This window comes from Balaenoptera ricei, chromosome 13 (assembly GCF_028023285.1).
Source record: "Balaenoptera ricei isolate mBalRic1 chromosome 13, mBalRic1.hap2, whole genome shotgun sequence".
Taxonomy (NCBI): domain Eukaryota; kingdom Metazoa; phylum Chordata; class Mammalia; order Artiodactyla; family Balaenopteridae; genus Balaenoptera; species Balaenoptera ricei.
This window is the reverse complement of record NC_082651.1, coordinates 10674778-10730535: the sequence shown is the minus strand read 5'-3', so window position 1 is coordinate 10730535 and position 55758 is coordinate 10674778. Positions and strand designations below refer to the sequence as shown.

At 45.9% G+C, this 55758-nt stretch overlaps 2 protein-coding genes across 6 annotated transcripts; both read left to right on the top strand.

Annotated features, from left to right (window-relative positions):
- Positions 1 to 8785: 8785 nt before the first annotated feature.
- On the top strand, positions 8786 to 11699 carry ITPRIPL1 (ITPRIP like 1). Of its 4 annotated transcripts, none has more exons than XM_059942645.1 (3): positions 8786 to 8969; positions 9052 to 9154; positions 10001 to 11699. In XM_059942645.1, the coding sequence occupies exon 3, from the start codon at positions 10015 to 10017 to the stop codon at positions 11659 to 11661; it is 1647 nt and encodes a 548-aa protein (XP_059798628.1). In that variant the 5' UTR covers positions 8786 to 8969; positions 9052 to 9154; positions 10001 to 10014; the 3' UTR covers positions 11662 to 11699. The 4 variants fall into 4 exon arrangements, with proteins under 4 accessions (XP_059798628.1, XP_059798630.1, XP_059798631.1 ...); XM_059942646.1 differs by having other exon boundaries at positions 8809 to 8875; XM_059942647.1 differs by lacking the exon at positions 9052 to 9154.
- Positions 11700 to 17407: 5708 nt separating this feature from the next.
- Positions 17408 to 55448, top strand: NCAPH (non-SMC condensin I complex subunit H). 2 transcript variants are annotated; one of them, XM_059942644.1, is made up of 18 exons: positions 17408 to 17487; positions 26311 to 26554; positions 26716 to 26806; positions 27506 to 27598; positions 27926 to 28064; positions 28542 to 28666; positions 38216 to 38405; positions 39505 to 39596; positions 40348 to 40571; positions 44121 to 44269; positions 44904 to 45010; positions 45396 to 45518; positions 47979 to 48089; positions 49298 to 49471; positions 50438 to 50551; positions 51780 to 51868; positions 52457 to 52532; positions 55012 to 55448. In XM_059942644.1, the coding sequence occupies exons 1-18, from the start codon at positions 17469 to 17471 to the stop codon at positions 55069 to 55071; spliced, it is 2220 nt and encodes a 739-aa protein (XP_059798627.1). In that variant the 5' UTR covers positions 17408 to 17468; the 3' UTR covers positions 55072 to 55448. The 2 variants fall into 2 exon arrangements, with proteins under 2 accessions (XP_059798627.1, XP_059798626.1); XM_059942643.1 differs by having other exon boundaries at positions 52397 to 52532.
- Positions 55449 to 55758: the final 310 nt, after the last annotated feature.

Below are 55758 nucleotides of genomic sequence, written 5' to 3'. Positions count from 1 at the left end.
CGTGGCACAGGGGATCTTTGTTGCCGCATGGGGGGATCTTTTAGCTGCAGCATGCAGACTCTTAGCTGTGGCATGCATGTGGGATCTAGTTCCCTCACCAGGGATCGAATCCGGGCCCCCTGCATTGGGAGTGCAGAGTCTTACCCACTGGACCACCAGGGAAGTCCCAGTATTTCAGTTTTAAAAAAGGAAGAGAAAAAGAAAATTTATGTAAGATGCCTATTGTTTTACCATATGCCAGGCATTGTTCTAAAGTGCTTTAGAAATATTACGTCACTTACTCATATCAATACTTTGAGCAAGGTAGTAGTATTTTCTCCATTTTACAGATAAAGAAAACTGAGATGTAAAGTGGCCAAATAGCTTAGCCAAGGCCTCACAACTGAAGAATGGAGGTAGGGCCCCAGAGCCACACTGTTAACGACACTTCGGCCTCTGTGTGAACATCCTTCAGACCTATGTCAACTTCAAAACGCTTACAGCAGTTATCTTGGGTGGTAGGGTTGTGGGTGATTTTTATTTTCTTCCTTTTGCTTACCTGTATTTTCTAAGATTTCTTCAATGAACATATATTACACCTCTTGCTTGTATACCTAAAACTCCAAAAGTTACTTTAAAATATTCCTGATATGGCCCAACACTACTCTTTTCTAAGTCATGACACCCCTCTCACCCGATTTCTCTTCACACTCACAGCCAAACCCTTGAATATTGCCAAGCTGAAGCATGGTCACATTCTGCATCACAGTGTGTCTTCCCAAGGTTCACTTTTGTGTGATATTCATGTGATCGATCATTTCAACCAAAGAACATGCAAACATCCAGTGTCACATGAGAACCATGTCTGTTAGTTGACAGATGTCACCATGGGTGGGTGAGAGGCAGGAAGTGACTAATTCAGCGTGGTTTCTGAATGTTTGCTCTTCTTAAAATGAAGCATAGAGCAAGAGGGAGGAGGTATGGGGATATATGTATATGTATAGCTGATTCACTTTGTTATAAAGCAGAAACTAACACACCATTGTAAAGCAATTATACTCCAATAAAGATGTTAAAAATAAATAAATAAAGTCACAACTTCGACTTGAAATAAATAAATAAAATAAAAATAAAAAATAAAATGAAGATAGAATTTCTCTAAAGTGTAACATGTTTGCTTAAGATGTGCTCTGCATTTTGAAATTAATACTTTAAAGTGTTACTATAGATAAAATTCATTTTTCTTTTTAAAAATTTTATTTTGAAGTAATTTCAAACTTAAATGTACCCTTTATTCACATTAACCAATTATTAATATTTTGCCACATTTGTTTTTACTATTTTCTATATGTTTTCTTTTGAAATAACTTAAAAGTTGCATACATCATGCCCCTTTAATCCTTAATACACCAGCGTGGACTTTTTAAGAATAAGGACATTTTCTTACCTATCCATTTTCTCACCTAACAGTAATGCAATACTATCGCCATATTCTAACTTAGACAGTTATCTCAATAATGTCTTTTGTAGCACTTTTTCAGCTTCCAATATCCAATGCAGAATTATACATTTCACTAATTGTCTTATCTCTTTAGTTTTCTTAAATCTGGAGCTATTCCTCTCTCACCATTCTTTTTTTTTTTTTTTTGGCTGCACCGTGCAGCTTTCAGAATCTCAGTTCCGCAATCTGGGATGGAACCCGTGCCCCCTGCAGTGGAAGCTCAGAGTCCTAACCACTGGACAGCCAGGGAATTCCCTTTTTTGTCTTTCTTGACACTGTCATTTTGAAGGGTAAACACCAGTTATTTTGTAAAATATCTTTATATTTGATTTTATGTTTCCCCACAGTACGGGTTATACAAGTTATGCACTTTTGGCAGGAATATTATGTGGGTGATGTTGTGTCCTTTCTATGTCCCAGGAAGCACACCATGGTGATGTTAATTTTGACCTCTTGCCAGATCTCTCTGCTGTGAAGCTACTATTTTTCCTTTTGTAATTAATAATCAATTTGTGGGGAGATAGAATGCCTTTTTGACCAGTATTTACTTGATAAAAATGTTTATGCATTTTTTGTATGTTTGTTTTATTCAAAGGCTTAAATATTTAAGAAATGTATAAATGGCTGAAAATCTACGAAAGAACTCTAAAAAACTTTGGAAAAATGCTAATGAAACACGAGAAGAAAAAGTAAGTAGATCAGAATATGGAAAGAAAACTCTGTAATGATGAAGATCAGAACATTAGGAGAGAGAAGTATGGTAATTAGCAAACTGAGAGCAAGATGGGAGAACAAACCGGAAATATGTGTGTATAGGTGAGATCCCTGCTGAGGACTTAGTTCCTGTTCTCATACCTTTCATTGTATCTGATCCAAACATACTTTCCATGGTTATAAAAAATGCTCAAATAAATATTTTTTGAATGAATGAACAATTCATCATGATAGACTTTGGACAGAATCTGCTTACATCTTTGAAATCTCCATTTAATCATTAGCATCTATTTGTTGTCCTCCCAACAGTACAAGTGCTACATCTGAGAGGAGAGAGCCTGTTGTTTTTATGAAGAAATATATGAGAAGTAAATAATGTGCAATGATATGCCATTCAGATTGATCAATCAGGAGTGGTGCATTTTATGCACAGGTAGCAGCTCTTCTATTAATAATTCTCCTCCTCCACAGGGCATTCCTGGCTGATTGAAAACAAGGCAGCAATTTTCGACTTCCCCTTTACGTTCAGAAGCATCAACAACATACAAGTCTGTCCACACAGGCCTTGACTGCACGCAAGAAAAATGTTTGTCACCAGAGCAAGATAATTTTTGCAACTTGTGATAACAAGAAGCTGGTTTGATGAAAACCTTGCAGTTGTGAAAAAAAATGATTTTTTGAAATTTGTGGTTGAGAAAAATGGTTTCTCACATAGTTGTTTACTGTATCCTGTTATCTTGCCTTGGTTTCCCTGATCTACCACCCATAGCCCCCAAACCAAATATTTTATTTAAGATCTAAATGTTTGTTTATTTGCTTATCTAATTCTTGGCCATAGACCCAATTTCTGCATCATCCTGGTCAGGATTCTGTGTGGATCCTGGGCTTGCTTCCTGTAAGTTATCTCCAACTTCCAAACAGCCTATAAAAGCAAAAAGGGGGCTTCCCTGGTGGCACAGTGGTTGAGAATCTGCCTGCCAATGCAGGGGACACGGGTTCGAGCCCTGGTCTGGGAAGATCCCACATGCCGTGGAGCAACTAGGCCCGTGAGCCACAACTACTGAGCCTGCATGTCTGGAGCCTGTGCTCCCAACAAGAGAGGCCGCGATAGTGAGAGGCCCACGCACCGCGATGAAGAGTGGCCCCCGCTCGCCGCAACTGGAGAAAGTCCTCGCACAGAAACGAAGACCCAACACAGCCAAAAATAAATAAATTAAAAAAAAAAAAAAAGAAATTTGTAAAAAAAAAAAAAAAAAAGCAAAAAGGTACGATCCCTACCCTACCCAAACACTCTCCTATTTTTCATGGCTGGAACACTCTGTATCATTTATTCAAACCTGTGTCATTCATTTATTCCATTCGTTCATTCAAAAACACTTAGCTGTTGCACAACCAGAACTGAACTAGGTCTAACTTTAGTCTTTGCCCTTGAGGTTCTCAGAATTTCATTAGAGATACCAACAGATAACCAACTCAGCAAGGTGCAGATTTCTGTGGTACGTGCCATATTTTGTAATGTGAACACAGATGAGATATCAACACCCAGGAGGGGCGGGTGACTAATCCATGAGCAAGGCCCTCTAAATATATGGGGTTATTTAATCTGCACACTAACCTTAAAAGGAAAGGACTTTTATCATCGTGTTTATCAGATGAGGAAGCTGAGGCTCTGGGAGGTTCAGCTTTCCAGGCCCCAGATAGCAGGCAGCGAGACATGGCTCAGAGACCCGGTCCCTGTGCTCTTTATCCTGCCAACCTGGAAGGATGGATCATGCAAAGGAGGAGTTTTCTTCGCCCCCTCGGGGACTGGCAAGGGGACTCGCTGAGCTCTCAGCAATGTCCAGCCCCCGGGGCGAGAGCTGGCGTCTGGATAGGGGGACCAGATCCACGCGAGGGCTCTCAGTCCTTCCGCCTCGTCTTTCCTTGGTTCTGCCCGCAGGCCTTCTGTTGACCTGGGTTTGCAACCTGAGACTCCTCATTTCCAGATCCGGACTACAAGGGTCTTCCTTTGGGGGCGCAGGTCCCTCGGAGGAAGGACCCGCCCCTGCCGTAGCGGCCGCCCAGAAGAAAGCACGCCTTTTTTATCCTGAAATGAAATTTGTCGTTAGTTAAAACGCTCGTCAGGGCTTTCCTGGTGGCGCAGTGGTTAAGAATCCGCCTGCCAATGCAAGGAACACGGGTTCAAGCCCTGGTCTGGGAAGATCCCACATGCCGCCGAGCAACTAAGCCCCTGCGCCACAACTACTGAGCCTGCGCTCTAGAGCCTGCGAGCCACAACTACTGAGCCCACATGCCACAACCACTGAAGCCCGCGCGCCTAGAGCCCGTGCTCCGCAACGAGAGAAGCCACCGCAATGAGAAGCCCACGCACCGCAACAAAGAGTAGTCCCCGCTCGCCGCAACTAGAGAAAGTCCACGCGCAGCAACGAACACCCAATGCAGTCAAAAAAAATAAAATTTAATTTAAAAAAAAACCAAAAACAAAACAACCGCTCCTCACGGACAGTATTTAAACGAAGTGCTAACTGCAACACAATGAGAACTAGAAGGAAAGTAATTTACAACACCATAGTGAGAACTTCGACATGTCCCAGCCGAGGAAGATCTCCCGGAAGGCGCAGGGGCGAGCCGAGCTGCTGGGGTCGGGGTGGGAGCTGGCATTCCCGGGAAAGTCCGCGAAGGTTCCCCCGGCAGAAGCACTCGGCTCGTTAGTGCAGCACAGGGAAGGGATGGCTCAGACCCTCATTCACAGGCTCTCCACTTTCGGGAGGGTCGCGAGCTCCTCGCGACCATGCGCCCCATCACTGTGAGCCCCCAATCTCGCCCGCCGTGACCGATGTGTCCCGGAGGAGCGGACCCGGCTGAGAGCACGGAGATGGGGGGGCTTGGGCGTAGGAGGGTGCAGGCGCGGCTCCGGGTACAGTTGCCTCTGAGGGGCGAAGGGAGGGCGCTCGTGGAGCCCCCAGAACTGACCGGGAGGAGGAAGCCCCTTCCCCGGGTCTCCGGAACCCGGAGAACGCCGCTCAGGCACAAATCAGGTCCTGGGTTACACATGCCAGCTTGGGCGCACCTGTTTCTTTAGAAAACGCATTTTGAGCTCCATTCGAGTAAGACACACCAGAGCCCATTCATTCATAATTTGGGCATTGTCTGAATGTTATCTTTATATTGTGAAAATAGTACCTGCTCATTGTTAAACAGTTCAAAAGCGTAGAAAGAGGTACAAGTCACCCGTAATCAATCCCTACACCCTTAGAAGATCACTGTAAATATTTTGGAATTTACCCTTTGAAACTTTTTTTCCTAAGCATATTTCCTAGGTAGTATATAAACACAACACATAACGCAGTGGTATTAAACCATAGCATGCTTTTGTAACCTGCTCCCCCCCCCCCTTAATATATTATGGTCTATTTTCCATGTTGATGTAGATTTACACATTCTATTTTTTATATATACAGTATATTTGTATGTTTTTATAGGTGTATTGTGTGATGACCAAAACATGAGTGTAAGATTTATGTAGTGATTTGATTATTTTTGGTAAACATACTGGAAATACGTGGGTGCACCACAAGACTCTTTTACAAAAACTTTATGGTTTGTGTATCATTTAAAAATATCTTCACAGACCTATGGCTCAGCTTATCCCAATGATCATAATTATCTTTTCACGAATAATCTGCCATCCACTCTAGCAGTGGGAGTCTTCTCTGTGTGGCCTCTTTCCACCTTCTATAACATCACCTGAGACAGGCTAATAATGGCTCCCTCACTTTTTAAAAAAAAATTAATTTATTTTATTTATTTATTTCTGGATCTGTTGGGTCTTCGTTGCTGTGCGTGGGCTTTCCCTAGTTGCGGCAAGCGGGGGCTACTCTTCCTTGCGGTGTGCAGGCTTCTCATTTCGGTGGCTTCTCTTGTTGCGGAGCACGGGCTCTAGGCTCGTGGGCTTTGGTAGTCGCAGCACACGGGCTCAGTAGTTGTGGCACGTGGGCTTAGTTGCTCCGCAGCATGTGGGATCTTCCCAGACCAGGGATCAAACCCGTGTTCCCTGCATTGGCAGGCAGATTCTTAACCACTGCACCACCAGGGAAGTCCCTCAACTCTGAAATATTTGTGCCTCTAGTTGTCCCATGCAGACTATTCATAAAATCTACTTCTTCAGTAACTACAAACTCTGCTTTGGCTTCTTGAAGAAACAGCAACAACTGAACAGTATCAGTAACATCTGTAGATTCATCAAGCCTAGGAAAAACACTCAAAACTGTTTGCCATGTTTTCTAATTGATGACTGATGTTTCTTCCAATGTTCTCAAGTCTTTGAGCAACTGTTCTCCCCAAAAGACTAATAGTCTTCAACAAATTTTAGGTTTTGCAGGCCAAGAGGCAGAATCAAGTAATTACGTAGGTACTTACTTTCCATGTATTTATTTTTTAGTGATGAAAATAAATCTATTCAATTTATTTTTGGGGAAAACGACCATATTTGTTAAATGAGTGATCGCTGCTATAGTTTACTCATGTGTCATTTGTGTACAATCACCAATTACTGTGAATGACAAGGTGTCCGAATGACTTGGTTTCCTATTAATCCCACTCACTAAGCCAACTTCATGTTGAAGAAGAAAAATCACCAGAAAACAGACCAAGAAATGTCCACTGCTAGAGGCCTTTTTGTTGATTTAAGTGTAATCTTTCAACGGATTAGTAGTTCTCTAGCTTGGAGTTTCTAATTTGATATAGCAACCAACTTAATTTCTGTGCAGACCATGAATTAGCAAATGTCTTCTAACCTGACAATCACTTTAAAAGCAAACCCTTAGTTGATCATGAAAACACACCTTTAAACACATGGCTCTAAACACCATTGTTTTGCCCACTCTGAAATGTATTTTTTTCATCCTGACACTGTCATGTCATAACTTTTAAAATGATAATTTCATTATTATTGCTCAATTGCACTGATGCTTAGTAGGAGTAGCCTGTGGTCTATTCTTCATCATGCAAGTTTATAAAAAAGTAACTTTGGAACTTCAATCATGGTCAGCCAGAAGACGGTCTTTCTTTCCCCCTCCACAATTACATACATCAGTATTTTTGGAAGTACTGTCCAAATTGTTTGACGTCCCCTCTGCATTGACCCTGGATAAGGAAGCGTGAAGCTTGATTGTCTTTCAGCAGAAGGACTTTAATTGGTAATTATGGAGAGATCATTACTTCCTTTTCTCCTTGGATAGCTGACACAGGACAGGAAGGAAGGTTGGGGTTCTGTCTGAGACTCTAAAGATCCTTTTCAAAAAGCCCATTCCGTTGGCATTTCTTAGCGAATCATAAGCTCGTCCGGTCTCCACACTTTATAAAGTTCTCTTTTACACACCCATCTTATCACCTGAGTCACCCTGTAGATTTAGGATTCTTATTCCCAAGAGGCTAGTAAGGTCTCAGGCCAGGTCTTTGGGTGTTGTCTGGTCCTTTCATGAGAGTCACTTTGATAGGAGAAAGGGGTTGGGGAAAGACACCTGAGTCTGGTGAGGCACATTAAGGATGCTGACCACACACTTCACCTGCTGTACTGAGACAGAGGGGACCTGGGATCCTTTGCTGCAGTGCTTGCACCTGGACAAACATTTCCTCCGCAACAGAATACAAAGAAACTATAAGGGACTAAAAATAACTACATGCATGTGGCACTTGAGGCAAATTATAAACAAGATACACAAAGACCAAAAACCCAACTGCCACTTCTGAGGTGTCCCAGCAAAAGCAGGGTCCTGGGCAAGATTCCTGCAAAGGGCACCACCAAGAGGGTGGTCAGACCACCCACGCCACCCCTCCCCCTAGACCCCTGGACCTACCCCTACCCTCACCCCATTTAAAAAACCAGCTCCCCCCACCCGCTCAGGGAATGAGCAGGGAAACTTGCTTGTTTTCTCTCTCTCCTGCTGCAGCAGGAGTCCCAATAAAGCCTTGCCTGAATTTCTCATCTGGCCTTTTACAAATTTCTATTGATTAAAGAGTCCAAGGACCCCGGTTGGGAACTACCATTTTGCGCAGGGCCAGCCTGAAGTGGGAATGACGGTCCCCCCATGCTTTCTTGGTTATGCCACCACCATCCTCACTGTAAGTGTATTCTAAAATCCCATTAAGTGTATTCTCCATTGAACCCAGCTGAGTGAAGCGGACAGCCGGCCCTGCAGTGCCCCCTTGCGCGACTCTAGGGAGGCTGATCGGCTGCGGCGTGAGCGCCCCTCAGCAGCGAGTCTGTGGCCACAGCCCCTCCGCAGGGCCTCGGGAGGCGAGGCGGCGGACACACGGCGCGCGCTGACGAGGAGGGTCACCCGGCCCCAGGGTTGGACTCCTGCTGCGCGCTCGCTGCGCGGCGGGGATTTGGGTGGGCGGGGCTGGGCTGGGCGGGGAGGGGCGGAGCCTGGACCGCGGGAGCGCGTTGTCCGGCTGGCGCCCTCGGAGCGGCGCGCGGCACCGTGGGGTCTCGGGGCCCGCGGCTCACAGACAATCGGACCCTTGGATAAACATGGTGTGCTCCCCGGGAGAGGGGAGCGGGGCCATGTCCGCGGGCGGACCCCGCGAGGAACCCGGAGCCCCCACCGTGCGGGGGAGAAGGCGGGGACGGTCAGGCCGCGCGGGCTCTTTAAGACCGTGTTCGTGCTAACGCCGACCGTGAGTAACCTGGTCCCGGGTCCCGGGAGAAACCTTGAGTTGGCTTGGTCTAAATAGGAGGATGAGAGTTCAGCTCTCTAGGCGTGGAATTTGGGTAAGTTATGAATGGGGGTGGGGGGGTGGGGCGGCACATGGCTTTGAGCCAAAGCCCCCAGGTACGTTGTAAATTTTAACAGGGCTCCTGGAGAGGGCGGTGAGACTAGGCAAGGACGAGTTCCAAAGGGAGGAGAGTCCCCCACCTGGCTTCAGCGCCCACGCGGCTGGTCCTTCATGATCTCGGTAAGCCCAGTAGCTTGTGAACAGGTTGGGTGAGTGCAGGAAGCTTCAGGCCTTTGTGGTGGATGGGTAGGCAGAGGAACCCACTACTGCGGGCTCTCAGGAGTCCTTGGGCATCCGGTTCTTCACGAAGCTTCCTGGGCCAAGAGGTGGAGCTGTGCCTGCCTTTGGGCCTGGCCCACCAATGGGGTATCCGGCAGCCCCGGTAGGACCTCAGAGAGCACAGCAGCAGCAGTGAAGTGGCTGGTGGCACTGTGCCTCCTTGGCCGCCTCCCCCCCGGGGGGTTGGCCCACTGGGCACGGGGGAGGAGGAGCTGCTGAGTGGTCCGATGACACAGGCTGAGCAGAATGAGGACTGTGAAGTGACAGAGGAAGTGGGATGCTACAGCATCCCACCTGGCCTGGGGCTGACGGCCTGGCAAGAAGGGTGTTGCCCAGGCAGACCAGTGCCTTCTGCCCATGGAAGGGAGCCTCTGGGATCAGCAGGGCACACCTGGTGCCCATGGTGGACTGATGAGTTGGGTGAGGCCACCCTAGAACAGGGTCCCCCTCCCCATTCTAGGAATGAAGAGAGTCCCATGTCCACATTCTGGAGGCCTAAATACCACCCACACCATGTGGAAGGAAAGCAGTAGAGAGGCTGGGTGGCACATCCTGCTGCCCCCCTTTTTCCCCAAATCCTCCCAGGCAGGCCGCCCTTGCTCTGTCCAACCCCAGCTCTGTGAGCTTTCTGTTCCTCCTGAGTAGCTGACTTCCAGGATTTGGGGTTCCAGGGCTATGGGGAATACACGCTGGAGAGCAGATGAGTCCCGAAGATCACCACTGACTCCCACCCTCCTACTTCTCTAGATGCAGAGGCCTCCATGGCTGTGATAAGCCTTCTGTTCTTGGCAGTGATGTATGTTGTGCACCACCCCTTGATGGTCAGTGACCGGATGGACCTGGACACACTAGCCAGAAGTCGGCAGCTGGAGAAGCGGATGAGCGAGGAGATGCGCCAGTTAGAGCTAGAGTTTGAACAGAGGAAGCGAGCAGCTGAGGAGAAGCAGAAGGCAGAGAACTTCTGGAGAGGAGACACATCCAGTGACCAGTTAGTGCTGGGGAAGAAAGACAGGGGGTGGCCGTTCCAGGCGGATGGCCAGGAGGGGCCGCTGGGCTGGATGCTGGGAAACCTGTGGAACGCTGGCCTCTTTTGCTTTTTTCTCATCTTTGAGCTCCTGCGACAGAACATGCAGCACGAGCCGGCCTTTGATTCCAGCAGCGATGAGGAGGAGGAGGAGGAGGTCCGTGGCATGCCTGTCACCTCCTACAACTGGCTTACCGACTTCCCCCCTAAGGAGGTCCTGGAATCCTTTCACAAACACCACATCCAGAACGTCACCCGGGACCTGCCCTGCACCTGCGAGTTCGTGGAGAGCTTTGTGGACGACCTCATCGAGGCCTGTCGGGTGCTCAGCCGCCGGGAGGCTCACCCACAGTTGGAGGACTGCCTGGGCATTGGGGCTGCCTTCGAGAAATGGGGAACCCTCCACGAGACCCAGAAATTTGACATCCTGGTGCCCATTGTTCCCCCCCAGGGCACTATGTTTGTGCTGGAGATGAGGGATCTGGCCCTAGGCCGCCGCTGTGGCTGTGTGCTGGTCGAGTCGGAATGCGTGTGCAAGCGCGAGAAGCTTCTGGGGGACGTGTTGTGCCTGGTGCACCACCACAGGGACCACTCAGCCCTCCTGGGCAAGTGTAACAGCTCCATCAAGGCGGCTCTCTGCACCGGCTCCTACCTGGATGTGTCTAAGACCGTGCAGTGGTTCCGGAACATGGTGGGCAATGCCTGGGCCCTCGTGGCCCACAAGTATGACTTCAAGCTCAGCCTGCCGCCGTCCACCACCTCCTGCAAGCTCAGGCTGGACTACCGCTCAGGCCGCTTTCTCTCAATCCGCCTGGTCCTGGGTGTGCAACGGGAAGACACCTTGGTCTACCTGGTGAGTCAGGCCCCTGACCAGGAACAGTTCACCAGCGTGGACTGGCCCGAGTCCTTTGCAGCCTGTGAGCACTTGTTCCTAAAGCTGGTCGGGCGTTTTGCTCCCGAGAACACCTGTCACCTCAAGTGCCTCCAGATCATTTTGAGTCTCCGGGACCTTCAGAGTTTACCCCAGGGAGCTTCCCACCCCATCCTCACCTCTTACCACTTCAAAACAGCCCTCATGCACCTGTTGCTGCAGCTGCCCCTAACAGACTGGCAGCATGGCATGCTCTCCCAGCGGCTCCAGGACATCCTCTGGTTCTTGGGCCGAGGCCTCCAGCGAAGGTCTCTCCATCATTTCCTCATTGGTAACACCTTCCTGCCCCTGACCATCCCGATCCCTAAGACATTTCGAAATGCTGAGCCCGTCAATCTCTTCCAACACCTGGTGCTAAACCCCATGGCACACTCACAGGCAGTGGAAGAGTTCCACAGCCTTCTGACCCAGGTGAAAGCTCTGCCCTGTGCCTCACTGGCTGGGGCACATTAATGTACAGGCCATTAAAAAGGGGGAGAAGGTATTTCTGATTCTCAGGCTGCAAAAGAGTTTATTTTTCAGACACATCAGCAGTATACGTGATCTTCACCTTGCCAGTGGGGGCTATGATAGATTAAGACACTTAGGAGTACGGGAAGTGGTCATGAGGAGGGGTCCAGTCTGCAGGGCCTAATCAAGGCTGGGTCTTTGAAGTTTTCTTCTCCTGACTTAACTTTCATCATGACCCAAAGAGGGCCCAGGGTAACATGTTATGGGAGGATCTTGCTGCTAAAGAGTTGAGATCCGAAGAGGCCTGTGAAGTTGGGTTTTGTAGCAACACTGGAAGTCAGAGAACCAGAGAATACTTGCATTCCAGCTTATTCCTTCTTTTGTGAACGACTCCGAGCACATCCCTTGTAAACTGGTTTCCTTATTGAACTCAGCCCAACTCATATCCAAGCTGATAGCACTCCATTTTATCCCAAATACTGTGATGGTAGCTTCTCGTATTTTAGGATCGAATTTTTCAGACCTCCACTATTTGAAGATATAACCAAGATGTTTATTTGCCATTTTCTTAATTTAGCCCTATTTTCATATGATATGTGCAATATAATATAGCTGTTTTATGTATCTGAAAAGAACTCCAATACTACCCAAATAACTTGACTCACAGACAAATATTAAGTCAACAGTGGCCTGTCCCATAGTTGAAATAATGTATTTACTAAAATTAATTACATCGTCAACATCTGATGACCTCCTCAGTGCCTGGAAACATTATAAAACCCTTAAGGAGGACAGTCTTTTGGGGGGCTCTGAGATGAACAATTACGGTTTCTGAGGGGAGCCACTTATTTGTTAAATGGAAAGGAGGTTTAGCTACCACGTGTAGCTGTGCTTTTTCTCAGTCTGGTAATGCCTTTGTATTCTCTTTTCAAAGAAGACAAAGGGATTATTTGAACTACGTTTGTGGGTTTGCAAAGCGGGGTCATCACAATCCAGGCCCACTGCCAGGGCTGGACAGGAAGGGACTGTGAAGCAGTTCAGCTCTAACAAAGTCATAATTCTGGAGATATGATTGGTATATTTACCCCTCTTTCAAAACCCTGGGCATCCTGGGGAGGAGTGTTAAGAAATGTGACTCTAGTTGTGGGTGTGGTTGTTTTGGAAATACCAGTGCTGTTCCTACCCAGCACTGCCAGGAAGATCTTCGGGGGAGGAGAACCTTGGCCCACATTTAACGTGACCTCCTTGGGGGTTTAGGTGCTGGCCTCGTAGCCTTTGGTTATAGAATCCACACCCTCCCCCCAGCAAAAATAAATTACAAGTGTCCCAGAAGCTGATGCCAGCCAATATTTGGGGCTCCCACTGCTGCACAAGAGCTGCTGTGTTCTCGCGTTGTCTGCTGATATCTGCCAGGTACAGCTTTCAAGTGCAGATGCAATGATGGTTGGTTCTATGCTGGTGGGATTTTGGTGTTTTTAAAACATCCACATGTTTTTTGGGATTTCCCTGGTGGCGCAGTGGTTGAGAATCCGTCTGCCAATGCAGGGGACACGGGTTCGAGCCCTGGTCCGGGAAGATCCCACATGCCGCGGAGCAACTAAGCCCGTGTGCCACAACTACTGAGCCTGCACTCTAGAGCCCGCGAGCCACAACTACTGAGCCCGCGTGCCACAACTACTGAAGCCCGTGCGCCTAGAGCCCATGCTCCGCAACAAGAGAAGCCACCGCAGTGAGAAGCCCGCGCACTGCAACGAAGAGTAGCCCCCCCTCACCGCAACTAGAGAAAGCCCACGTGCAGCAACAAAGACCCAATGCAGCCAAAAATAAATAAATTAATTAATTTTTAAAAAATACATATGCTTTTTGTTTAGAAAATAATCTGCTGGTGTTTTACTTCCAAATCAATGAAGAAGATTATTTTCTGTATCAGTTGGAATCTGCAATAACAGCAGATCAGCATTCTCACATGCCTGTTCCCAAGAAGTTCACGTTACCCTGATCGCTTCATCCAGTACATCCTGGTGTTTCTCAATGTACTTTGAACCAGTCTGCCCTGTGGTTTCCCAGTGGCATGGCCGGTAACCAGGAAAGAGTAATTCAGAATCTTAAGGAACACCCAAGTTATTCATTTTCATGGTGTCCAAACCAAAATATCAGCCAAATTAAAAGGTCTTAATGTCTACAAACAACATATATAAACTCCAGAAGGCATAGGCCTGTCAGGTAGAAAGAAGGTGGTATGATCTAGGACTGGGTGGTTTCCAGTCTAGTACAAGACAAGGAAGAAAATGTAAAGTTATGAGTGGGCGGAAGAATACAAAGGGAACAGTCAGCAAAGCTTGGGTGGGGCAGAGAGTATAAGAAAGAGTATAGAAAAAACAAGTATTAATGGGAAGAACAGAGCTGTTGTGCTCTGGGAATACTCTTACAATGAAAGGGGAAGCTTCCAGATACTCAGGAAGCTCAATTTTATTCTAAACAATACCTGGCTGGCACCCAGGATATAACAGCGATTATAGTAATGGGAATACTTAGCATTCACTGAGCATTGCCAATGGTCCAGGCACTGTTCTGCACATCTGGTAACTCATTTAATCTTCACACTATAACCCCACGAAGTGGGTGCTTTAACCCCTCCATTTTGCCTACCAGGAAACTGAGGCTCAGAAGGAGTATACATAGCTCATAAGTGGCAGAGCCTGGAAGAAAGTACCCGTCCTAGCAACCTTCCAGCACGATCTTGGGAATAAGATGTAGGGGTTACAGTGTTTTGAAAAGCAAAAAGCATTATATTAATTTTAAGATAAACTATATTAATTTTAAGATAAAGGGTGGTATGTTATTGTTTGGGAATTCTGGAAGATAGAAATTGTTGGTTCTTAGTCCAGTCCTTAGGAGGTCAGGAATTTTATATCACATACAAAAATTAAAGGCATTTGCTCAGAGGCCAAAACAAATGCAAAGCCATTTCAACTACATGCCCTGTTGAACTCCAGTGACTTGGTGGTTTATATCATGAACTACATTGATATAAGCCAGCTGTAGGCTGGAAGGTCGGGGCAAATTTCAGCCAAAAGACTGTTTGTTCAGGTAGCCAGCTGATAACGCTATTATTCCTCACCTAAACTAAGGCTGTTTGGCGTCCATTTTGGGGAATTAGAATCTGGGTGAGGAGTGAAAAATAGGGAAGGGGAATGGCTCCAGCACTTTTCTGGCAGATGAGGGGTGGAGGAGGGGCCCCACTACTTTTGTAGACAGAAGAGTCGAGCTTTGCACGCCACTGATACCAGTGTTGAACGGATCTCTTGGCACCCGCTGTAGTCCTAATCCCCCCAGACAAAGAAGGCATTCAGAATGGGAGGTGAAAAGACCTGCCTGCACCAGGCGGGCCTGGCCTACAGAAATGCAGGGGGTGCAGTTGGCACTGCACACAGAGCCCCAGGCACTCAGCTCAGGAGGCTCCACGACAACCACCGGACAGCTTCACACCTCAGCCCATGGCTGATGGGTCTCCTAGGAGCCTTCCTCTGCTAAGAGTTCCAAGCCAGTTCTTCAGAGGCTCTAGATTCAGTGCTACCTGCTACCCTCCCAGCCCCCACTTCTCTTAGATGGTGCATACACGGAACCCAGAGGATCACAACCCGTTCCCACTCTCAAATGCACTTAGAGAACATTGACTGGCACCCTAGCATACACGGAGTCCGTGTGCTCACAGGATCTATTACCTAACTCCTCATAAAGCCCAGTGAAAGGGGGGGGGGTATTATCATCACTGTTTTATAAATAGGGAAGAAAATGGGGCCCAGAGAGGTTAAGACGCCCAATCCAGGATTAAGCTTGTCTTCCAACTTTGCTCATTCAATACATATTTAAGCACTTGCTGTATCCGGGGCTAGCATCAGTCCCTGGGAAAACAATGGTGAGCAAAGACACGCTTTATCCTCATGGGGCTGACAGTCTATGGAGGAGACAGATATGAAATAGTCACCCCAGCAGACGTAAAAGGTGACCTATATGGGAAAAGAATCTAAGAAAAGAGTGGATATACGTATAACTGATTCACTTTGTTGTACACCTGAAACTCACACAACATTGTAAATCAACTATACTCCAGTGAAAATTAACAAAAAAAACAAGGGTGACAAGTTCCACTAAAGCCTCCAGCAAGGACACTTGAGCCTATCAGGGAAGGCCTCCCTGAGGAAGTGATATGAGCTGAAACCTGACAGGAGTTAACTGGGTGAAGATGAGGATGAAGAGGGTGAAGATGGATGAAGAGGATCCTACGTAGAGGACGTGGCACATGTAGAGGCCCCGTGGTGGGAGCTGGCACCGTAAGGGCTAGCCTGAAAGGAGGCCCAGTGACTGGAGGGCGAGGAGAAAATGGAGGCAAGGTGCAAAGTGAGGCTGGAAAGGCTGTGGGGACCAGGCCCAGGAGGGCCTTGTAGATCATTTTAGAAGCTCCCTGAGCAATGGCTCCTTTGAAGCGTTTTAGACTTTGGGAGGAAGCGACAGGTCGGTTTTGTACTTAGCAACCACCACCCTGGGCCCAAGGAGAAGTAGGTCAGAGCAGGTTTGGGGCTGCTGCAGACCAGCGAGAAGAAAATATGGATGAAAAGAGATGCGGAATAGAAGAGATTTTTAGGAAGTAAAAAGAGCCCAGCAATGGATTGTGTGTGAAGGTGAGGGAGAGGGAGGCGTCCAGGATGACCCCTGGGTGCTGATTTGGGTCCCCGGGTAAACTTGTTTTCTTTCTTCTATCCCACACTGCCTTACACTAAAGATTTGAAGGTGGTCACTGGGAGAACAACTTCGTGCAAAAAATAAATAGGCTTAAAAAGTCGTTTTCAACAAGGTAGTACTTATTTGGTTGCCAAAACGACTGAGGGGCACCATTGGCATTTAGCGAGAAAATCGTGTCAGGGACGCTGAGCAGTCCTACAAAGAGGACAGGAGTCCCACAGGCCAAGCGTTGTTTCACCCTGAATGCCAATAGCACCCTTGAGAAGAAGCACTGTATAAAATGCCATAAGTGTGTTAAGACATTATAGGATGTTCAAGGGATATTTGGGGGAACAGGCCTGGCCTTTTCTCCTGTAACACAGTTCTTGGGATGAGATGAAGCAGAATGAACGGATGGGTAGCACATTACACTCGTCTCACTTCCGACCTTAACCTTATTTTTTTTGAAAGGGAGAAAGATATCCAGGAATCTTTTCGCAAGAATCAATAAAAACGATGGTCTTCATTAAAAAAAAAAAATGTACACACATTTTGCATCTGTTCTTCCCCTGCCTGGAACAATCCTCATTCGGGTGTCGGCTACCTCTCACCTCCGTCCCACACCCCATCATCACTTTCTACCTCCTAGTGTTTTGCTGCCCTTATAGCACAGGTCGCGATGGGAAAATCAACCTTTGTTTCCTCGGTCACCTGCCTCCCCCATTAGTATGTAAATTCCGTGAAAGTAAAGCCCTCGCCGGCTCTGCTCCACGCTGGGTGGGTCCCTAGCGCCCAGTTCCGCGTCTAGCGCTCCAAAGGAGGGAGTTTTCATACTATTTCCGGGGAGGTTGGGTGGGGGGTGGTCCATGGATCCATTACAGTCCACCCACAGGACCCGAGCTCGGAGCGCTCAATACCTGACGTCTCACTTCCACGCGGCGCCGCACTACCTTTTCCGCGCGGAGGACCAAGGCAGTCTGCGCAGGCGCGCCTCTGGCTCCGCCCACAGTGGCGTCATCACGGCCGTTTTTGCGCTCAGGCGTCTCGGCGCGCGATTTAAAACCAACTCTGGAGACGCGGAGGAGAAGATGGGACCTCCCTGCCCCGGTGAGGCTGAGTGGGTGGGAGGCGTGGCGGGAAGGGCCCGGTGCGAAGAGGTGCTCCGGCCGGCGGGGCTGGCGGGCTGGCCTGAGCTGGGAGAGCGGGTATTCTCGGCCTCGTCGTTGGCCTTGTTCTCCGTCGGCTGAAGTAGAGGCAGGCGGGCTGGGGGAGAGGAGGGCCGGCGCAGGGTGGGCGGACGGGTGCGTTCGGCCAATCAGGACGCGGCTTCGGCCCGCGCCGCTCTTCCCGCTGTGAGCCGGATGTGGGACGCCTTACCCCCGGGCTCCTACACTTTGCGCGGTGTTTCTTCCTTTAAAAGGAGGTTTTCCTGGAATGCACGTTAGTTCAGGGCCATGGAAGTATTGTGGTTACTGCTGTATGTTTAACACGTATGCATTTATTTTTACATTCATTCAACTAGTATTGAGTGCCCCCTTCGGGCCAGAACCTTTGTCAGATGCATAGATATAGCAAAGAACAAAACAGATAAGATCCCACCCTCTTAGAGCATGTGTTTTAGTTCGGGAGACAGACAGGAAACGAAATAATTACACGTGAGGCTGAGTACTCAGATTGAGAAAAGCAGAGTCGGGGGAGGGTCACTTTAGATTAGGGAGTCAGGGAAGATCTTTAAGCAGATTCTGGGGAACGTGTTCAGGCAGGAGCACGTACAAAAAACGGGCAAAAGAGAAAGAGGCTGACATGGGCGAGGACCAGGATTTTATAACTGAACAGTGAGTGAGGTCGGGCAGGTAGTCAGGGCCTTTGTAAGTCTGGGTAAGAGGTTTGGAAATTTAGTTACATTTTGGACGTGGTAAGTGACTTACCTGAGTCAGGTGAAAGGGTCAATAATCACGTGGATAAGAGCTGGACACTCAGGGCAGTGATATGGGCTGCTCAGGGAAGTGGCCTGTGGAGTGAGAAGTAAATTTGGTCATCATCATCATATAGATGGCAAAACCATGGGAACAGGTGAGAACACTAGGAAGACCCTGCAGAGAAAATACTTGGGACCAACATTTAGAAGCTGGTTAGAGAAGGAAGAGCTAGAAAAATTCAGAAAAGAGTGGTGGTGTAGAAGCCAAGAGTGTTTCAAGAAGCAGAGTGTTGTCAACTGTTTCAAGTGCTGTTGACTCTCAAGAGGGATGAAGCCCGAAAAGTGACAATTGGGTTTGGCAACATGAAGTTGTGGTGGTGGGCGTGGGAGCCAGAACAGAGGGGTTGAAAAATGAGTAGGAGTTGAGGAAGTGGATACCGAAAGTGTTTTTGAGTTCAGTAACCATCTGCTGAATGAATGAATGTATAATGATAAAGGGAAGGAGAGAAATCAGGGAAAGACAATTCTGAGAAATAAGGCATGCCTCTAATTCCCATTTTGAGTTCCCCTCTTGGACACATTCCTCCTTTAGTGCTTTCTATTTCTCTTTTTCTCTTATCCCAAGGTCCAACTCCCTTACTTACATTGGTTGCGGTGCCCACATTCAAGTAGTCACAAGTCCTCTTGATTCAGTCTCTAAAAATGTCTCTTGCCTCCTTCCTATTTTTACTTTCTTCTTTTTTGTTTGTTTTGACCTCAGCTGAGAGTTATGTTAATCACACTCTTTAGCTTGTGGGAAGCTATCAGGGAAACATGTGAAGTTGTTCTTGTATTTTTTTTTTTTTTTTAAGTTATCTGCCTAGCGTAATCTTACTTTTTTTTTTGTTTTTTTAAAATTTATTTATTTATTTATGGCTGTGTTGGGTCGTCGTTTCTGTGCGAGGGCTTTCTCTAATTGTGGCAAGTGGGGGCCACTCTTCATCACCGTGCGCGGGCCTCTCACTATCGCGGCCTCTCTTGTTGCGGAGCACAGGCTTCAGACGCGCAGGCTCAGTAATTGTGGCGCACGGGCTTAGTTGCTCCGCGGCATGTGGGATCTTCCCAGACCAGGGCTCGAACCCGTGTACCCTGCATTGGCAGGCAGATTCTCAACCACTGTGCCACGAGGGAAGCCCCTGTTCCTGTATTTTTAATTCTCTTTTATCCCCACTCTTCATTCTTTCCCTTCCCCTTACATGGGCAACCTTTTAGTGTTTGTTGTGTGTCACTATTTTTAATGTGTTCCTATAAAATGTGCGTTACATTATGCATATTTTTTTCATATCACCAATTCTGAACCAGCTGAGATATACATTCTTATTCTCCTTTGGAGGATGAAGAAGCAAACCCTTAGAGCATTCACTTAAAATTTCTCCAGTTAGTAAGTGAAGGAGCTGGAGTTTGAAGCCAAGCCTTCTGATTCTTAAATCTGGAAACTCTCCCCCCAAGGTCTCTCAGTTCCTTCATCTCTCCCTTCCAAGGATCTTGTTTCTTGGCCTACTCTCATAGGCCATAGCCACTCACCACCATGGTCACACCCTAGACCTTGTCGTTATCAACAGCTGCGCCACTGTGTCATCTCAGTGCACCCCGCCTCTCAGTCACTCCTGTCTTTCCAGCTTACTCCCTCTTGTTCCCCGACTTCAACAATCCTTTGACCCAGCAGACCTGTATTCTTCTACTTTTCACTGTCTCTCATCTCTCTGCCCTTGTTCCCCTCCTTACTTAGCTTACATTCAATGGTCATTTGGTGTAATCCCTCCCTTTCATATGCCCAAAACCCCTTGCCCTCTTCTTGCCTCCTTACACTTGCTTGACAAAATCACAACTCTGGTTAATCCCAACTCTGCCTACTCTGCTCGCACCCAGTGGTCTCAAGGGGACCCTAGAGCTGCCCAGCATTCACGCTGTATTCCCTGGTTCATCCACTCTCCTTCTAGATGATGATTTCGTATCTTCCTTTCTCTCCTGAAATCTCCAGTACCTCCTCCCCAGCCCTCACCCTTACCTGCTGAGTTTTTGGTTTTTAGCTGCATCCTTTCTTTCATTTTTTAAAAAATATTTATTTATTTATTTATTTATTTTGGCTGCTCCGGGTCTTAGTTGCGGCATGTGGACTTCTTAGTCGCGGCATGCATGAGAGATCTAGTTCCCTGTCCAGGTATCAAACTCTGGCCCCCTGCATTGGGAGCGTGGAGTCTTACCCACTGGACCACCAGGGAAGTCCCTAGCGGCTTCCTATTTTACTAAGAAAATAAAAGCAATCAAAAGATATCCGCAAGTCCACCAGTGCACCTTCTCCCCTACCTGCATTTTTGCCTGTGTCCTCAGTCTTCCTTTTGCTGTGAATGGACTCTATGCTCTCAGCAAGGCAGCCCCTTTACCTGCTTGAGTACATTGTTCAGCAACTTTTACCCTTTCTTCTGCATGATCTCTGTGAATAACGGCCCTCTCAAAGATATCTGGAACCTGTATGTTGTTTTACATGGTAAAAGGGATTTTGTGGATATGATTTTTTAACATTTTTTAAATTAAATTTTATTGTAGTATAGTTGATTTACAATGTTGTGTTAGTTTCTGCTGTACAGCAAAGTGAATCAGTTATACATATACATATATCCACTCTTTTTTAGATTCTGTTCCTATATAGGTCATTACGGAGTGTTGAGTAGAGTTCCCTGTGCTATACAGTAGGTTCTTATTAGTTATCTATTTTACATATAGTAGTGTGTATATGTCATTCCCAATCTCCCAGTTTATCCCTCTCCCCCACATTTCCCCCTTGGTAACCATAAATTTGTTTTGTACATCTGTGACTATTTCTGTTCTGTAAGTAGGTTCATTTGTACCATATTTTTAGATTCCACATATAAGTGATATCATATGATATTTGTCTTTCTCTGTATGACTTACTTCACTCAGTATGACAATCTCTAGGTCCATCCATGTCACTGCAAATGCCATTATTTCATTCTTTTTTATGGCTGAGTTCTGGTTTGGTATCAGGGTGATGGTGGCCTCTCAGAATGAGGTTGGGAGTGTTCCTTCCTCTGCAGTTTTTTGGAAGAGTTTGAGAAGGATAGGTGTTAACTCTTCTCTAAATGTTTGATAGAATTCACCTGTGAAGCCATCTAGTCCTGGACTTTTGTTTGTTGGAAGTTTTTAAATCACAGTTTCAATTTCATTACTTGTGATTGGTCTGTTCATATTTTCTATTTCTTCCTGGTTCAGTCTTGGAAGGTTGTACCTTTCTAAGCATTTGTCCGTTTCTTCTAGGTTGTCCATTTTATTGGCGTATAATTGCTTGTAGTAGTCTCTTATGATCCTTTGTATTTCTGTGGTGTCCGTTGTAACTTCTCCTTTTTCGCTTCTAATTTTATTGATTTGAGTCCTCTCCCTTTTTTTCTTGATGAGTCTGGCTAAAGGTTTATCAGTTTTGTTTATCTTCTCAAAGAACCAGCTTTTAGTTTTATTGATCTTTGCTATTGTTTTCTTTGACTCTATTTCATTTATTTCTGCTCTGATCTTTATGATTTCTTTCCTTCTACTAACTTTAAGTTTTGTTTGTTCTTCTTTTTCTAGGTGCTTTAGGTGTAAGGTTAGGTTGTTTATTTGAGATTTTTCTTGTTTCCTGAGGTAAGATTGTATTGCTACAAACTTCCCTCTTAGAACTGCTTTTGCTGCATCCCATAGGTTTTGGATTGTCGTGTTTTCATTGTCATTTGTCTCTAGGTATTTTTTGATTTCCTCAGTGATCCATTTTTTTTTAATAACTCATTTCTTTTTATTGCTGAATAGTATTCAGTCTTATGGATAAACCACATTTTGTCTGTCCATTCACCGGTTGATGGGTATTTGGATTGTTTCCACTATTTGACTATTACAAATAACACTGCTACAACATTCAGAGAGGGAGAAGGCAGTGTGAAGACAGAAACAGTGAGAGATTTGAAGACACTGAGCTGTTGGCTGGGAAGATGAAGGAAGGGGCCTATTTCTTACAAGATAAGAAATGTAAGAAACGCACCCCTAGAAGCCAGAAAATGCGTTCTGCCCTCAGAGCCTCAGGAAGGAACCAGCCCTATGAATACCTTGACAATATCCCAGAAACATTGGGTTACACATTTCAGACTCTAAAATCCAGAACCATAAGAGAATAAATTCGTGTTGTTTTAAACCACTAAATTTGTGGTAATTTGTCCCAGCAGCAAAAGGAAACTACAGTAAGTCCCCTACATATGAACGAGTTCCGTTCTGAGAGCATGTTCGTAAGTCCAGTTTGTTCGTAAGTCCAACAAAGTTAGCCTAGGTACCCAACTAACATAATCGGCTATATAGTACTGTACTGTAATAGGTTTCTAATACTTTTCACACAAATAATACATTAAGAAAACAAAAAATAAAACATTTTTAGTCTTTTCTTACTTGAAAAGTACAGTAGTACAGTACAACAGCTGGCATCCAGGGGCTGGCATTGAGTGAACAGGAAAGAAGTGTTACTGACTGGAGGAGGGAGAGGAGGTGGGAGATGGTAGAGCTGCAGGATCATCAGCAATAGGAGACGGAGGGCAAGCTGCAATTTCACTCATGCCTGACATGGATGGCACAGGTTCTTGTTCCTTGCTGGAACCAGATGCACATTTGCATCTTCAAAAGTTTGCAACTTGAAGGTTCGTTTAGTAACATATTGTTTAGTCTCCATGTGTTTGTGTTTTTTACAGTTTTTTCCCTGTAATTGATTTCTAATCTCATAGCATTGTGGTCGGAAAAGATGCTTGGTATGATTTCAGTTGTGGATTTGATTAAGTAAAGGATCTTGAGATGGGGAGATTATCCTGGATTATCTGGATGGGCCCAATGTAATCACAATGGTCCTTATAAGAGGGATGCAGGAGGGCCAAAGTCAGAGAAGGAGAGGTGATGACAGAAGCAAGAGGTTGGAGTGATGGAAGGAAGGGACCATAAGCCAAGGATTGTAGGTGGCCTCTAGAATCTGAAAAAGGCAAAGAAACAGATTCTTCCGTAAAGCCTCTAGAGAGAAGGCAGTCCTGCTGACACCTTGATTTTAGACTTCTGACTCATGAACTGCAAGAGAATACATTTATGTTCTATGTACCATTAAGTTTGTGGTAATTTGTTATAGCAGCAGTAGGAGACTAATACAGTCTGTTTGCTTCATTTTTTTCTACCAAGCTGGGTTTTTCTTTTTTTTTCATTTTAAAATTAGTTTCTTGACCTCACTTCCCTTTCAACTGCCTTCCTCCCATTTCTCTTCTTCCTTTACAGCATGAGTCCTTGAAAACCATGTCTCCGTTTTCTCTCTCCAATTTCTCTTCTCCCATCTTCTCTCTTTTTTTGTCCCTCCTATCTTCTCTTGAATCTGTGCCTGTTTGGCTTTCTCTTTGTCACCCTGCACTCAAGAAAAACTGCTCTTGTCAGTAACCTCTAGGTTGCTAAATCTAATGATCAATTCTCCGTCCTCATCGCATTTGACCTGTCAGCTGCATTTGACATAGTTCATTACTCCTTCCTCCCCTGAAATATCTTCTTCACCTACTTGTGGAATGCCACACTCTCCTTCACTAGTTACACATTCCCCATCTCTTCACAGATTCCTCGTTTCCTTCTCTTTAAACTTTCGAAGTATTCTAGGACTCAGCCTTCTGCTTTTTTCTATCTATCCTCATTTTTTGGTCTTCTCGTCTAGTCTTATGGCTTTGAATACCCTCTCTATGCTTACGACATCCACGTTTATATATCCAGCCCAGAACTTTCCCCTAAACTCTAGACTTAAATATCTGGCTCTCTACCCCAGTTGGATGACTAGTAAGTCTCTCAAATCCAGCAGGCCCCAAACTGAGCCCTGACCTTGCCTCCTTTCCCCACAAATATGCTTCTCCTGTAGTCTTCCTCTCTCAGGTCCTGGCAACTCCATTTTATCAGTTGTTCAGGGTAGTGTTGTAGTTATCCTTCATTCTTCTGTTTTTTCTCATGCCCCACGTTTAATCCATCAGGAAATCACGTTGGCTGTACCTGGAGACCATATCCGGTGTCTGACCACTGCCTGCCACCTCCACTGCCCCCTCTCTGGTGTGAGCCACCAGCATCTCTTATCCTGGTTGTTGGTAGTTGCCTCCTAATTGGTCTTCCTGCTTGTCCTTTCAGTTTGCAACATAATAGCCATAGGGATCTTCGTGAAGCATAAGTTAGATCACTTTATTCCTCTTCTCACCACCTTCCAATCATTTCCCTTCTCACTGCTCATGAAAGCCCAAGTCTTTACAGCGGCCCATAAGTAAGGCTTATACACCCCTACCGGTTGTCCCTCCCTTATTCTGACTGATTGGTGCTCCTGCCCTACCAGGCCCTGCAAGTCTGACACCCTGTGACCTCTCTCACTTCCGTGCTTCCCTCTCACTGCTTCCACCACACTGGCCCCTCAGACGTGCCAGGCATGTTCCTGCCTCTGTACTTGCTGTTTCCCCTGCTTCCATGTAGCTTCCTGCAAATATCTGCACGGTCTTGATTCTGATGTTACCTTCTTGCTGAAACGTTTCCTTGACCACTATATTAAAAATGACCTCCCACCTCCATTCCCCAGTCTTCTTTATTCCCCTTCCATGCTTTACTTTTCCCCATGGCTTTTATCTCCATCTAACATGCCATCCATTTTCTAACTTCTTATTATGAAAGTGTTCAAACATACAGGGACATTGAAAGACTTAGACAGTAAATAGCCTCACACTCACAACTTAAACCCAGTTGTTAACATTTTGCCATATTTTTCCTCTGTATCACACACACACACACACACACACACACACAGTTTTGACTGATTCATTTGAAAGTTGCACACACCATGTCATATCACCCCTAAATTGTTTCCTATGCATCTTCCAAAAGTAAGGATATTCTTCTACATACCATTATATCATTATCACACCTAAGAAAATAAAAATCAATTCCCTAATGTTCCCTGATATCCAGACTATATTCCAGATTTCGCTGTTTATCCCCAAAATGTTGTTTATAGTTAATTTTTTTGTTTGACCAAGGATTGGCTGAAAGTTCAGACATTGTTTTTAGTTTGTATGACTCTTTGGTTTCTTTTGCTCAAGAAGAATCCCCTACTTTTCTTTTTTTCTTTTTTTTTTTTTTTGACATTGACTTTTTTAAGAGCTAACTGTCCCATATTCTGGATTTTTCCAAATGTTTTCTTCTGGTATCATTTAACTTGTTCCTCTAGCCCTTATATTTCTTATAAATTGGAAGTTAGATTTAAAGTCTTGGTTAAATTTAGGTTAAGCATATTTGGCAAAAGTATTTTACGGATGATGCTCTGAATTTCATATTTTGTCCTGTAAGGAGATGAGTAAGTTTCAAGTTGTCTCATTTTTAGAGAGGCTACATCTGATTGTTTGGTTAACGTGGTGACTGCTAGGTCTTTCGTTGCAAAAGACATTTTTCCCTTTGCAGTTAGCAAGTAATCTGTGGGCAGTTCTTTGGAATATTCTATTTAGTTTACATATTTGTGTTGCTTATTCTGTCTCCCTGCTGGGATTAGAACCTAGTCTGTCTGACATGATAGCCCATCCCTCATCCTTATGTCAGCATCTTATCTTTTCTCTCTTGCCTGGCATCATGGTTATATATATCTGTTGTTCTGCTGGTTTGTGAGCTTATCAGAGGCAGCGACTTTTTCTTACCAGTGTTATATCCCATATAGTGCTTTAGGTTTACAGTAGCTGCATAGTGGATATTTGTCCAGATTGGCAGGAAGCATCAGAAACCCATCACCCCACAAGAAACCCGAACTACAGAGGTTCTAGCCATAGAATATTAGAGTTGGAAAAGATCTTGGTGGGAAATGTGCTGTGAACTTCCACCCTGGGACAGGTCCCAGCCCCTGTTTAGACGTAGGAAATGTCCTGCTGAAGGTTTCCTGAGCAAGTGTTTTGTTCCACTGCTATCAGCCACAATGAAGAACTCTCCTTCAGGGACCCGTGGACGCCACCACAGCACCTCCTCACCTTCAGAGCAGGTGTTCTCCATGGCCCTGCCCAGGAAGGCCCCTCTCAATACTCCTGGCACCCCAGTCCTTGAAGACTTTCCTCAGAATGACGACGAGAAGGAGCGGCTGCAGCGGAGGCGCTCCAGGGTCTTTGACCTGCAGTTCAGCACAGACTCGCCTCATTTGCTGGCCTCCCCCTCCAGTAGGTGAGTGGGCGCTGGGCTGCCTTGTTGTGGTGGCCACCGTGACGTGGGTTACGTGGGTTTGCATCACCACAATACCTTGTGGGTTCTGGGTCTGGATTTTGAAAAGATCCAGTGTCGTTGATCCTTGCCAGAGTTGTTTTTTTTTTTTTTCTTTCCTTTAGGAATGTTGATGTTTCAGCTACGATTCCTAAGTTTACAAACACACAGATTACTGAGCATTACTCCACCTGTATCAAACTGTCTGCTGAAAATGTGAGTATCTGCCGGTTTAATCAGTGAAGATTTTGCAGCTTGATCAGAGAGGAAATCTAGTCTTCTTGATTCTGTAGAGAATGCATGATCAGTGATTGTGCACTTTTATTCTCTAGCGACTCTTCTCAGTGCTGGTGTTTTCAGTGTGGTTTTAGTGTTTCTTATAGGCCTTTGGTGCCCCTCTGACAAGTTGCCTGCCCCTTGCGGTGTGTCACGAGGCAGCACACTAGGGGTTAATGGCGTAGTTCTGGAGCTAGATAGTACATAGATAGTAGGGTTGTGGGCTAATTGTGAGCCCTAGATCTAGCCTGAGTTGGAATCCTGTCACTTACAAAGCTGTGTGGCCTTGGCAAGTCACTCAGCCACTGTGCTGCAGGGTGGTCCTCCTCTGTAAAATGGGAATGAGAATAGTCCCTGCCTGAGAGTTGTTCTGAGGGTCACTGAGCCCCTCTGTGTCAGTGCTTAGAACAGGACCTGCACACAGAACACTCAGGAATTGTGTGCTGTCACTCCAGACCTTGAGAATGAGGAAGTACACACATGGATTTAGCTCTATCACCAGACGTTTGTGGGAATGGATATCTGTGTTGAGATGTGGGATATTCCTGTTTAAAAGCTTAGCTTCCCATGACAGGGTAGCATTATTTATGTGAGCATAGGCTATAAATAACAAACCTTTCTAAAACTTTCTGTTTTCAGAAAATCACCACCAAGAACGCTTTTGGCTTGCACTTGATTGATTTTATGTCAGAGATTCTTAAACAGAAAGATGCCGAACCGACCAACTTTAAAGTAAGAAGGATGTTCACCTTCTCTTGCATCTGAATTAATGCTAGTGATTGCTAATCCTTAGCATAGCACAATAATTGAATTCTACAAATACATGAGAGCCTTCCTTGTTTAAGACATTTTATTAGCTACTTTACTTTCTTTCCTTAACTGATGAAATGTAGAGAAAATATCTTTCTGTTATGTTTTTTTTTATTCCCTGTGTTAGGGGAATCTTTGTCATTTTTTTCTTAAGGGCAAGTACATATTTTATGCAGATTGCTGTGTTTTGCCTGTTCAGCTGCTCCTTTTTTATGATCACCATGAGTACAGCTCTGCTTGTTTGACTAGGTGGCTGCTGGCACTCTGGATGCCAGCACCAAGATCTATGCTGTGCGCGTAGATGCCGTCCATGCTGATGTGTACAAAGTCCTTGGTGGGCTGGGCAAGGATGCACCATCTCCGGAAGAAGAAGAGGGCCATGGTGCAGGTACATGGGTTGGGATCTGGATGTAAGGGGCTTTTTTAAAGGGTGTAGCAGCTAGTTATTTGAGTAACATACTGAAATGAAGTCACAAGAAATCACTTCTCTCATTCTGTTGAAGACATGGACATTTTCAGAATTATATTTGAGAAGATACTCAAACACTAGATTTGTTTTTCTTTGGAAAAAAGAAGGACCTTATAAAAGCTTTTAGATTTTATTTTGACAAGATTGAGTAAACATCACCAACTAGGGAGCTTCTGATTTGGGGGGTCTTTGGAAATTGACTTGTATCAGAAACCAAATACTTAATCTAGTAGTTTGGTTTCTCCCTAAGCTGCAGATTAGACGTGCCTGCTGCCTTGAGGGGATGGCATGTGTTTTAATTGTGATCACTCTCTAGAGTGCTGAAGAACTTGAATTGATAAGTTCAGTTACATGCTCCAAAGCAGCCCCTGCAGTGCACGGTCTTACTCCTTGTAGATGGAAGTGCAACCGAAACAGGAACAACCAGGAAGGCTCCAAAGCCAAGGAAGAAGCACTTGTACAAAACCATCGAGCAGAATATAAACAACCTCAATGTCTCCGAAGCAGATCGAAAGTGTGAGGTGAGAAACTGTGTGCCCAGTGTAGTCTCTGACTAATTCAGAGGCTCAGTGGCAGAAACTTGCTGCTATGTGCTTGTTCAGGCCTCCAGGGAGTAAAATATTCAACTGGTGTCTCTGCATTGTCATCCTTTAGCTTTACAGCGAAGACTGACAGGGGTAGGTCCCTGCTTTTCCCTCAATATTTCAGAATGATTGAGTAGAACGAGATGGCAAATTACTGAGAAAACCAATTGATTAAAATATTAATTTTCTTCTGTAGTACATGCAGCAGTGGTGATGACAGCTAACATTTACTGTGTGTCTCCCAGGCACACTGTGCTGCCCAAGGCCCGTGACCTATGTTAACCCATTCTGTCCTTACAACATCCTTGCTACATTTTATGAAGAGGTAATTGAGGTGCAGGGCTGTGGAGTAACTTGTCCAAGATGATGTAATTAGTAAGTAAACTGGGATTTGAAACTAAGTGGTCTGGCTCCAGAATCCATGCTCTAAACAACCTTACATGATTTAGCAAATCCTGAGGAATCTGCTTAAAGGAATGGTACCAGAGGCCTCTTTATAAATTAGCAGTTAATTTAAAGCAAACAGATATTGCTACAATTTAAAAAAAAATTTTTGCTATTAAAAACAATTTCAGTGAACATTCTTGTACCTGTTTGCATTCTTCTGGGAGTATATTTGTAAGAAAATTCTGAGACATGAAATTTCCATTGCCCTAACAAAAAGGTTATACCAACTTACTCTCCCACCAACGATGGACTAGATTATTTCTTTCTCTTACCTGCATCCCACCAACGATGGACTAGATTATTTCTTTCTCTTACCTTAGTAATTAAGGTCACGAGACTGGAATTGATCACCAAGGGAATAAGTGTATGTGGAAAAAGGACTGGGCCCGGATACCCCTGTCTTAACAGTTCAGGGAGCTGAATAAGAAACGTCCAGTAGGTGGGGGAAGACCAGGAGAGTGTGGTATTGAAATGAGAGTTTTAGGGAGGATGGAGTGGTCAACCATGTCAAATATGGCAGCCTGAGGCCATGGTGAGCTTGGCGAAGGGGCCCTGGGGAGCTGCAGCTCAGACCTCCAAGGAAGGGGTGCTGCTTGGCTGATGCCAGTGTCCCTGAGTTTGGAGGAGGGGCTTGGGGGCCCAGGACCCAGACGTCTGAGGAGGGAATGCCCACTGGTGCTGGTGTCTCTTATTGGCACCCAACGAGGTTGGTTCTGTGAGTATAAGGAAAAAGTACAAGTTAAATTCAGCTACTGCCCAGGTAGGACCTGCTGCTGCTGGGGTGGTGAATCACTGCTGGGTGACACTCCCGGGAACAGGAATCCTGCAGAAAGAAGTGGGTCCCTTCTCCTTCCTCCAGCCCTGCCATCTCCCTCTAGTGCCCCCTTTTGGTGGAGCCCAGTAGGGAGCTGCTGGCACAGCTGAAGTGTGGTCTCCAACCCAGCATCACAGAGCAAAGTATAGAAGGTAGGTTTGGTGCTGAGTGGCAATAGCTTAATAACTGCCAGAGAAGCAAAGCCTCGTAATATCTACTTCCAAGAAGGTTCTGTTGTCGGGGACAGGGAGAAAGCAAATATGAAAAATGTTACCTGTTGGGAAATCTAGGTAAAAGTTACACAGAGATTCATATTACTATTTCAACATTCTTGTAGGTTTGAAATTTTTCAAAATGAATTGGGCAGTGGGAAACAAATGGGAAGGGAGGCAGTTTTTTAGAAGAGTTTTGCTATAAATTGGGGCAGAGTAGTGGAATGGCAAATGGAGGGGAAAGTAAGGTCCTGAGTTTTTGTGTTTTTTTGTTTTTGTTTTTGTTTTTTTAAAGAATGATGTAGTATTTATTGACATGGGAATATTTGCACAGTATATTCTTTTTTAATTTTTAAAAATTATTTTTGAGGTGTAATTTATTTACAATGTTATATTAGTTTCAGGTGTACAACATAGTGATTCAAAATTTTTATAGATTATACTTCATTTAAAGTTATAAAATATTGGCTCTATTCCCTGTGCTGTACAATATATTCTTGTAGCTTATTTATTTTATACATAGTAATTTGTACCTCTTAATCCCCTACCCCTATCTTGCCCCTTCCCTTTCCCTCTCCCCACTGGTAAACACTAGTTTGTTCTCTATGTCTTTGAGTCTGTTTCTATTTTGTTATATACGTTCCTTTGTTTTATTTTTTAGATTTCACATATAAGTGATAACATACAGTATTTGTCTTTCTCTGCCTTATTTCACTAAGCATAATAACCTCCAGCCATGTCGAGGTCCAGCCATGCTGTTGCAAACAGCGAAACATCATTTTTTTTATGGCTAAGTAGTATTCCATTGTGTGGGTGTGTTTGTGTGTGTGTGTGTGTACGTACACACACACACATATATACAGCATCTTCTTTATCCATTCACCTGTTGACAGATACTTAAGTTGCTTCCATATCTTGGCTCTTGTAAATAATGCCTCTATGAACATTGGGATGCATGTATCTTTTCAAATCAGTGTTTTCGTTTTCTTCAGATATATACCCAGGAGTGGAATTGCTGGATCAAATGGTAGTTTTGTTTTTAGTGTTTTGGGAACCCTCCATAGTGGCTGCACTAATTTACATTCCCACCAACTATATACAAGGGTTTCCTTTTCTCTACATCCTTATCAGCATTTGTTATTTGTGGTCTTTTTTTTTTTTTTTTTTTTAATTTATTTTATTTTTGGCTGTGTTGGTTCTTTGTTGCTGCGCACAGGCTTTCTCTGGTTGCAGTGAGTGGGGGCTACTCTTCATTGCAGTGCACGGGCCTCTCATTGCAGTGGCTTCTCTTGTTGCGGAGCATGGCCTCTAGGCATGCGGGCTTCAGGAGTTGTGGCACACGGGCTCTAGAGCGCAGGCTCAGTAGTTGTAGCGCACGGACTTAGTTGCTCCGTGGCATGTGGGATATTCCCGGACCAGGGCTTGAACCTGTGTCCCCTGCATTGGCAGGCAGATTCTTAACCACTGCGCCACCAGGGAAGTCCCTGTTTATCGTCTTTTTTAATGATAGCCATTCTGACAGGTGTGAGGTGATATCTCATTTTAGTTTTGATTTGCATTTCTCTGATGATTAGCAGTGTTGAACATCTTTTCATGTGTCTGTTTGCTATCTGTGTGTCTTCTTTGGAAAAATGTCTGTTTACATCTTCTGCCCATTTTTTGATTGGGTTTTTTTTTTGATATTGAGTTGTATGAACTGTTTATATATTTTGGATATTAACCCCTTATCGGTCATATCATTTGCAGTTATTTCCTCCCAGTCAGGTAGGTTGTCTTTTCATTTTGTCAATGGTTTCCTTTGCTGTGCAAAAGCCTTTGAGTTTAATTAGGTCTCATTTGTTTATTTTTGCTTTTGTTTCCTTTACCTTAGGAGACAGATCCAAAAAAATAACTGCTACAATTTATGTCAAAGAGTGTTCTGGCTGTGTATTCTTCTAGGAGTTTCATGGTTTCCAGTCTTACATTTAGGTCTTTAATCCATTTTGTGTTTATTTTTGTGTATGGTGTTAGAGAGTGTTCTAACTTCATTCTTTTGTATGTAGCTGTCCAGTTTTCCCAGCACCACTTATTGAAGAGATCATTTTTTTCCCCATTGTTTATTCTTGCCTCCTTTGTCATAGATTGACCATAAGTGCGTGGGTTTATTTCTGGGCTTTCTATCCTGTTCCACTGATCTATGTGTCTGTTTTTTGTGCCAATACCATACTGTTTAGATTACTGTAGCTTTGTAGTATAGTCTGAAGTCTGGGAGTGTGAATCCTCCAGCTCTGTTCTTCTTTCTCAGGATTGTTTTGGCTATTGGGGGTCTTTTGTGTTTCCATACAAATTTTATAATTATTTGTTCTAGTTCTGTGAAAAATGCCTTTTTGTTGTTGTTTGTTTTTTTAAATGGGAGAATTAACAGCATGTTTACTTGTTGAGGCAACAGTCTAGTGGAGAAGGAATTATTGATGATGCAGAAAAGGGAGGAGAAATGCTAGGGTGGTGTTTGAGCAGGTGAGAAGGGCAAGGATTGGACGGCTTGGATGGGGCTTGTCTGAGGAGCACGGTGGCTGATGAGAGGTGGGGCTTGAGTGTGTGCACATGGGTGCATTCTGGATATTCTCTTCTGGTTGTGCTTCCCCTTCCACCCCCCACCCCCACCCCCATCAGTGAAACAAGCCAGATCTTCAACTGACAGTGAGTATAGAGGAGGAAAGTGTTGGAGGTTTGAAGAGAGGATAAGGTAGTAGGGAGTCATGTAAGAGGATGGGGGAGTGGAGGGACTAGGGAAATGTAGTTTGATGGCCAGACAACACTTAGGGTTTCCCTGAGGGCACTGGAGGATGGATTTACAGTGAGGTCAGTCAGCCTGACTTTGTGTCTTTTTTTTTTTTTTTTTTTTTGCTCTGTCGGGTCTTTGTTGCGGCACATGGGATCTTCGTTGCAGCATGCGGGTCTTTCGTTGAGGTGCACAGGCTCTTTCTTGTGATGCGTGGGCTTCTCTCTAGTTGTGGCGCACAGGCTCCAAAACACACGGGCTCAGTAGTTGCGGCGCGCAGGCTTAGTTGCCCCGCAGCATGTGGGATCTCAGTTCCCTGGCCAGGGATGGAACCTGCGTCCCCTGTATTGGAAGGTGGATTCTTAACCACTGGACCACCAGGGAAGTCCCATGACTTTGTGTCTTTCTCCAGCCATGACTGGCTGTGTGGGTGCAAGCATGGAGTAGGCAGAAAGTTAGATTTAACAAAGGATTGTGTTTAGCTGAGTGAATGTGACACAGCTGAAAGGGGCGCTGGAGCTGAGAGTGTGTGCAAGGGGGTGGTTGTGATCATTGCGGAATTGTGGAATTTTAGCTGGGAAAAGAGGTGTGTGAAGGACAGTGTAAAGCCATGTGACCAGTAGACTGTAGGGCCTGATGGGACCAAAGGCTTCTTGGCGTTGGAGACAAGAAGGTGTAGGCTGGAAAGACAAGAGGTGGTTGTCAGAGAGGGGCACTTGGAATTGAGCATACAGAGAGGTTGCAGTCCTGGTTAATGATTCAATTCAGAAAACAGGCCAGGGAGCAAAAGGCAGAAGGGGCAGGGGGTCATGCTAGGATCCCATGAGTCTTGGGGTTCTTAGGATGAAGCACAAGACCACTGAAGGAGAGGATATCAAGGAACTGAGAGGCCAGAATATTAGATGGGTCTACATGGATAGTGAAATTACCGGAAACCACGACAGCAATAATGTTGGAGAACAGGAGTGAGTCAGGAGCTAATATTAAAATCTTCTAAGAAGGGGGTAGGGTTGTGACCTGGGGACTAGAAGGTGATTGCAACAGGGTGGTAGAGTCTGATGGGCAGACGGTGGTAGGGTCTGATGTTACATTCAAAGGTGAGGGTTGTAGGAATTGGGAAGGAGAATAGTCTGGAAGCTGCGATGAGGAGCAAGGAAATCACTTATCTGACGTCTGGGCCAGTGGTGTGAGGGCTGCGGGAGAGGAAGCAGCCGTCCTGGGGAGACGGTGTCCTCAGGCAATACCGTGTTTCCTTAGAGCAGTGCTTCCCAGGCTTTTGTCATGACACCCCCCCCCCCCGCCACACACACACCACTGAGCCTTTTTAGATGTTTTGTTCCTATCCCTCTTCCTTGAAATTAATTCCAAAGGAATACAATTTTGCCAGGTAAGGTCAAGGTTGGAGAGGCAAAAATTATTGTAATTTCTAAGATATTTCTCACCTTCCCCCAGGAACCAGTCCCCCCCCCCCCCCCCCCTTGAGAGGATGTTGTCTCAGGCAGATGGTAGTGGTGAGGCTGAGCGTGTGGTGGCTGGGAGTGAGGGGCCTGGCTGCGGTCACTCTGGCTGATGGGGTCCGGGCAGGACGGTTCTCCAGCCCGTGTTGGGGTGAGGACTGGGTGCGGATGGGGATGGCCGGGGCAGGGCCCCGAGGCCGAGGCCCAAGAGCCAGCGTAGAGGTGAGGGGGCCAGGCTCTTTAGGGGAGGGAGTTGTATTCTTTTTTTCTATCTGTGGGTCAGCATTGGAGGCAGACCATGTAAAGTTCAGATCCTGGTTTTACTGTCTTAGTCGTGTGGCCTGGGAAAAGTCTCCGAATCTCACTTTGTCAAACTAAAAACAGATATCCCTGAGTTTTGTGTTAGTGGGTCAGTATTTGTCAAAGTGCTTTATCCATGGTAATATGTTGTACACATCTGAAGGGGAGCCATAAAATCCTCTCCCACCTAACCTTCCCTTCCCCGATTCTCCTTGTTTTTTCATCTTCCCAGGTAATCTGAATATTTACTTCACCATCATTCTTGCTTGTGCTTTTGGTTCTGCACTGAAATGTTCAATTCAACAGCATGGTAGGAAATTCTCTTTTCCTACCATCTTGTGTCTTCCCAGGTAGACCCGATTCTGGGGAGCCTGAGGAGGCTTGCACTGGCCTCTCCCATGTTCTAAAGAGAGGACGAAAGAGCAGCAATGCTGCTCCCTTCAAGCCTGCAGCTGTCGGGCTTTGGTCTATTTATGCAAGTGAAGACAGCAGAATCTTGAAGAAACACCGAGAACCCCGATCCTGGGGAGCTTTTTTTGCTCTGTAATCTGTGGTAAACGTAGACTAACTGAACGTTTGGAAGCTAAAAAAGAAGGGGGGGTAGAGGGCACAAACTTAAAATCTGAAGTTTCAGCTATTCATTGAACCTGCATTCTCTTGGCAATGGCGGGAGATTAGACAGCAGGTGTTCTGTGGGTGTGTCTGGACCAGCTGAGAACCCTTGTTTGTATATGAGCTGATCTAATTTGGACACAGCTCTCTGCTGTGTGCAGAATTCTTGCTGTCACGGGGATTCCAGCCTGATTATGCTCCAGTCCTTCAGACCAGGAGGGCACAAATAGACACAGTGTAAGGCAGGTCAAGGCACATACTCAGGAGACCAGAGTGGGTGGAGGTCAGAGTTTCCGGAAGAGGTGAGATTTGAACTGGGCTGTGAAGGGAGGGTAGGTGTTTGTCAGGTGGTGGCAAGAAGGTGATTCTAGGCAGAGGCATAAGCAAAGGTCACGAAGCAGGAAAAGTTCTGGTTCCTTAGGAAGCTGGACAGTGTGCAAGTTGGGCTAGAGCTGTGGATTTTCTCATAAGGCTGAAACAACCCTAGACTTTGTCATGTAGTCTGCTGTCTACCAAGGCCTTCTCTTACTGTTTCTCTTCCTTGCTGGGATCCTTGTTTCAAAAAGTTCATTTATCCAGACTGTACAGTCGTCAATAATTCATTTTCCCACAAATCACTCAAAGATGTAAGTCAAATCTAATTTACATGAAAGAACCATTGTTCTCACACTGACATGATCTAATTCTAGGCAAAAGTGAGGAAAGTTATCTTAGCGTTTCAGCTTTAATGTGGGTCAGTGTACAGTTTCCGTGTTGACTCTTTGAAAGGCTGAGTTTCATTAACTACATGAGACCTCTAGGGATGTTGGGGTCCAGGTGGGAAACCATTGCTCTGGTGAGCATTTGAGGAAGGGAATGGGAATAGCACCACTGGTATTTTTAGGAAAAGAAGTAGGAGAGACCAGAGACAAGGGTTAACTCAGGCGAGGGTTATATTGGTGGCAGTGAGGATGGGAGGAAGGGGTAGGTGGTAGAGACACACTGGGAGGAAAACCCACCAGGCCATGTAACTGACCGGGTGAGGGGTAAGGAGACGGAGAACGTGGAGGTGCCGTAGGTGCTGCTCTGGGACCGGCTTATCGGGAAGCGAGAGAAGACTCTCAGTTCCGGTGAGGTTGGGCTCAGGGTTAAGGGGGCCGGAAAAGAGCCAGAGAGCCACACCTGTCCTCAGAATTAAGGGCCCCTCTCTCCATAGTAGCCACATCCTGAGACATGAGGAAGACCTGTGAACCTGGTAGCTGACCTTTTTCCTGTCACCGGGCCTCCTGTAGAGTCCCAGGTGGCTTCTGCCCTCTTGCCACACATGCATGTGCCTTGCCCTGTTCTCCTTTGGGGCTTGGTGACACATGGTTATGCCACTCCTGCTCCTTGACCCCAGCCTTGGGGGTCTTCTGACAACCTCTCCCATGTTTAACCCGGACATCTAACCCTGCTGACTCTGCCTGTCCTTTGCCCGGATCTCTTACTCGTGTTCTTCCAAATCTTTGAAAATATTTCTGTTCAGAGGAGTGATGGGATTCTGCGAACAGATCCATCACGCAGGCTTTTTAAGTCAGCGGAATTTGTTGTGGTAGCATTCTACTAGAGATAGACGTTTAAAAACGGTGACCGTGGAAAGAGACCAGCAGAAGGATACTGTCCAGGTATATTGTAAATAACCAGATTTTTTAAAAATTAATTTTTATTGGAGTATAGTTGCTTTACAATGTTGTGTTAGTTTCTGCTGTACAGCAAAGTGAATCAGCTATACGTATACATATATCCCCTCTTTTTTGGATTTCCTCCCTATTTAGGTCACCACAGAGCATTGAGTAGAGTTCCCTGTGCTGTACAGTATGTTCTCATTAGTTGCCTATTTTATACATAGTATCAATAGTGTATATATGTCAATCCCAATATCCCCATTCATCCCACACCCACTTCCCCCCCGGTATCCATACTTCTGTTCTCTACGTTTGTGTCTCTATTTCTGCTTTGCAAATAAGTTCATCTATATCGTTTTTCTAGATTCCACATGTAAGTGATAGTATACAATATTTTTCTCTTTCTGACTTCACTCTGTATGACAATCTCTAGGTCGATCCACATCTCTGCAGATTGCACAATTTCCTTCCTTTTTATGGCTCAGTAATATTCCATTGTATATATGTACCACATTTTCTTTATCCATTCTTCTGTTGATGGACATTTAGGTTGCTTTCATGTCCTGGCTATTGTAACTAGCGCTGCAATGAACATTGGGGTGTACGTATCTTTTTGAATTATGGTTTTCTCTGGGTCTATGCCCAGGAGTGGGATTGCTGGGTCAAGTGGTAGTTCTATTTTTAGTCTTTTAAGGAACCTCCATTCTGTTCTCCACAGTGGCTGCATCAATTTACATTCCCACCAACAGTGAAAGAGGGTTCCCTTTTCTCCACACCCTCTCCAGCATTTATTGTTTGTGGATTTTTAGATGATTGCCATTCTGACCAGTGTGAGGTGATACCTCATTGTAGTTTTGATTTGCATTTCTCTAATAGTTAGATGTTGAGCATCTTTTCATGTGTTTGTTGGCCATCTGTATGTCTTCTTTGGAGAAATGTCTATTTAAGTCTTCTGCCCATTTTTTGATTGGGTTGTTTGTAAACAAACAGATTGACACGGTATAAGCTTGTCACCATTTACTGTGTACATTTATCCATCTGGCCACCTACAGCCCTCCTTTTGAACTGGGATGGGATTTTACCTGATCAATTAGAAAGGCCCTCCCCCTTTTTTGATCATGTGCAGAGACATTTCAATCCAGTATATGCAGCTGTGAATGAGCAGGGTCCAGTGAATGAGATTTTCTATTTCCTTTGGCTACATCCCATAATTCTGGGTTCCCTCTGTTTTTCTGCTCAGATCGATCCCATGTTCCAGAAGACGGCAGCCTCGTTTGATGAGTGCAGTACAGCAGGGGTGTTTCTCTCCACCCTCCACTGCCATGACTATAGAAGTGAGCTGCTCTTTCCCTCCGATGTCCAGACTCTCTCCACTGGAGAACCTCTTGACTTGCCGGATTTAGGTTGGGTGGAAATGACCGATTTAAAAGGTAGGTCCACGTGATGCCTTTTAGCAGAGCAGTTCAGTCATCAGAGAAGTTTCTACATAACCATGGGTGTAGTAAGCCCATCATGCTCTTCTGTTGCTTATTTGCCCGGAAGGTTCCTATGGAATGACAAAATGGGCATTTTTTCGGGCGAAACTAAGTTTTCTTCCTGTCTGCAGCATGGAGTCTTCAACAGTAGTAGCCAGTGCTCATGGTCTGTATGTGCCACGTCCTTCAGGTGCCCTGCTAGCAGTCAGTTCTCACAGTCACCCTGGAGTGTCAGAGTTTTGGACTTGGGAGAGGGGCTTTAAGAGACTTGTTGAGCCAGAGGCCTGTTACTAACCCAGGGGGTCCTGAGGAGAAGAGGGCTTTGTGAACTGTTTTCAGAATCCGCCGTGGTGTTCTGGGAACAGATCTGTCCTGTTATCAGTCCCTCATACTGGCTTGGCAGTGATTTTATCCCCCTCCCACGCCCCCCTCTGGGAGATCCTCTGAGGACAGGCCCAGGGTAGTGTGAGGGCCAGGCGCTGTTCTCCCGTGGAATGATTTTCGTGTGTTACATGAAATTGTTCCTCCCCTCTGCAGGGCTACGCAGATGTTACGGGGCCCATTCTCCTCCTGTTTATTCTTGTCTAAAATTTGCTGAGTATAACTATTTTGTACTAACAATTGTCCAGGTGTATGCACTCAACTGAGGTAGGTAATCTGTACCTAGTTTAATTTGGGACTAGAATAAGTGGCATTGCACAATTGGCTGTGCACTTAACTATGCTTTAAGGATGGGTTTTTGATTTCCCAACTCTAGCATAGGGCATGGAGTCTATTTCAGAGTCAGAGTCTGTGCTTCGGGTTTCTGCTCTAGTGTTTTCCTAATTCCTGGGATGCCAGTGTGGAGCCTGCCTCTAGTGCGGGCATGTGCCTGAGTGCACGCCCTCTCCCAGGAGAGTGGTCTGCGAACAGATCGGCTGCCAGCCAGCCTCTTCCCGAGAAACAGGAGGTGGCCGTGCCCCTCCCTCCGTGGTGCTGCTCTGGTCATCTTGAGGGGGTGAGGCGTGTCTCCATCCTGCTCTGAACCCTCTCTGTGATCTTCCTGTCCTCCCAGCGCCCCTGCAGCAGTGTGTGGAAGATCGCCAGATCTGCCCTTCCCTGGCGGGGTTCCAGTTCACTAAATGGGACAGTGAAACGCATAATGAGGTGTGGTCAATTTCTGGACTTCTGAGGGCTCTGGGCATTTCTCCAACAGCTTGTGGTTTCAGTGAGATGGCCTAAGATTAGTTCTGCCCAATGGGAACCAAAACTGTGGCATCGTTTTTATTTAGCCAGCAGTACAGAAAATATTTCCTTTGGCTCCTCCGTAGGGACTAAACCCTGGGGCAGGGGTGGGAGTGGTGTGGTGCGCTGCAGCAGGCCCACTAGCCAGCTGGGATTAGAGTACTGGGATCAACTTCGTGTCTGCTTCCCCAGGGTAAGGCAATCCTTCCATTCCTGGGTGCACGATTTTTATCAGATTTACTCTCTAACATGGTTGTCCCAGTGGCCTCTGGTCTCTTAGGCTGCTGTCAAGCTCGAGGAATTTCCTCCTCTTCAGGGTTGAGTCCCTTGGCACAGAGTTTCCTGAGAAATTATCATGTGTAAAGCTTTCCTCTGTGTATTTTTAGCCTGGCCCCCTTTAGCCTACTTACTACAACCTCCAAAATAAATGGTTTCCATGGAAAACTGTCTTCTCTAAACATGTAGTTAAAGGATGCAGATTCCTGTTCCATGTTTTACAAAATGTGCCTAACGACAATACAGCTTCATCCTGTGCCGCACAATATAAACTTCCTCAGCGCTTTGCTCTCGTGAGAACACTGGCTCCGAGGAGGCGGGGGAAGGGGGTCCTCCAGCAGTGGCGGGGGTGGTGATGGGAATGCAGAGAACTGGGGGCTCTCTTTGTCCCTTCCAGTCGGTGTCGGCCCTGATGGACAAGTTTAAGAAGAATGATCAGGTGTTTGACATCAATGCCGAGGTGGAGGAGAGTGACTGCGGGGACTTCCCTGTTGGGGCCTTGGAGGACGACTTTGATGCCAATGATGACCCGGACCACACTGCAGTTGGGGACCACACCGCAGCTGGGGACCACACCAAGTTCGGGAGCTGGAAGGAGCCCTGCCACGTTCAGAGCTGCCAGTAAGGCACTCAGGGCCACGGGAAATGTTCCCGTAGGAGTTTTCCCAGATTTCCTGCTGGGACAGTCTAATTTCGTCTCTGTGATTGGCTGGGCTTGTGTACTGTGTTGTCACACAGGCTGAGCCATTCTGGCTCACCGTGGAATCAATCTGCCTTTGAATGTCAGCTCAGCCACTTATTGGTCATAAACCTGAAATTGCAGGAGTCCATAAGCATAGAACTAAAATACATAAAGTGCTGGGTTATAGTAGCTACTTCATTGGTGGCTGTCCTCACCACCTCCATCTTGGTAGCATGGAGGGTGCTCCCTTTCGACGCCCTGCACGTGGTCTGGCTTTTGGCTGAATCACTCCGTATCAGTTATAGACAGAAAACAGGCTTATGTGTTGATTACCAGAAAAAAGTGGCCCCTGCCTAAAGGGCAAAGATGGGTCTGGGCAGTGTTGGTCATAAGATAGGTAGACCGGGGATGAGCAAAGCAAGGAAAACTAAAAAAGCAGGTAAAAATGAGCATATGGGGTGTGGGAGATGGTAGAATTGGTCTCTAGTAATTTAGATTTTTGATTAGTAAGCATCATAAGACAATCTGAACTTTGTTGGCCCTTATTATATGTACTTAATAGATTAGTATTATTTTAATTTGGAATATGATCGGGAAGCAGGATCCCACAATCCTGCAGTGCCGAGGGCCTCTAAAGGTCTTGAATGGGCCTGGGTGTAGCAGATTCCACGAGACTAGAACAAACAGACCCTCTGATAACCCTGTGCCTGTAGCAGCAGCTTGGCAAACCTGGGAGTGGGGACAGGCAAGCTGGTTTAGTATGTGCGAAACTTTAGAAGTTGTCCAGTATAATTTCCCACCGAGGCAGAGATCCCTTCGGGAGCGTTACTTGAGTGTCTCCAGGATGAGATTGATTTCTTGAGCTCACTTTGTCTGCCCATGGGGGGAATGATTAGACTGATAATGCCTCTTCAAATCTGAGTAGAAGTCAAGGGGCTGAATGTTTGGATCTCAAGGAAAAATTACCCCCCTAGGCCCTTTTAGAACACTCCTCTCCTGATTTTTACTATTACCAGACCTGTGATTTTGTCCCTTTTCCCATTCTGTCTTCTAAGAAGTGGGAAATGGTAGGCAGGTTGGAGGGATGAGCTCTTTTAATACCATTTTCAAATGTCAGAGAAGGCCTATCACTTTTGCTAAACAATGAGGTGACATCTGAGGAACTGCTGTAGTGAAGGACTTTAGTCACTTCCATTTTGTTATTTTTTTATAACCGTATAACCGTAGATGGTTATTTTGAACAAATTTTGAACAAATGTCTCCATTTCTCTCCCCAGTTCCAGACAGAACAAAATCTTAGACTCCACCCTACTGAGCGAGCACATTAGGGGCAGGGGACTTAGGTTCTAGTCTAGGGTTTTGTCCATCTTGAAATCCTTACCCCTGGCATAAGGATAGGGAGCGTCCCGGGAGCTCAGCAAGTGTTTGCACTGAACGAAGCCTGACCCTGCCATGGATGGCTGTGAGATGTGGGACAAGTGGCATCACCTTTGGGGTCTTTGTTTTCTCACCCATAAAGTGAACGGTTGGGACTAGATGATAATAGTAGTATCTGATGTTTACTGAGCTCCTTATTATCCTGACTTCATGCCAGACACTCTGCCAGGTGCCTTACCTGCGTTATTTCACATAATTTATATAATATATAAAAAACAATCACTTAATCCTTACAACAACCCTATAATTAGGTCCTGTTATCCCCGTTTTACAGGTGAGGAAACAGGCTCAGAGAGGGTAGGAAATGGGGTGGAGCTGGGAGTTGCCCTGCACCCTTGGCCAATCCTGGCTGCACGTAATGAGCTGTGGATGGTAGGATCCACCCCAGAGCACTTAACTGGGGAGACCTTTAACCTGCGGTTAGCAGTGCAGCATGACTGAGCTGGTGCTACATTGAAGGAGGGGACTTGTGGTTGTGGGGGTGGGTAGAAGAAACAAAGACTCCCTCCAGAGGGCAGAGAGAAGCCTGATGGAGGGGTGGGCTATGGATTAAGTTAGTTGGTGAGTGGGGGAGTTGGGACCAGTAGGGTACCTGCCACATAGCATTGTGTATTGAAAGAATTATTAAAAGGCTAGCGTTCAAGCCTCAAGGGCCTCAGTCTGGTTCTGGCCCACAGACTCTCAGAAGATGGGAGCCAAGCTCTTTAGAGCTTTGCCTGTAAGTTCCCAATAAATTGCCCTCCCAATCGCCATTGCTTTAACAGGAGGGTATCTGAGAATTGAGTGGGGATGCTCCTGAAGCTGTCTTCTTTCTCCCTCTGGGAGAAATGCAGTACAGTGCAGTACAGTTATTACTTAACAACACAGGCTGGGCAGTTACAGACTAAAAGTGGGGATTTTAAAGTATATTTTAATTTAATTTTTAAATTAATTAATAATTTGGCTGCGCTGGGTCGTAGTTGCGGCATGCGGGCTCTTAATTCGGGCAGGCGGGATCTCGTTCCCTGACCAGGGATCAAACCCGGGCCCCCTGCATTGGGAGCAAGGAGTCTTAACCACTGGACCACCAGGGAAGTCCCTAGTATAGTTTAATTTTTAAAATTAAGTTTTTATCACACAGTAAATATACAAATACAGTTTACTGGTTTTTAAAAAAAGATTCTGTAGATAAAGGCAAATTCCTTCTTTTAAAGCTTTTTTAGCTTATTCCATAGGCTTGATGTAAAGGAGATTTTTATGTATGGCTCAATACAGGTGAAAAGGTCCTCGCCGTGTGAAGTTTCCTCATTGCCATTACCTTTAGAGGGCACTACAGCAGCACTAATAGGCTTTCTGACCTGGCAGGGGCCTTTAGGTGAAAGCTACCTCACACATTCTAGTACCTTGCAGAGAGGGTGAAAAACCAACCCAAAATTGCCATGCTGGATGGGCCAGTTAGGCACTTCACACACAGCAAAGAATAAAGCTAGATGGTTTAACAGATAGATTATAAGGGGGGCCCCCAATCATGTGGGGAACATAAATTAGAATAACATGTTTTTCACTTTCAGTAGGAAGTACAGCAGTGTGAGTGGAGCCCTCATTTATGGAAGCATGGTGAAGAAGGAACGCGGTTACCATGTCATGTGGCAGGAAGCCTTGTGTGTGGAAAGACCCTGAGGCTGGGATTCAGGGGATGGTGTCCAGCTCCCAGTTCTGGCTTTTACTAGCTGTGCAATCTTATATAAAAACTCAATTTCTTTCTGTTTTCTTGTCTCTCAAATGGGTAAACTTCATTTTATGAAGCACTTTGAAACATCTAAAGTACTTATATAGATACGATCATATTATAAAATGAAGAGAAGCAAAAGCACTGATTAAGTAAAAACTAATGGCTTATTAATGATGATTTATGTTGGACTTACTCTTAGAAATGTTGCCCATTTGTGGAAAAGTAGGTAGAGTCTGCAGCTGCGTCACATGCTGCTTTATGTGTAAATACACAATTGTCTTGTATATATCACCACGTGCATGATTGTACATGTTAAAACATGATTTCACATGTGTTGCAGAGAAGAAATGACTCCCCTCGGGGATGGAGACATTTGGAGCTTGTGTCCCCTTCTATCCATGAAACCTGGAGAGTATTCCTACTTTAGCCCCCGAACCATGTCGATGTGGGCTGGCCCGGATCACTGGCGCTTTAGACTCCGGCACAAACGTATGTACTTCTAGACAGAACTCTAAGAAGAGATAGTGCAGATGACCAGCCAGTCAGCAGTTCAGCCTAGGAAGGGAAATGCCAGTCACTGTCTTGTACCTCCTGACAAGCTGTAGAAATACACAGATAAGCAGCCTCCTGGTTGGACAGTCAGTTGGCCTGGCCTGGGATGAGGGATCAGTTAAGACTGAAGCCTCTGAGTGGGAAGAGTGAGTGCCCAGAGTCAGGAGAGCTGGCCTGTGACTTTGTCCTGACCCAGCACCCATGTGACTTCAAACAGTGGCTAGAGGTGGGAATGCGCCCCCAGGCTCCAGAGGGGCGTGCGAGTTACTGCACCGAGTTACTGCACCGGCAGCACTCCGCAGCCCTCTGAAGTGCTGTGCCAGTGTTAAATGTTTGCATTCTCTCTTTGAAAAGAAGTGATTAATTAGCATATCTTTTTAGTATTGTTTTCTTGTCAAAAACACAAATTATAGGGATAAATATTAGGTGTATGATTTGCCTTTCCTAGTGCTGTTATGATGCTCAGACACAAATGCTGCCTTGTGGTTGGTAAGGCTGTCAAGTGATCTTGCAAGATGAGTAAATAGGCCACAGAAGTGAGCAGTGTTGACATCTGTGTTCATTTCTACAGAAGATACTACCTCACAATCAGAGAACAGAAAGAAGAGCACAAAGAAGGATTTTGAAATCGACTTTGACGATGATATTGACTTTGATGTATATTTTCGAAAAACAAAGGTTTGTGCTGGATTTATTATCATTTGTGCTTCTTAAATTACTATTTGCACTCCTCTTTCCCTTTTAGATGTGGTTTTTAAAAATTCATTATAAATTTAACTCAGAGTAAATGGATGGCTTCATTCTCCCTCAGTCCCTGGAGGAATTAAGAAATAGTCCCAAACTCAGTGGCAGAGAGAATCAATATGAATAAGGTCTAAGAGAATCAATCCTTTACACAGAAGTAGGAAGATCAGTGCTGCTCAAACCCTTCCCAAGCTCCTTCCAAAAAAAAAAAAAAAAAAGTATATATATATATATATATATATATATATATATATATATATATACCATTTTTATTAAAGATGCCTAAAAACTACCCCTTTTTTTTTTTTTAAATTAATAGGCTGCTACTGTTCTGACCAAGTCCACTTTGGAGAACCAGAATTGGAGAGCCACAACTCTTCCTACAGATTTCCACTATGAGACTGAAAATCTTGTCCAGCTGCATCTCAAACCAGGCACCAGGGTAAGGCTGTTCTTAGGTTCCTTGAGGTCATGTTGTTGTTGAACCTGTTCTTAGCATCAGAGGTATCAAGTGGCAGGTAGTGTGATTGTCAGTGCCCTTCAGGAGAAGGAGAACACGTGAGGAGGAATTCATGTTAGCCCAGGGGAGTTACCGGGAGATCGCCTGGGTAAGGCAGAGCCGGAGGGAAAAACTCACAGGACAGATGCACACTCAAGACTTGGAAATACCTCACCTGGTTGGACTGCTGGACACTCTGGCCTACTTGCCGAAATGCAAGGGGGATAAACAACCTTTTGTCAAGGCTTTTACAAGCTGTTAGTTATTTCTTGATTCTTTCACTTTCTCATGATAGTTGTGGATTTACTAGCCAGGTGCTTTCCCCAGCCCACATTGCCTCCCCATGATCAAGGTGTAGATGTGAGCCCACTGTGACATGCAGGGTGACGTAGGTGCCAGTCCTCGGGGCTCCCTAGCGCTGCACAGCCTGCCTGCGCTCCTTCCATGACTGTTCAGGTGAGCTCTCTAGACTAGCCAGTGTGCACCCCAGTCGCTATTCACTTCATTTGCCTGTGGCCCCTCTGGTGGTGCTAAGCAGCAAGAGGGTGTTCCCGTTGCCAGGGTAACCAGGCAGTGGGTCATGCTGAGTTCTGTTTTATCTGGACCCTCTACTCATTTGCATTCCTGGTTGTTTTAATCTTGTGGTGTCAAGTATACAAACAGTCTGCAGTTTCCTCTTCCTTATTTTGCCTGTTTCTCCACAAGGCTTAATGATATGTATACAGTTCCCTGAATTCACTGATATCTCATATTCTGTTTTTATAATCCAACACTCATAATTTTCTTTATAATCAATACTGTTCAATCAGCAAAAATACTCTTAAAAATGCAGAAAGAACTAATGTACTGTTACATGTCAATTATACCTCAATTTTAAAAAAGAAAAAAAATGCAGAAAGATACAAAGTTGCAGCAGTAGTAGCAACTGTGGTCATGGTTCAGTATCGCTTGGATGCCAGCAGCTGCTTGCTGTAATCAGAAAATAAAGCCCTGGGGCGGAGGAGCAGAGCCAGGCTGCTGGGGAGCTGAAGGCAGACGGTAGGACACTTCCGCCAAGCCCGGCCCAACTCCAGCTGCTTTCCATGGCCACAAGCCACCTTCTCCTTCCTCAGGCCCTTACTATGAACATTGAAGAATGTGGCTTAGGTGGTAATTTGCATATTCAGATGTGAAGGTTGTAGAAAGTCATTTGATCCTTGCACTCCAGGAGTTTTCTGTGTTCTGTGTGGTTTTTTTCCATAATTGTTTCTTACAGAGGAAGGAACTCCTGCTTCTGATTATCCACAGGGACAAATTTCCCTGCATGTGTAGTAGGGCAGCCGGCAGCAGGATCCCCAGATTCCTCACCTCGTCCTTCCAGTAGAGCTACACTAGGACAATGGCTATTAAGCACTGGAAAGTAAACACTGGACTATTAAGCACTCAGTCTGGCTAGAGACTATACAGGTCAACCACCCATCCAGTTTAATATCTTAAAGGGTGATTCTAATAGCAACCAGCCAATACATGAGGGGGGGTCACATACCCTTCCTGAAACATTTCTTGTAGACTATGGACAATTTAGAGTGTGTCCAGAGGAGAGTATTATTCTAAATGGAGAGGGATCTAGAAAGGAAATCTATGTCATATGAAGGAAAGTGGAAGAAAGTGGGCATTTCTTAATAAATATCTATTGTTTATTTTTGGATTTGTAATACAAAACCATTGAGGGGTTTTGGGGGGCTATTTTGGAGTATATATTTATATTAAAATATTCAATGTGCTTCTGTAAACTGTACACACCTTTAATTCCATTTCCTTCACCCCAAAGACACACACCCCAGATGAGGATCACTGGCCTAAGGGCCTGCAAATCTGAAGGGCTCTGGTCGACAGGCACTCCCAAAAGAGGAGGCAGACTTGTTCTGTGAGGCCCTCAAAGGCGGAACAAGAGCCGCAGATGTGGTGACAGGGAGCAGAGCTCGGATTTCTCCCTGTAGCTATGTGGGGAACAGTGATGGTCCAGGAATGGGACCAGCTGCCTGTGAATTAAAGTAGTGATTGAGTTTTCCGTCAGAATTCTTCAAGCAGCAACAAGTGGACTTCTTTTCAGATAGTTGTAGGTGGTTTTGTTTTTAGTGAAGGAACACTTTTTCAAATAAAGTTGTGTGCAGACCTAATTGCAAACCAGCTTCTCTGGTGTATTTGGATGGATGGCGGTTCGGAGCCCTGCTGCCCTGGGCTTGCTCTAGAGTGGAGCTGTGTGGTTAGTTGGAAGCTGGCTGGATTAGATGACCTCTCAGGGCCCTTATAACCCTAATGTTCTGGGACATGATCGTAGGAACTAAGGTTATCTCCCCGACCTAGTTTACTAGCTGCTTTTCTAGAAATTGCTTTCTGCAGTTGTTTTTTCCTTCATTCTAGTTACTTAAGATGGCCCAAGGCCAGAGGGCAGGGACCGAGCACTGTGAAGAAATTGAAGACTATGATTACAACAACCCTAATGACACCTCCAACTTTTGCCCTGGATTACAGGTAAACGGGGGCAAGCGCTCCGTCCTCTCTTCTAAGCAGCAGAGTGTTTCTCTCCTGCTTCCCTTCTCGCCCTTTCCTGTATGGCAGATGACTAGAGGAAATTCTGAATCAGGCGGGGGCTTGTGGATGCTTGCCCTGCCCCAGGCATCAGAGAACTGAGCAGAGCTGAGGCAACAGCCAGAACCTTGGCCTGCCTTACTCTAAGCTCTGTACACAGGAAAAGAGTGGACATACTCCATCCAGTAAACTGTCAACATGCGGATGGAGTCTTGAGCCTGTACAAAGCACTTATCTTGGCTCTTTTGGGATTTCAAAGGAAAAGAAACACTCTTCTTACTCTTACGAGCTAATATTTTTTGGCTGGGGAGACATAGCGCATAGACATGTGAAGACGGTTGTGTCCTAATGGGGAAAAAGAAAGTGTAGAGGGTGGATCTCAGGGCACCAGGTTTGTAGCTCTGATTTTGGTTCTCACATTGTGAACTTGTACAAACTACTCCCCATCTTTAGAACTTAGACTAAATAATCTCAAAATCCCTTCTATGACTCTATGAATGAGATGGCAGATGGAAATATAACAGAAAGGGGGGAAATATTAGGCCCCATCTGTGTCCCTGCAAGTGAGGAGAAGGGAAAGAATTGGAAGAATACTTTATTCACCTTATTTTCTTGCTTGGAAGAGAATTAGGTTGTTACATTTTAGTAAAAATCCAGACTGGCCTCTTGAGCAGTGCTCCTCAAGCTCAGTAGGCCTAAGAGTCACCCAGAGAGCCTGTTAACCGGTTCCTGGGCCCCACCCCAGAGACCTGGTCTGTCCTGCTGGGCTCAGTCCAGCAGTGACTTTCTCACCGGCTCCCAGCAGGACCCCTGCTTGTGGCCAGCCGACAGGTCACGTCTCTGGTGTTTCAGAAGTGCTTTCTGTAAAATGAAATCCTAAATCCATTAGAAGCAGAGGGACACTGGCTGTTGTGATTACTGAATTCCTTTTAGCTCTCACTCCAGAGGGCTCAGTTAACAGACGCCTCTCTAGTAGGGAGCATGTGCAACAGGAAGATGACTAGAGGACCTAGAAGTCCATTCTAGGTTTGACTCAGTGTCACGAACTCTCAGGTGCTGTGCTCTTGCTGTGTACGGAATCTGTGTCAAGGATATTTCTAAGCCCCCCAAACAGCTCTGCCGAGAACTTGAAGAGCTATTTCCTTGCTCAGGCTGCTGACAGTGATTATGAAGAGTCAGATGACTTATTTGTGGGACCAGCTGGGACCTTTGACCATTCTGGCCATCCACCTACGACAAAACAAGACAACGATGACGCGCCTGAAGTCCAAGGATTAGATATCACTACTTACGGGGAGTCAAATCTGGTAGCTGAGCCCCAGAAGGTAAAGAGGAAGCCAAGAATTATATCTGATATTGTTTGCCTGAGATCTCTTTAATTTGTATCTCTCATGAGAGTCACATTGGTCTGAGCTTGATTGTTTTCCTTCTCGATTTTAACCCATTGCTCTATAAGTGGCTCATTCATTCATTCATTCATTCATTTATGTATTTATTTATTTATGGCTGTGTTGGGTCTTTGTTGCTGCGCACAGGCTTTCACTAGTTGTGATGAGCAGGGGCTATTCTTCGTTGCAGTGCGTGGGCTTCTCATTGCAGTGGCTTCTCTTGTTGTGGAGCACGGGCTCTAGGCGCAGTTTTCAGTAGTTGTGGCTCGCAGGCTCTAGAGTGCAGGCTCAGTAGTTATGGCGCATGAGCTTAGTTGCTGTGCGGCATGTGGGATCTTGCTGGACCAGGGATCAGACGCGTGTCCCCTGCATTGGCAGGTGGATTCTTAACCACTGCGCCACTGGACTAATTATGCTAATTGTGTTTGTGTGGAACTAGCCATCTCTCCAAAGATTGTGATAAGCCATATGACTAGGGGTGAGCCAGTCACACAAGCAAACTGTGTGAATGAAGGGTGCAGGCAGAGAAAATGGGTTTCTATGCTGGTTGGGTAAGGCTAGCTATTTGGCTCTGGAAAATCTTGGCCAGATTCAACTCATATTAAATTATCATACATCAAGCATCTATTCCCTACCAAGTGACAGGCTTGGTGCTTTCATATATATTTGATTCACTTATCTCTTACACTGGAATTCCAGGATATCCTTAACGAAGACTGTACTTGATCAAAAATAAATTAGATTGAAATGAGGGACTCTGTGTATGTCCAAAGAAAGCTCTATAACTTTGTGGTATAAACTAGATTTTTTCATTATTTGAACTCCAGACTTTCTTTTTACAAAGAGCTGGTGGTAAATGCTTCTTTCTTCTGCTTAGTTTTACTCGTTACATACCTATTTCAGGTAAATAAAATTGAAATTCAGTATGCTAAGGCTGCCAAAAAGATGGACATGAAGAAGTTGAAGCAGAGCATGTGGAGTTTGCTGACGGAGATCCCCAAGCAGGCGGATGCAGAGGTAATGGGTTCCACTCATTCTGTAGGTGCCCAGCATGGAGGAGGGTGCGGCTTGTGTCTGAGCTCCTAGATCAGTAGCGCTAATGTGGAAAGCATTCATTCAGAAATACAAGAAAGACATCACACGTCTGAAATGAACCAAGTATATGAACAGGCAGGCCACACAAAAGGTGATACAGATGGTAAACTAGGGTATGGGACATTACTCAGCCTTGCTCGTAATCAAAAAATACAAATGACGGCATCTTTATGCTGCTTTAAAATAACAGCTTTAGCAATTAAACAACATTTTTCAGTATGGAGTTAGAGGAAGAACTGGAGTACTTATTCGCTGCTGGTGCAAATTAAGTTGATAACCCTTTTGGAAATCAGCTTCTAACATCTCAGGTCCCCAAAAATGTTTAAGCTCTTTGATCTAATAATTCTGATTTGGGAAAGTAGGAAAGTAGTTATATATATTATGTATACATATATATGTATATATATGATGCTGTCAAATTGTCTCTCCTTTAGAGCAAAGTGAAACCCTGATTAACTTGTTCCAACTAAATGGAACTCTCTGGTTAACTAGAATCCTTCCATCTCCTCTTCTAGACTTCTGCTCAGAGAATGTTCTGAGCTTTCCAAACTCAACACATTCTATTATACCTTCCCCTGCTGGTTGAGAAGTGAAAATGCATGATTTGATTAAGGACCCTGAGCTGTAGTCTTGGATGTCAGATAAAGCTTCAGTCATATTCATAAGGTTTTATCAATTAAAGTGGGATGGGATGCAAATATAAGAGAAATGTACTTTTTAAAGAGTAGGAAGAGGGTTCTGTTTAACCTTTGAATTTAAATGACTCATAATACCCTGTCCTCCAGGGATTCCAGTTAATATAGGTTTATTTAAACAAACAACTCTTTATTATGACAATATTCAAAAGTAGAGAGAAAACAGTATAGTCAATGACCACTTCAATGCCCATTATCAATGTTTCATCTATATTATCACCCAGTCCTGTCCGCCCGCCCACCCCCCACCCCCGTCGATGTCAGTGTTAGGGTCTAGGGCTGAGGCACTGGGTCCCTCTATGGATCCTTTTTCTTCAAAATGTACCGAAGAAATTGTTTTGGTTTCATTCTGATGTAGGCTTTTCTTTTTAGAGATACAGCTTTATAAGCTTATGTTGCTCTCTCAAAAGTAAACTGGGCCCAGTCTGATCTCTAAGTGTCCTTTCTTTTGTCAGGCAAACCACAGAGAAAATGGAGAAGCAGGGGACCCAGTACAGGTGGCTGACAAGAAGCTCAGTGGGCTCACACAGGACCTGCAGAAGAGGTGCTTGCCAACAGACCCCTCCCCTCCCCCTCCCCTCCCCCTCCCCTCCTCCCCCTCCCCTCCCCCTCCCCTCCTCCTCCCCTCCCCCTCCCCTCCTCCCCTCCCCTCCCCTCCTCCCCTCCCCTCCTCCCCGTCTCCCCTCCCCTCCTCCCCTCCCCCTCCCTGTCTCCCCTCCCTCCTCCCCCCTTCCTCCTCCCCCTCCCCCTCTTCCCCCCGAGCCCCCTCCTCCTCCAAGCCCCAGCTGAGGGAGCGCCAGCCCAGGCTGTTGGTATGACAGACCCCTCTGCACACGGACCTGCCATTTTCACACTTCTCACAGTTTTTCTGTTTCTTCTCTGCATTGATAAATGAGTTAATGTAGCCCACCTTTAAAAAGGCATTTTTCTGCACCAGTGGCTGGAATGGAACAGGAAATATTTTATTTCCAAATAAGAAACCGGAAAAACCTGCTTCTAAAAGGCATCTGAAATGTTTCTTTATTTCTCATTAGTTTATTCACTGACCATGTGTATTCATACTTGATGAAAGAGCCTTTGTTCCTCGAATTGCAGTGACAGCTAAATACTTACTAGCCTCTTTGTTTTACAGCCTGCCTCCCCTCATGGCTCAGAACCTCTCCATACCTCTGGCCTTTGCGTGTCTCCTACATTTAGCCAATGAAAAGGTGGGTAAATCTGGTAAGCGTGGGCGTGTTCTCTGTGTCAACCTACTGGAGCTTTTTATTATTCATGGGTGGCCTCATAGGACATCTTAAATACAGAAACTTATGTAGTACCTTCAACCCAGAGCATTAACCAGACACCTAAAAATAACTTAGAAAAAGGCCAACAGGTATGATTAGAAATGAAAATTATGAGGAGGACCCAAATGGGAAAATTTTAGATGCTGAAACTGTGATCTTTCAGTTCCCACCTTGAAACATTAGGTGCTTTTGCATCACTGGGTGTCAAAGGCTTTAAAGGCCCCATCCTGCCAGTGCCAGCGTCAGGACATGCGGGAAAAGTGGCGGAGAAAAGAGGGGAGAGATGAGGCTGGATGGAAACAGACGCAGGGAGAGAGCAGAGACGCAGAGGCAGCGCCAGCAGCGCTGAGCCGCCATGGGCTGTGAAGGATGTCTCGGGACCAGAGACGTCTGTCGCAGGAGGGAGACAGCAGGAGAGCTGACCGTGACAGTGTGCCGGCTCCTCCTCGTGCCGTGCCAGCCGACGGCTGAGCGGCCGTGGGGCAGTCACTGAGGAGCAGGCGAGACCCATCTTCTCGGGCCGGCGGACGCTTCCCGGGAGGCACCCCGGCGAGGCAGCCAGCAAGCCCGTGCGTTTGGTGCTGCTTGAGACTTGGTGTCCTTTAGTGTCCCTGGGACTGTGGGCTGGGCTGTAGCATAGGCCGTGAGCATCACCAGTGCTGGGGCTAGACACGTTCAAAGTAACGCTGCTAAGCTTTTTCTTGTTGTTATAAATTTATTTATTTTTTATTTATTTTTATTTTTGGCTGCATTGGGTCTTCGTTGCTGCACGCGGGCTTTCTCTAGTTGCGCAAGCGGGGGCTACTCTTCATTGTGGTGTGTGGGCTACTCATCATTGCGGTGCGTGGGCTACTCATTGTGGTTTCTTGTCTTGTTGCAGAGCACGGGCTCTAGGCGTGCGGGTTTCAGTAGTTGTGGCTCGCTGGCTCAGTAGTTTTGGCGCACAGGCTTAGTTGCTCCGTGGCATGTGGGATCTTCCCAGACCAGGGCTTGAACCCGTGTCCCCTGCCTTGGCAGGCGGTTTCTTAACTACTGCGCCACCAGGGTAGTCCCTGCTAAGCTTTTCTGAGTGAGGTTGGAATCTCACAGCATCCTAGTGGGCGTAGGTGCTGGTGGACTCTCCCACGGGGTGTGTTCCCCTAGCCCGCGCAGTCCCCCAAAATGTCGGGTGCCACCAAAGCTCAGAAACTTAGCCTGAGTCCAAATTCTAAGTGTTAGTGACTTCACTGAGTCGCAGCAGCTGGAGGGTCAGTGCTGCCCTGGGCCGCGTGTCTCTGCTGTGAGAGAGCAGCTTTAGCGCCTCCACTCGGTTCCCGGTAGGCTGGGGCCAAGCAGACACACGGCTGGAAAGCACGAGTGACTCCAGGCTTCACTGAGGTCCATGTGCTCTGGCTCTGGCACCACCCCGCCTCCCCCAGTGGCAGAGCCAGCTTCTCTTGCTTTGCTGCGACCAAATCTCTCTAAGGGGCCCCAGGGGGCTCAGCATTTGAAGAATCAGGAGATGGCCCAAGACCATGACCTGTTGGGCTGAGCTTTGGGCTATTTGAGAAGATCTGACTGGTAACACTGGCCAAGTTACCAGATAATCTGCAGGGAATCTGGGGTAACTCAGAGCTTAGAGCCACCAAGAGAAATCTTACAACACCTTGTGCCAGAATGTGACCCCTTTTAGGCCTGCCTGCTCCCGGTTTTTCACTCCCATCTGGACTCGTCGTCTACCGCTCTGGTAACGAGCTCCCCCGCAGCTGTCGCCTGGGAGGTGAGGTTTGTGCTTTCCGTCTTTAGCAGGAGAGGAAGGTGCGCCACCACACCATGCCGACCTCCAGCGCCAGGCAAGGGAGCGATGGTCCTGGTGCAGTTAGTCTTCCGTGTGAGGAAGGGCTTCTGACGGCTGTTTAGTCCTGAGGGGACGGTTGCCTGGGGCTGGTGGAGGATCCAGGGGATGGGAGGCTCGGGGAGGGAGCGGGAGCAGGGAAAAGGCCTGTGCAGGGATGGGAGGGAGAGCGTGGCCGTCATGGCCATCGCCAAGGGTTGAGGTTCCCGAGCAGTGAGGGAAGGGCCTGGAGAAGGTCATGCATGGCAGGGCTGACACACGTGTGCCATGGCCCCTGGTGGCCTCCCTATCACTTCCCACAGCTCCTTCCAGGGCCGAGAGCTTAGCTCTTAGACCGTTGACGGAGATTGTTGCAGAAATCAGAGCAGGCTTGCTTTTTTCCCCCTGCAGTTGGCAAGGATTTGGAACCAGCTTTTTCATGCAGATTATATTTGCTGTGACAGTTTTACTTATAGTCATGGGACAAACCTCGTTCTTTGTAGTCACCACCTTGTTACCTCAGAGTTTGTCTTCTGATTCTTGTATCCTGTGGATACCAAAGTTCATATGTGTTTGATCTTCCTTCAGAATCTAAAGCTGGAAGGAACTGAGGATCTTTCAGATGTTCTGGTGCGGCAGGGGGATTGAGTCCGCGGGGAGAGAAGCCCTTGCTTCCTCAGTGACCAGGATGCCTGCACTTGGTGCTTCAGTGCCGTGGGCTGGTGGCAAGGCTGCGGCTGACTGCGCTGTGTGTCTGCTGCTCTTCCCTTCTCTCCTTCACTGTCTGGGAACCAGCTGCCTGACTCTCTGTCCTTGATTAAAGTTTTCTGTTCTGTGGTGACCACCTAGGAGGGAGGAAAGGGTCCTTACTATCCTTGATTAGGCAACTGTGTCCATTCTTTGTATCCATGTATAGTTTGTCTCCTAAATTGCTCTGTTTCCATACTTTATTCTTGTAGAAAAGAATTTCCCAGTAGGCACTTGTCCTTTAACAGCTACCAAATCCATGTGTATAAAATACATCATAAGTGTGCTTATAAATGCTTATATAATGCTTAAAAATAAAATCATTTGGAATAATTTGCTTGGTAAACTATTTGAGTGCCCACTACATGAGTATCAGACCTAGTCCTTATGCTCAAGGGGGATGCAGACTCGTTAGCTGGACAAGAGACCCACGTGTCAGTATAAGGCAGGAAGTGCTTAAGGGCTGAGGTGATTTGTCTTGTAGCAGAGTGGGGATTTCAAGATTGGGTCCATTGGGCCTATCAGTTCTGCTAAAGGGTGATAATAGTAAAAATTGCGAACGTTAAGTGGCTGCTAAGTACCTTCTGT

What these genes read in the sequence shown, in the direction of transcription:
- NCAPH (XM_059942643.1), top strand. An exon ending in AAGCAGATCGAAAGTGTGAG is followed by an intron (nt 28,667 to 38,215) that starts GTGAGAAACTGT and finishes TTTTCTGCTCAG; the next exon opens with ATCGATCCCATGTTCCAGAA. An exon ending in CCAAGCAGGCGGATGCAGAG is followed by an intron (nt 50,552 to 51,779) that starts GTAATGGGTTCC and finishes TTCTTTTGTCAG; the next exon opens with GCAAACCACAGAGAAAATGG.
- ITPRIPL1 (XM_059942647.1), top strand. Translation starts at nt 10,015, where the DNA reads ATGGCTGTGATAAGCCTTCTGTTCTTGGCAGTGATGTATGTTGTGCAC.